We start from the raw sequence: 72,089 nt of genomic DNA, 5'->3' as shown, positions 1-72,089 counted from the left end.
CCAGGTCTCTCATATTTGAAGGCACCTTCTCCCAGCAGCAATTTTAAGATCTCTCCATCGGTGTTCAATGGGATTTAGATCCGGACTCATTGCTGGCCACTTCAGAACTCTCCAGTGCTTTGTTTTCATCCATTTCTGGGTGCTTCTTTAAAGTACCGTATATACTCGAGTATAAGCCGAGATTTTCAGCCCATTTTTTTGGGCTGAAAGTCCCCCTCTCGGCTTATACTCGAGTCATATACCGGGAGGTCAGCAGGGGAAGGTGAGTGGGGGCTGTGTAGTTATACTTACCTGCTCCTGGCGCGGTCCCTGCAGTCCCTGGCTTCCCCGGCGCTGCAGATTCTTCCTGTACTGAGTGGTCACATGGTACCGCTCATTACAGAAATGAATAGGCGGCTCCACCTCCCATAGAGGAGGAGCCGCATATTCATTGCTGTAAATGATCGGTAACTGTGACCGCTCAATTACAGGAAGATGCAGCGCCGCGGAAGCCAGGGACTGCAGGGACCGCGCCAGGAGCAGGTAAGCATACGGGAAGCGCAGCGCTGCGCTATATTTACCTGCTCCTCGATCCGGTGCGGCTCCGTCTGCAGCGTCCTCTGGCAGTGATGCTCAGGTTAGAGGGCGCGGTGACGTAGTCAGTGCGCGCCCTCTGCTGAGCGTCAGTGCTGGAGACGGAGCCGCACGAGGAGCAGGTAAATATTGAAAGCGCTGGCATCCTGAGCGAAGAGAGGTGAGTATGTTTTTTTTTATTGCAGCACCAGCAGCATTCTATATGGCACAGCTTGATAAAGAGCATCTATGGGGCCATAATCAACGGTGCAGAGTATATATATATATATATATATATATATATATATATATATATATATATATATATATATAATAATCGAAGGGTTTTTCCGTCTGTCTGTCTGTCTTGGAAATCCCGCGTCTCTGATTGGTCGAGGCCGCCAGGCCTCAACCAATCAGAGACCGGCACAGCATCGACGTAGAAATCCCGTGTCTCTGATTGGTCGAGGCCGCCAGGCCTCGACCAATCATCAACGGGCACAGTGACGATGATGTCATAAAGGACGTAGACATCCCGCGTCTCTGATTGGTCGAGGCCGCCAGGCCTCGACCAATCAGCAACGGGCACAGCGACGATGATGTCATAAAGGACGCAGAAATCCCACGTTTCTGATTCAGCGACGGGCACAGTATCGACGTAGATGTCATAATGGTTGCCATGGCGACGATGATGTCATAAAGGTTGCCTCGACCAATCAGCGACGGGCACAGTCTGTCGCGAATTCTGGAATCATCATTGTCCATATACTATGGGGACATGCATATTCTAGAATACCCGATGCGTTAGAATCGGGCCACAATCTAGTATATATATATATGGCACAGCTTTATAAGGAGCATGCATATTCTAGAATACCCGATGCGTTAGAATCGGGCCACAATCTAGTATGTATATATATATATATATATATATATATATATATATATATATATATATATATATATATATATATATATATATATATATATATACACAGTGGAGCAAAAAAGTATTTAGTCAGTCAGCAATAGTGCAAGTTCCACCACTTAAAAAGATGAGAGGCGTCTGTAATTTACATCATAGGTAGACCTCAACTATGGGAGACAAACTGAGAAAAAAAAATCCAGAAAATCACATTGTCTGTTTTTTTAACATTTTATTTGCATATTATGGTGGAAAATAAGTATTTGGTCAGAAACAAAATTTCATCTCAATACTTTGTAATATATCCTTTGTTGGCAATGACAGAGGTCAAACGTTTTCTGTAAGTCTTCACAAGGTTGCCACACACTGTTGTTGGTATGTTGGCCCATTCCTCCATGCAGATCTCCTCTAGAGCAGTGATGTTTTTGGCTTTTCGCTTGGCAACACGGACTTTCAACTCCCTCCAAAGGTTTCTATAGGGTTGAGATCTGGAGACTGGCTAGGCCACTCCAGGACCTTGAAATGCTTCTTACGAAGCCACTCCTTCGTTGCCCTGGCGGTGTGCTTTGGATCATTGTCATGTTGAAAGACCCAGCCACGTTTCATCCTCAATGCCCTATCTGATGGAAGGAGGTTTGCACTCAAAATCTCACGATACATGGCCCCATTCATTCTTTCATGTACCCGGATCAGTCGTCCTGGCCCCTTTGCAGAGAAACAGCCCCAAAGCATGAAGTTTCCACCACCATGCTTTACAGTAGGTATGGTGTTTGATGGATGCAACTCAGTATTCTTTTTCCTCCAAACACGACAAGTTGTGTTTCTACCAAACAGTTCCAGTTTGGTTTCATCAGACCATAGGACATTCTCCCAAAACTCCTCTGGATCATCCAAATGCTCTCTAGCAAACTTCAGACGGGCCCGGACATGTACTGGCTTAAGCAGTGGGACATGTCTGGCACTGCAGGATCTGAGTCCATGGTGGCGTAGTGTGTTACTTATGGTAGGCCTTGTTACATTGGTCCCAGCTCTCTGCAGTTCATTCACTAGGTCCCCCCGCGTGGTTCTGGGATTTTTGCTCACCGTTCTTGTGATCATTCTGACCCCACGGGGTGGGATTTTGCGTGGAGCCCCAGATCGAGGGAGATTATCAGTGGTCTTGTATGTCTTCCATTTTCTAATTATTGCTCCCACTGTTGATTTCTTCACTCCAAGTGGGTTGGCTATTGCAGATTCAGTCTTCCCAGCCTGGTGCAGGGCTACAATTTTGTTTCTGGTGTCCTTTGACAGCTCTTTGGTCTTCACCATAGTGGAGTTTGGAGTCAGACTGTTTGAGGGTGTGCACAGGTGTCTTTTTATACTGATAACAAGTTTAAACAGGTGCCATTACTACAGGTAATGAGTGGAGGAAAGAGGAGACTCTTAAAGAAGAAGTTACAGGTCTGTGAGAGCCAGAAATCTTGATTGTTTGTTTCTGACCAAATACTTATTTTCCACCATAATATGCAAATAAAATGTTAAAAAAACAGACGATGTGATTTTTTGGATTTTTTTTTCTCAGTTTGTCTCCCATAGTTGAAGTCTACCTATGATGTAAATTACAGACGCCTCTCATCTTTTTAAGTGGTGGAACTTGCACTATTGCTGACTGACTAAATACTTTTTTGCCCCACTGTATATATATATATGGCACAGCTTTATAAGGAGCATCTATGGGGCCATAATCAAAGGTGCAGAGCATATATATATATATGGGGCACAGCTTTATAAGGAGCATCTATGGGGCCATAATCAACGGTGCAGAGCATATATATATATATGGGGCACCGCTTGATAAGGAGCATCTATGGGGCCATAATCAACGGTGCAGAGTAATATATATATGGCACAGCTTTCTATGGAGCATCTATGGGGCCATAATGAACGGTATAGAGCATTCCATATGGCACAGCTTTATGTGGAGCATCTATGGGGCCATAATGAACGGTATAGAGCATTCCATATGGCACAGCTTTATGTGGAGCATCTATGGGGCCATAATGAACGGTGCAGAGCATTGTATATAGCACAGTTGTATATGGAGCATCTATGGGGCAATAATGAATGGTATGGAGCATCTATTTTTATTTTTGAAATTTACCAGTAGCTGCTGCATTTCCTACCCTAGGCTTATACTCGAGTCAATAAGTTTTCCCAGTTTTTTGTGGCAAAATTAGGGGGGTCGGCTTATACTCGAGTATATACGGTATGTTTGGAGTAACTGTCCTTCTGGAAGACTCATGATCTAGGAAGCAAACCCAGCTTTCTAACACTGGCCACATTGCCACCCAAAATCCTTTGGTAATCTTCAGATTTCATGATGCCGTGCACACAGGGCTAGTCTCTGGCTCGATACAATCCTGTTATAGGACTAGACTTATATTTAACAAGCAACTAATGGTAGTCCTACCAGGTTAACCATGCGGTTTCACTGGTGCTAGTGAACGGGGCCTGTCAGAGTTGTGGTCGAGTGTGACGCCATGTCAGTGGCTGCATGGGCCACATACTCTCACTCCCCTTGCCTCCCTGGGCTCATGTTGACAGGGGGTGTCTATGTTAACCATGTACTAAGCTGAGCTGACCTTACGTGTCCTGTACGGGTGCGGAACGGCATGTTGGGGCAAATGGGAAGACCACACTCCTTTTGACGTAATAGTGATGTCAGGCGGGTTGGGGCGGTGCGGGTTAATCACACCCATGAAGAGTTGGGTGTATTTAAAAAAATTAATAAATAAAATAAAAAAATAACACAATACTTTATACGCACCTGCAGGACCGTTCCAGAGACTACAGTGACACATCTTCCATGATGTTATGTCACAAGGTCTAAAGCCAACCACTGTCATGACTGAGCTACTTCATTTTCACTTCTTTCAGATGAATTGAGAGCAAAGCGCACTTGTCCATTACCAGCCATATGACATAACATCACGAGGCACAGGAGACCTGACTGATGTTGCTCCAATGGCCTAGAAATAGGAAAGAGTATAAGGGCTCTTTCACACATCAGTGTGTCTGGTAGCTGTGGTGACAATTTTCACAGTTAGACATGTGTACAGACCTATTAAATTGAATGAGTCTACTTGTGTGTGTGTTTCCATACACCATGTGACCATGGGCAAAACACGCTGATAGGTCTTTTTTTTTTTCTTTTTAGCCACAGCACTGGCTGCAAAACGTCCCGCACAAATGCTCACTGATGACATCCATGTGTCATCAGTGTGACATGTACCTGCGCCTGGCAATCAGTGGTACTGTTGGTGTTGTTCTATGAAGTCGGATGCTGAAGACAGCTCACATCATTGTCCCCTGCTCACGCAGCAATCAGGTGACAATGTTGAGAGTTGTATTCAACTGATAACTGCAAGCGGCGTCTGATGAGAGTATGCATCAGCCGCCGTCTGCGATATAAATATATTTAAAAAAAAAAGACAAGCTATACTTGGGTCCACAGGGCTTCCCTCTATTTTTGATAACCAGCCAGGCAAAACTGACAGCTGTGGGCTGCAACCCTCAGCTGCGAACCAGCTTTGCTAAAGCTATTGCAGCGCCCCAGAGTCCTGGTCGTTGCAGTAATGTCGCTCTGCCACTAAGGGGAGTGATGTTATGTCTGATTGCATTAAAGGAGTTCACCTGACCAGGTATCACAGTCACACATTACACTTCACACTCTGGCCACCAGGGGGAGCAAAAGGCACTATGTATTAGGCCACTCCTCACACTCTGGTAAAACTGGGGGTTGGATAGGAAGTTAGACAGAAAGCAACCTGGGATCCAGGGAGGACCTGTCAGGGGTGGGTTCCTGGCAGGTACCTAGCAGAAAGGACAGATCGTTATGGAGCCGCGCCTGCACTACCTTGCGGCAGCATCCTAAGGAAGGACACGAAGCGAAGTATATTGTGGAGAAGTGAGAAACGAGATCACAGCACAAAGGAGATAGAACCAGTAGGAGTCGTGCCCCGAGATCGGCAACATCCTACTGAGGCGCGTAGCTGGAACGCCGAGGAAGTAACAGACTTCAAGCATTACTTCAAACAGCGGCAGGACAGTTGATTATAGGTTGGTTGTCTACCTTAAATCACCAAAGCAGACATAGGGGGCAATTGTGGGAGAGGGGCGTCTCTAGGGTCCCAGAATAACTCCAGGCCTTCCCATCATACAGGTGCGTCCTAGCCAGATAAACTGGGGGACGGAGAAGAGAAAGAACAGATACGAAAGTTGTGAGCAATATCCCATGGTGCTCAGCAGGGAAGGACTACAACACACAGGCGCTAGTTGTTAGGCACTGATTTCCACCTGCAAAGGGAACTCTGGCTGTGCTTTCGGACCGGCCGGTCTCAGACAGCCCAGTTAACAGTGCTCTGGATTGCGGATCCTGAAGCCTTCAATAAAAAGGTAAAGAGACTGCAACCCTGCGTCCTCGTTATTAACCGCACCTCACATCATCACTACCTACACTACTGGGAAACCCTGGGGATATACTTCGCCTGTGGGAAGGTATACCAGCTAGCTGCCATAACATCACCCCAGTGGACCCCCAAGCAGCGTCGGTCACCCTGACCGAATACCACAGGTGGCGTCACAAACTCCTGACAAACTTTCACCACCTTTCATTGGACGCCCCTTACCAGGGTCACGGACCGGGTCTAGCCACCGTGACAACCCCAGGACCGAGACAGAGAGGACCGGTACCGAGTACCCCGCGGCCCTGCGTCTGGGGGCGCTCCACTATCAAGAACTGAAAGGTCCCCAAGCCAAGGCTTGTATTCTTTGGCCGATAAGGGACCATGGATATTGCCCCATCTCAATATAGCAGCCCACAGCTGCCCCAGCTTTGCCTGGGTCTTCCCACTATTGTCCGGTGACATCAAGCCCACTAATGGAGAGACATCTATAAGACACTTATTCATTATTTATAGTATAACTATAGAATTAGTAAACACACAGAAATAAAGTTCTTTATTTAAAATGAAAACAAAGCAGTTCCTTTATTTAACCCCTTCACGACATGCGCAGTACTAGTACTGCGCATGTCGTATTTCCCCCTTTGAGGTGGGCTCCAGCGGTGAGCCCACATCAAAGCTGGGACATGTCAGCTGTTTTGTACAGCTGACATGTGCGCGCATTAGCGGCGGGTGAAATCGCGATTCACCCGCCGCTATTAACTAGTTAAATGCCGCTGTCAGCGTTTGACAGTGGTATTTAAATACCGCTTCTGGCCATCGGGCCAGAAATGTGCACATCGCCGACCTCCGTCACATGATCGGGGGTCGGTGATGCGTCAGGATGGTAACCATAGAGGTCCTTGAGACCTCTATGGTTACTGATGCCGGCCTGCTGTGAGCGCCACCCTGTGGTCGGCGCTCATAGCAAGCCTGCAATTCAGCTACATAGCAGCGATCTGATGATCGCTGCTATGTAGCTGAGCCGATCGAGTGGTGCCAGCTTCTAGCCTCCCATGAAGGCTATTGAAGCCTGACAAAAGTTAAAAAAAGGTTTTTAAAAATATGAAAAAAAATATATAAGAGTTTAAATCACCCCCCTTTCGCCCCATGCAAAATAAAACAAAAAAAAACAAAAAAAAAATTCAAACCTACACAAATTTGGTATTGCTGCGTTCAGAATCGCCCGATCAATAAAAAAAAAAAAAGCATTAACCTGATCGCTAAACAGCGTAGCGAGAAAAAAAATTGAAACGCCAGAATTAATTTTTTTTTGTCGCTGCAACATTGCATTAAAATGCAATAACGGGTGATCAAAAGAACGTATCTGCACAAAAGTGGAATCATTAAAAACCTCAGCTCGGCACGCAAAAAATAAGCCCTCACCTGACCCCAGATCATGAAAAATGGAGACGCCATATCGGAGAATGGCGCTTTTTTTTTTTTTAGCAAAGTTTAGAATTTTTTAGTGAACCTAGCAAAGAAGCCAAAACAAAAAACAAGTGTGGGATTGCACTTTTTTTGCAATTTCACCACGCTTGGAATTTTTTTCCCGTTTTCTAGTGCAAGACATGGTAAAACCAATGGTGTCGTTCAAAAGTACAACTTGTCCCGCAAAAAATAAGCCCTCACATGGCCATGGAGGGGAGCGAAAAACGAAAATGCAAAAACAAACACCGTTATACTCCTCATCTAACACCCATTACACTGAAGCCCTCGTCTCCTGTAATTAAACAAAAAACAACCATATCCCTTACTTGTCTGCCGTTCTGTCTCACCCCGTAATCCATGTCTGGGATAAATAGTTTTGAACCTGGACGGGCCAAGATGCAACAGTCAAGGCTGAGAACCAGTGAGGAATGAGGTGCTGCGAGTTCAGCCTCAGTGAATAGCGGTGACATCATTGAGGTTACTACAGATCACTGAGGCTGCGTTCCCAGCTGTGCCACTGACCTGCGGTGACTTCAGTGAGATCACCGCTAGCACAGTGAGAAAAAAAAGTCTCACGATGCAGAGGCGAGTTCACCACGAGAAATTTATCCCGGTGAACTTACTGCTGGAAAAGTGTGTTTTATTTTTATGTAAAATAAAAAGACTTTATTCTGTGCATTTACAATATAACTATAGGATCACTAATAGCTAGGCGTCTTACAGACACAGGCAAGTGGGAAGAGACAGGCAAAGCACCAGACAAGGCGCATCTAAGAGATGCGCCTTTTCTGGGCGGCTGGTATTTATAGGCGTGGGGGGTGGGGGTAGGCGAATATTCATGGCCCCCTACCAGCCTCAGAATACCAGCCACCAGTGGTCTGCTTTAGCTTGGCTGGTTGACAAAAACGGGAGAACGGGATGAGAGGGGGACCCAACGCCATTCCTTTTAAATAATAAAAAAAACGGCGTGGGGACCCTTCGGTTCTAGATAAAAAGCCTTGCTAAAGCTCACAACTGAGGGTTGCAGACCACAGCTATCAGTTTTGCCTGGCTGGTTATCAAAAATACATGGGAACCCAGGCCCGTTCTATTTTTTTTTAATCATTTATTTAGAACGCAGGTTGCTGAATACGCCCATCAACCGCCACCTGCTTTCGCTGTTATTAATGGCAGCAAGCAAAGGCTAATGGGAGTGTTAGGCTATGTGCACACGTTGCGGATTTTGCTGCGGATCCGCAGCAGCTTTCCATGCGTTTATAGCACAATGTAAATCTATGGAAAACACAATCCGCAGTGCCCATACTGTGGAAAGAAATGCGCGGAAACGCTGCGGGTTACATTCTGCAGCATGTCAATTCTTTGTGCGGATTCCGCAGCGGTTTACACCTGTCCCATAATATAAATCTGCAGGTCTAAACCCGCAGGTGGAATCCGCAGGTAAAACGCAGTGCCTTTTACCTGCGGATTTCTCAAATCCGCAGAGCTCAAAACTAGGTGTGCACATACCCTTAGTCCCATCAGCTAACACAAGTGACTAGAGGTAAACTTTACCTCCCATAACCGCTGCGGACTGACAATGTCATTTGACAGCGTGGGAACCGCATCTCTCTGACCAGTGATAATTTTTTACCGCCGTTCAGAGGCAGTGTTTGCCGCGCTGTCATGCACATGACAGACTGGCACACACTGAATGTTTGGGCCCCCCATTCAAGGGAATTATGTCCGGGATCTGGTACCCAAACCAAACTTTTTTTTTTTTTTAACTGTTTGACCGAACCCGCTGTACCCAGACATCCAGGGATTCGCCCTTCACTAATTATGTGTTAAAAAAAAAAAAGTTGTATGAAACTCATGTCTTGTCAAAATTTTGGAGATTGTTGTTGTATTCAGTAAGATATTAATTAAAATTCTATTTTTCAAAAGGGGTGTACTTATTTATGCTGAGCACTCTACTTACATTTATTGCCACCAAAAAGTAAATAAAAAATCAACACCTAAAAACGAATTTTGTTAAAATAAATGTTTTTTCCCTTTCATAAAAACAAAAAGACATTGGACATGAACAAGATCATAATAACCAGGATAATTCATTTAATAGGTTATTTGAAACATGAACCATCAATTAAAATATATTAATATTGGTCTTCCATATTTATGTTGCAAAAAATTACATAGTAATTTATACTACCAAAACACTGCCGAAAAGGCTATGCTCACATCACATTTTTGCTGCATGTCAGTGGATCTGTGAAGGGTACCACCTGAAGCCATGAAAAAGGGATTACGGTAGATCCACCAACAGGGCCATCACCTTTAACGACCCTCACAGTCTTATGTACACTGCTCAAAAAATAAAAGAAACAATAAAATCCCACATCCTAGATATCACAAAGAAATATTCCAGATGTAAATCTTTATTCATTACATAGTGGAATGTGTTGAGAACCAAACCTAAAAATGATCAATGTAAATCACAACTAATATCCCACGGAGGTCTGGATTTGGAATGATGCTCAAAATCAAAGTGGAAAATAAAGTTACAGGCTGATCCAACTTCAGTGGCAATCCCTCAAGACAAGGAAATGATGCTCAGTAGTGTGTGTGGCCTCCACATGCCTGTATGACCTCCCTACAACACCTGGGCATGCTCCAGATGAGGTGGCGGATCTCCTGAGGGATCTCCTCCCTGACTTGGACTAAAGCATCAGCCAACTCCTGGACAGTCTATGGTGCAACGTGACGTTGGGGGATGGTACGAGACATGATGTCCCAGATGTTACATAGTTATTAACATAGTTATTAAGGTTGAAGGAAGACTATAAGTCCATCTAGTTCAACCCATAGCCTAACATGCCCTAACATGTTGATGCAGAGGAAGGCAAAAAAAAAACCATGTGGCAAAGAGTAAGCTCCACCTTGGGAAAAAAAAATTCCTTCCCGACTCCACATACGGCAATCAGACTAGTTCCCTGGATCAACGCCCTATCAAGGAATCTAGTGTATATACCCTGTAACATTATACTTTTCCAACAATGTATCTAGTCCCCTCTTAAATTTAAGTAATGAATCACTCATTACAACATCATACGGCAGAGAGTTCCATAGTCTCACTGCTCTTACAGTAAAGAATCCGCGTCTTATTATGCTTAAACCTTTTTTCCTCCAAACGTAGAGGATGCCCCCTTGTCCCTGTTTCAGGTCTATGATTAAAAAGATCATCAGGAAGGTCTTTGTACTGTCCCCTCATATATTTATACATTAAAATAAGATCACCCCTTAGGGTACCGTAACACAGTGGCATTTTGATCGCTACGACGGCACGATTCGTGACGTTCCAGCGATATAGTTACGATCCCGCAGTGTCTGACACGCTCCTGCGATCAGGGACCCCACTGAGAATCGTACATCGTAGCAGATCGTTTGAAACTTTCTTTCGTCGTCTAGTGTCCCGCTGTGGCGGCATGATCGCATGGTGTAACAAAGGTGTGCACGATATTGTATACGATGTGCGCATAGTAACCAACGGCTTCTACATCGCACATACGTCATGAAATTATCGCTCCAGCGTCGTACATTGCAAAGTGTGACAGCAGTCTACGACGCTGGAGCGTCACGGATCGTGCCGTCGTAGCGCTCAAAATGCCACTGTGTGACGGTACCCTTAGTCTTCGTTTCTCCAAACTACCGTATATACTCGAGTATAAGCCGACCCGAGTATAAGCCGACCCCCCTAATTTTGCCACAAAAAACTGGGAAAACTTATTGACTCGAGTATAAACCTAGGGTAGAAAATGCAGCATTTACCGGTGAATTTCAAAAATAAAAATAGATGCTCCATACCGTTCATTATTGCCCCATAGATGCTCCATATACAACTGTGCCATATAGAATGCTCTGCACCGTTGATTATGGCCCCATAGATGCTCCTTATAATGCTGTGCCATATATGCTCTGCACCTTTGATTATGGCCCCATAGGTGCTCCTTATAATGCTGTGCCCCATATATGCTCTGCACCTTTATGGCCCCATAGGTGCTCCTTATAATGCTGTGCCCCATATATGCTCTGCACCTTTATGGCCCCATAGGTGCTCCTTATAATGCTGTGCCCCATATATGCTCTGCACCTTTATGGCCCCATAGGTGCTCCTTATAATGCTGTGCCCCTTATATGCTCTGCACCTTTATGGCCCCATAGGTGCTCCTTATAATGCTGTGCCATATATGCTCTGCACCTTTATGGCCCCATAGGTGCTCCTTATAATGCTGTGCCCCATATATGCTCTGCACCTTTATGGCCCCATAGGTGCTCCTTATAATGCTGTGCCCCATATATGCTCTGCACCTTTATGGCCCCATAGGTGCTCCTTATAATGCTGTGCCCCATATATGCTCTGCACCTTTATGGCCCGTAGGTGCTCCTTATAATGCTGTGCCCCATATATGCTCTGCACCTTTATGGCCCCATAGGTGCTCCTTATAATGCTGTGCCCCTTATATGCTCTGCACCTTTATGGCCCCATAGGTGCTCCTTATAATGCTGTGCCCCATATATGCTCTGCACCTTTATGGCCCCATAGGTGCTCCTTATAATGCTGTGCCCCATATATGCTCTGCACCTTTATGGCCCCATAGGTGCTCCTTATAATGCTGTGCCCCATATATGCTCTGCACCTTTATGGCCCCATAGGTGCTCCTTAGAATGCTGCTGGTGCTGCCATAAAAAAAAAAAAAAATCACATACTCACCTCTCTTCTCAGGACGCCGGTGCTTTCAATAATTACCTGCTCCTCTGCGGCTCCGTCTCCAGCACTGACGCTCAGCAGAGGGCGCGCACTGACTACGTCACAGCGCCCTCTAACCTGAGCGTCACTGCTAGAGGACGCTGGAGACGGAGCCGCACCGGAGCGAGGAGCAGGTAATTATAGCGCTGCGCTCCCCTTACCTGCTGCGGCGCGGTCCCTGCAGTCCCTGGCTTCTCCGGCGCTGCAGCTTCTTCCTGTAATTGAGCGGTCACATGGCACCGATCATTTACAGCAATGAATATGCGGCTCCTCCCCTATGGGGGTGGAGCTGCCTATTCATTTCTGTAATGAGCGGTGCCATGTGACCGCTCAGTGCAGGAAGAATCTGCAGCGCCGGAGAAGCCAGGGACTGCAGGGACCGCGCCGGAGCAGGTAAGTATGATTACACAGCCCCCGCTCCCCCTCCCCTGCTGACACCCGGGTGTATGACTCGAGTATAAGCCGAGAGGGGGACTTTCAGCCCAAAAAAATGGGCTGAAAATCTCGGCTTATACTCGAGTATATACGGTAAATAGCCCCAAGTGTAATAACCTATCTTGGTATTGCAGACCCCCCAGTCCTCTAATAACCTTGGTCGCTCTTCTCTGCACCCGCTCTAGTTCAGCTATGTCTTTCTTATACACCGGAGACCAGAACTGTGCACAGTATTCTAAGTGTGGTCGAACAAGTGACTTGTATAGAGGTAAAATTATGTTCTCCTCATGAGCATCTATGCCTCTTTTAATGCATCCCATTATTTTATTTGCCTTTGTAGCAGCTGCCTGACACTGGCCACTGAATATGAGATTGTCATCCACCCATACACCCAGGTCTTTTTCATTGACGGTTTTGCCCAGAGTTTTAGAATTAAGCACATAATTATACATCTTATTACTTCTACCCAAGTGCATGACCTTACATTAATCCCCATTAAAGCTCATTTGCCATTTATCAGCCCAAGCTTCTAGTTTACATAAATCATCCTGTAATATAAAATTGTCCTCCCCTGTATTGATTACCCTGCAAAGTTTAGTGTCATCTGCAAATATTGAAATTCTACTCTGAATGCCCCCTACAAGGTCATTAATATGTTAAAAAGAAGAGGGCCCAATATTGACCCCTGTGGTACCCCACTGCTAACCGCTACCCAGTCCGAGTGTCCTCCATTAATAACCACCCTTTGTTTCCTATCCCTGAGCCAGCTCTCAACCCACTTACACATATTTTCCCCTATCCCCATTATTCTCATTTTATGTATCATACTTTTGTGTGGCACCGTATCAAAAGCTTTTGAAAAGTCCATATGCACTACGTCCACTGGGTTCCCTTGGTCCAGTCCAGAACTTACCTCTTCATAGAAGCTGATCAGATTAGTCTGACATGAACGGTGCCTAGTAAACCCGTGCCGATACTGGGTCATGAGGTTATTCCTCTTCAGATACTCCAGTATAGCATCCCTTAGAATGCCTTCTAGGATTTTACCCACAGTAGAGGTTAAGCTTACTGGCCTATAATTTCCGAGTTCAGTTTTTGTCCCCTTTTTGAATATTGGCACCACATTTGCTATACGCCAGTCCTGTGATACAGACCCTGTTATTATGGAGTCTCTAAAGATTAAAAATAATGGTCTATCAATGACTGTACTTAGTTCCTGCAGTACTCGAGGGTGTATCCCATCCGGGCCCGGGGATGTCAATTTTAGTGATTTTTAGACGCCGCCGCCGCACTTCCTGCTGGGTTAAGCAGGTGACATTTAATTGGGAATTTTTATCACTAGTCATTTTGTCTGCCAAGGGATTTTCCTTTGTAAATACTGATGAAAAAAAGTCATTTAGCATATTGGCTTTTTCCTCATCCACCATTTCACCCAGACTATTTTTAAGGGGGCCAACACTATCATTTTTTAGTTTCTTACTATTTATGTAAAGAATATTTTGGGATTATTTTTACTCTCTGGCAATGAGCCTCTCTGTTTCAATCTTTGCTGGAAAGAGAAGGAGATCCAGCTCAACGAAATAGTGAAAAATCCATAATTTATTTCACTTAAAATATAGTGAAAGGACAAAACATCAGCATACAGAAAAAATTATAAAAACAAGGTCAACCTTGTTTTTATAATTTTTTCTGTATGCTGATGTTTTGTCCTTTCACTATATTTTAAGTGAAATAAATTATGGATTTTTCACTATTTCGTTGAGCTGGATCTCCTTCTCTTTCCTGTTCGTCCACGCCCTGACACAGCGGTTCCGTGCTCCGAGCTCCTGGGAATGTCGGTATGGTGAGCTGGATTTTGTTTTTCCTGTATTCAATCTTTGCTGCCTTGATTTTGCTTTTTACAGAATTTATTTAATTTTTGGTATTTTCTTAGTGCCTCCTCACTACCTACTTCCTTTAATTCTCTAAATGCTTTCCTTTTGTCACTTATTGCGCCCCTTACAGCTCTATTTAGCCATATTGGTTTCTTCCTATTTCTAGTAGGTTTATTCCCATACGATATATACTGTGCACAGGTCCTATCCAGGATGCTAATAAACGTCTCCCATTTTCTTTGTGTATTTTCATGTCTCAGGATATTGTCCTAGTTAATTGCACCAAGATCCTCTCTCATCCTTTGGAAATTTGCCCTCCTGAAGTTTAGTGTCCTTGTAACCCCTCTATTACAGATCTTTTTAAAAGATACATGAAAACGTATTATTTTGTGATCGCTATTTCCCCACGTGACCCCCAACCCTTATATTTGCTATGCGGTCTGGCCTGTTGGTTAATATTAGGTCTAGCAGTGCCCCCTTTCTTGTTGGGTCCTGAACCAGTTGTGAAAGGTAATTGTCTCTCATAGTTGTCAAAAACCGATTACCTTTGCCGGAACGGCAGGTTTCTGTTCCCCAATCTATTTCAGGGTAGTTGAAGTCTCCCATACATAATAATGACTTCTCCTTGAATCGCAGCTTCATCTATTTGCTTTACGAGGATATTCTCCATTGCTTCCATTATTTTTGGAGATTTATAACAAACCCCTATCAGTAATTTATTATTTTTTCCCCCTCCCCTTATCTCCACCCACAGGGATTCTACATTTTCATTAAATTCACCTATATTATCACGCAGGATGGGTTTTAAGGACAATTTTACATATAGACACACCCCACCCCCTCGCTTATCTGTGCGGTCATTTCTGAACAGGCTATAACCCTGCAAGTTAACAGCCCAGTCATGGCTCTCATCCAGCCATGTTTCAGATATCCCTACCATGTCATAATTATGCTCCAACAACATTAGTTCTAATTCGTCCATTTTGTTGGCGAGGCTTCTGGCATTAGTATACATGCACTTGATGTTCCTCTCGGTACCTCTATTCTTTCTTAAATTATTAACTGTTCTAACCCCACCCCCCTTGCCACCGCCACCCCCAACTTCCTTATTTGTGCCCAGGTCTCTGTCTGCACTATCTTCCCCTCCTATAAATTGAATACCCTCCCCCCAATCCCTAGTTTAAACACTCCAACCTTCTAGCCATTTTCTCCCCCAGCACACCTGCACCTTCCCCATTGAGGTGCAGCCCATCCCTAGTGTAGAGCCTGTAGCCAACTGAGAAGTCCGCCTAGTTCTGCAGGAACCCAAACCCCTCCTTCCTACACCAATTCTTGAGCCACTTATTAACCTCCCTAATCTCCCGTTGCCTCTCTGGCGTGGCACGTGCTACAGGCAGTATTTCGGAAAATACCACGTTGGAGGTCCTTGCTTTCAGCCTAATTCCCTGAAATCATCTTTAAGGACCTTCCACATACCTCTAACTTTGTCATTAGTGCCAATGTGCACCATGACCGCTGGGTCCTCACCAGCCCCTCCCAGTAATCTGTCCACCTGATCAGCGATGTGTCGGACTCGAGCGCCAGGTAGGCAGCACACCGTTCGACGATCCCCATCTTTGTGACAGATTGCCCCATCTGTTCCCCTAATAATTGAGTCCCCCACTACCAGCACCTGTCTGGCCTGCCCTGCTCTCCTATTTCCCTCCTTACTGGAGCAGTCACTCCTCCGGCTTTCAGAGGACATGCCTGGTGTGTTCAATTAGATTCAGGTATGAGGAATGGGCAGGCCAGTCCATAGCTTCAATGCCTTCATCTTGCAGAAACTGCTGACACTCCAGCCACATGAAGTCTGACACTGTACTGCATTAGGAAGAACCCAGGGCCAACCGCACCAGCATATAGTCTCACAAGGGGTCTGAGGATCTCATCTCTGTACCTAATGTCAGGCTACTACATGGAGGACTGTGCGGCCCCCCAAAGAAATGCCACCCCACTCCATTACGGACCCACCGCCAAACCGGTCATGCTGAAGGATGTTGCAGGCAGATCGCTCTCCACAGCGTCTCCAGACTCTGTCACATGTGCTCAGCGTGAACTGGCTTTCATCTGTGAAGAGCACAGGGCGCCAGTGGCAAATTTGCCAATCCTAGTGTTCTGTGGCAAATGCCAAGTGTCCTGCACAGTGTAGGGGTGTGAGCACAACCCATCTGTGGACGTCGGGCATTCAGACCATCCTCATGGAGTTGGTTTCTAACAAGTGTGTGCAGACATATGCACATTTGAGGCCTGCTGGAGGTCAATTTGCAGGGCTTTGGCAGTGCTCCTCCTTACACAAAGGCTGAGGTAGCTGTCCTGCTGCTGGGTTGTTGCCCTCCTACGGCCCCTTCCACATCTCCTGTTGTACTGGCCTGTCTTCTGGTAGCACCTCCAGGCTCTGGATACACTGACAGGCACAGCAAGCCTTCTTGCCACAGCTCGCATAGATGTGCCATTCTGGTTGAGCTGCACTACCTGAGCCACTTGTGTGGGTTGTAGAGTCCGTCTCATGCTACGAGTTTTAAAGCACAACCAACATTCAAAAGTGACCAAAACATCAGCCAGAAAGCATTGGTACTGAGATGTGGTCTGTGGTCCCCACCTGCAGAACCACTCCTTTATTGAGTGTGTCTTGTTAATTGCCAATTTTCATGTGTTGTCTATTCCATTTGCACAACAGCATGTGCAAACAGTGTTGCTTCCTAAGTGGACAGTTTGAATTTACAGAAGTTTGATTTACATGGAGTTTTATTCTGTTGTTTAAGTGTTCCCTTTATTTTTTTTGAGCAGTGTATATTTACTACCTTTGAAATGGGATCGCATCCCGAACCCACATCTTTCTCCCGAACATGACGACTGATTTAATCTGAAGGCCTGCCATTTATAGCACAGGTGGTCAACGGATCACAGCTTCAAGTCTCCTAAGGGGACTATTAAAGAAAAGTTAAAACAGAGTTCAAATAACCTCATTAAAAATAAAAACAATTAAACAATAAAAACAAGTTATAAAACGAGATATAAAAATGTATTAACACACATTTAGTATTGCTGCATTCGTGAACAAAGTCAGATCAAAATATAAAATGAATCCGATTAGTAAACGACGTATCGAGAGAGAAATATATCAAAAGCCTGAATTTATTGGTCACCATAACACAGCAAAAAGAGGTGATTAAAATATCGTATCTACCCCAAAACGGTTTCCATAAAACCATCAGCTCAGAGTGCAAAAAAATAGGCCCTCGCCCAGCCCCAGAAAAAATGAATATCGCTATTTTCGATAAGCGGGAAAAAAAAAAAAAAAATGTACGAATTTTAGATTTTTTCTTCCCCACCACTTAAAAACAATAAAAAAAAACAATGTTTGGTATCTGCATAATCGTACCATCCTGGAGAATCATATTGCTAGGTCAGTTGTGCCACAAAGTGAGGCTGGTGAATAAAACCTAAAAAAAAAAAAAAAAAATTGTGAAATTGCATTTTTTACTTCCAATTTTTTTCCTGCTTTCCAGTGCATCACATGATAAAATGTATATAGTCTCATTCAAAAGAACAACTTGTCCCACAAAAAACAAGCCCTGTTACGCGCACTGTCACTGATGTGATGGCTCTCAAAGGCAGCCAGCGATACACTGACAGGAGGTAATCGCTCCTGCAGTGTACCACTGAGCTGCCGTGAGATTCACAGCTGTGGGGTCACGCTGACATCCCTGACCCCGCAGCACTTTGACGGACGGTCTTACCAACGGTAGCGTTACCGCCAATAACCATCATGCCGGTATTTCACACACTGTCACACAGTTGACAGTGTGGGAAACACGACAGGAAGCTAGTAAAAACGCAAAAAAAAACCTCAGCAAATCCACAAAAATTTTATATCTGTATTTGTGCTGCGGATTTGACTGACTCAATTGATGTTAATGGGTGAAAAAAAGCTGAAGAAACGCACCAAGAATTGACATGCAGCAGAGAAAAAAAAACAAAAAAAAACACCACACTGCAAATACTCAAGGAAAGTTACTGACAGTGTGCACACTTCAGGATGGTCATTGAATTAACTTGCATAAGGATTCCATAACGTTTTTGGCCCATTTACTTGTGGAAAAACGCTGCGAAAACAAAATAAAAAATGCACTGCACACAGCCTAAGGCTGTGTGCATACGTTGAATAAAATTTCTGCACCATTTAGCTCTTGGAAGGAAAAATGCAAAAATGTGTGTTTCTGCCAGCTTTTTTTGCCCGATTTCAGTGACGTCAATGGTGAAAAATATAAGGCAAAAAAGCAGAGAATTGACATTTTCTGCACCAAATCTTCAAGTCAAAAATGCTCAACGTGTTCAGGTTTCTTTTTCACTTTGCTGGCATCAGAATTGCTTTCTGTTTTGTTAACAGAACAGCGGCAAAAATGCAACGTCTCCAGGGTAGATACAGCATTTTGATAGATTATTCTGGAAATATATATTTTTCCATTTGTCAATTAGTTCATAAATTTCATATTTTGATAGTTCTTACTTTTTACAGATGTGAATACACCATATGTATATTTAAAATGTATTTTTAATACGAGGGCAATTCAAACTTTTTTTTAATTTCCACTTTTCATTTGAAAGATCGCTAGTACTATATACAGCAATACCATAGTACTGCTGTGTACAGCAAAAATCAGTGTCCTATGAAAGCCATAAAGATTGCCAGTGACAATTAACAAGTTAACAGCCGAAGGCAGAGATCCTGTGCCCTCAACAAAAGTAGGGAGCGACATCATAGGTCAGTAAGGGGTTAAAAGTAAGAGGAGACTTCATGTTACAGAAAAAGACATCATGGATTTGAGGACAGACTGCCATCCAGCTACAGCTATGGCTGATTGGGATTTAATACAGATCCTCCACAATCCTATTGACTTATAATTAAATCTGTCAGTTTCACTTGTTTTTTTATGGCTTAAAATAGCACAGCGGAAAACGATCTACATCTCAGGGGCTACAGAAAAAAGCAAACTAAATTGCGGGTGTGAACAAAGCATTTGCACTGAAACATTAGATCAAACATACTAATTTGTGTACATTGGGGCATATTTAACAACACACTAATTCTTATACCATGCAAACTAAGACTGGAAAATCTTAAAATATGTCAACTTTATCAGCGATTTGATAAATCTGTCTAATTTTAATACGGTCTAGCCAAATTTAAAACACCTACTACTTTATGCTAGAAATGTGAGCAACAATTGTTAGCAACAATCAGTTGCATATTAAGCCATACCCCTGTTCCAGCAAGCTCACGCCAACTAGTTGGACAAGTTGTAAATGGCATCTAAATTACGGTACATCAATAATATGGTGCAAGTCATTAAAAAAGGGGTTTGTTTTTTTTTTCCCGTTTTTTTACAAATTGCACCAGAAACGGGCACACTTAGCTTGACAAATAAGGCCCATTGCGTCTGAGCCCTATACTTTCTGCAATCAGTGAATATGCGGCATATGCCACTGTATGCTTCTAGAATATAGAGGGTAGAACAGGGCACAGGGTTTGCTGCCCTCCATTAGCCAAAAACGCCTAATGATCATAATATGGTCACACCTATTCTATTTTGCACAGATGAAAAATAAATATACACACACAAAACATTCCCTTAACCATTCCCAAATAACGTCATCCTATTGAATTTGCTTTTCAACATAAAGGGTCAGATAGCAGCAATTATATTCATAAATGATCCAGAAAAAAAAAATTATAATATATTATATATACGGCACTCACCATGGTGGCTTGAGTGAAAAGTCCTTTATTTCGTGATCATCTTCAATGGTAAGGTGCATCAGCATGCAGGGAGGAGAGGATGATGGTTCTCTCCTTGCATGCCTCTGCCCACTAATGCCCCTTACCATCAGATTTAATAGTCATGAAATAAAGGACTTGTCATTCAAGCTGCCATGGTGAGTGCCGCATACTTTTTTCTGAATCATTTATATCTACATGTCGATATTTGCGGAGCACCTCCAAATTGGACATTTATGCTAATAAAGGCTCTATAATCTGGCTCAACTCCTCCGTATAATGGATTATATGTTTTAACACTGGTGATACTATTCACATTTCTTTGTGGCTTAGAGACTATTTATTATATTCATAATGATCCACATCAGTCATCAATTCTAAAGACCTGGATAACTTTGGGCCCTCTTTTTCTTTTAGAAACAACTGAGCTCAACTCAAACTCTGTAGTGGATCTGCCATGTTCCATTTTAGTACAGAGGTACTACCCTTTGTATAGGACACCTACAAATTGGGCACAGTTGATTTGGCAGAGCCTGATAACACAGAAAGCAGCAGCACACATGTCCACAAGTCAAGAATACACAATTCCGTAATCTTGAAATGCAGATTACACATAGTCTTTCAGGTGATGACTCATCTTCAGGTAAGGGAGAATCCAATTGCACGTCATCATTTCTTCTGCTTTTCTCTTGGTGTCTTTGATAGGCCCGATAAAATGCAATGCAGAGGAGAAGAACCCCCAGAGCTCCGCACAACAAAGCCCCTTCTCTCCAAAGACATGCTATGGATTCTTGTTCATGTAATATATCCTCATATCCCCAAAGGGATAAGAAATATTCACATCCTTTTTCTGGAGGTTGTAAAGCAATTACCCCATCTTTGCTTAATACGAGTTTTCCCAGTCCAGTAAGTACGGCTCCCACTGGAAGGATCTCCTCTGTTTCTAACAAGCCAGTGGGCTTTTCTCCACTCAAGTAATGTCCCAGGAGCTCACAAAGGCTCAGCGAAGCAGAATGAAACCGCTCATAAACGGTTTCCAAAGTCAGACCAGATGCAGTCAATGGATCACATACAAGTACAGACCCATCACCGTCTTCCAGTGGATGCAAATGGAATGGAACTGACCTCACAGTCGTGAAAAGTACTCGCGCGTATTCACTCCTGAGAAAATATGACACAATACCCAATAAATAACCAATCATTTAATATACAGAATTATGAAAAAAGGACTGCTGCATATTTGTCACACTAAGATATTTCTCATCTTTGGGCTTGATACAGGTGACAGAGCACTGAAGAAATGACTCTGCTCCAATGTTCAACTTTCTTCTAATACTATGGAAGTTCATCCTAGTCATCTGCATCAATGTTCACATAGTACCTAACTTTATTGAAACAGATAAGTAAAATGAGTACTTGGTCGCCGTCTCTGTATCAAGGCCAAATTGCCAAAAAATAGATTACAGCAATGGAGACACTGGAGCCTCTACGTGCTTGTAAAGGTGGAACTCATAAGGCAGCCGCACATGCCAGTTTCGGCGTGTCCGGACAACAAACTAATGTTTATTGGGAGGGGTGTTCTCTCACCCAAAGCTTAAACCCCTCAAAATTCAGAACATATGCCTGCTCAGAACATCCATGGTTGCATGTACATGGGTGTGGGTGGGATGTAGGCTAAACTGTAAGGCTACTTTCACACTAGTGTCGGATTTGGCCCGTCGCATTGCGTCGGGCCGAGATTCCGACGCTAGCGTTTTATGCGCCGCACAACGGATGCATTTATCCGGCGCATCCGCTGCCCCATTGTGAGGTGCAGGGAGGTGGGGGCGGAGTTCCGGCCACGCATGCGCGGTCGGAAAAAGCGGTCCGTCGGCAGCAAAAAACGTTACATTTAACGTTTTTTGCTCCCGGCGGTCCACCACAACACGGCGCAACCGTCGCACGACGGTTGCGACGTGTGTCAATACGTCGCAATGCGTCGGTAATGTTACTCTATGGGGCAAAAACGCATCCTCCAAACAACTTTGCAGGATGCATTTTTCCCCTAAACGACGCATTGCGACGTATTAAAAAAAACCGCCAGTGTGAAAGTAGCCTTAGCCATCTAATGTGCATAGCCATTATTCCGTCTTTTCAAACTATTTCACAATATACTAATATTCAAAAGTATCCACAATTATTAATTTGTATTCACTATCAAATGCAAATGGAGTAATATATATATATATAAAAATATAACGTTTAATATTTCTTTATATTAAAAACAAAGCAGCCTATTTTGTTCTTTCACTTTGTTAGGCAGGTTCTGTTTAAGTGATTTCTTGATTGAGAACAAGTGTGGCAGTAATCAGGCCTGGGTGTGGCTAGGGAATTTAAACACTGCTTTGCAAAAATATAATTTAACTGGTTTATATTTTATGGGGATGGCAACAGCTTTTTAATACAGGGCCCTGTAGATTTGGATTTCTTTTTTCCTTAATAAACACCTGCATTTTGTGTACTTGTGTTATCTTTGTATAATATTTAAATTTGTTTGGTGATCCAAAACATTTAAGTGTGACAAACATGCAAAATAATAGGAAATCAGGAAAGGGGCAAACACTTTCACACAACTGTATATGCCTATGATGTTACCAAGTTAAGAGTCAGGAGACCCAAGGCCAGCCCATGCATAGTTTTAGTTAGGACAGTGAAATGCAGAAGAATGAAACCAGCTATACCAAGATGGTCAACAACTAAATTTTGGGTACACAACCTGTGAGAGACGTGTCATGTGGTTAAGATGGATTGTCTGCTTTGGCTTCTACCTGAAGGGTCTGCTTCAAATATATTAAATAAAACCAATCTGCTGTATCTGTGCGTTGTAGTTTGATAGAGGTGGAGGCCCTTCGGTCAAGGTTTCGTCTATCAACTAGTGTGAACTGATGCTACAAAAGTGTTGTTCTTGCTTTTAAAAATAAAAAGCAGCATTTCAATTTACAGTTCCAGACCATTTTCGAAAGCTGGGTGTTATCATAATTAGTGCGGTATTCGAGCCTTAAGAACGTTGCTTCGTCAAACCACAAACAACCTCCTTTCAGTTGAGAGAATTTTCTCACCAGCTTTTAGTGAGGCTGTTCCAGAATAGACGGTGTTCCACCATCTGGTTTTTTTGAATTACTGCTAGAAGATGTGGATGATTCTGGCTGCAAAGAGGAGTACCTGCAGCTACCACCCTTCCTGTGATAGAAACACAGTATTTAGACATACGTACACAAATGTACTAGTACATGATCATCTAAAAAAAAAAAAAAGCCAGACTAGCAGAGTTGTGTTAACACCCAAGTAAAATCCAGTGTCTTAGGCGGCTGTGATACTCAATTGTTAACACTTCTCAGTCTTTCTAATAAAATGCCTTTAGAAAGATTTACAATGGGAAGATGGAAGAGGCAGCACATCTAAAAAGGTAGATAAAAAAGTGATTTATTTAATCTTGTAAGAATTACAATATGAACAATAGTGTGCAAAGATTTAGGAAATTCTAGAAAAATACTGCAAATTAAAAAGGATTTAAAAAATTAAAAAAAAGTGCTTGTATTTTGTTAATTGAGAAAAACAAAGTGAACAAACAATAGAAATCAAATCAATATTTCATGTGACCGTCCTTTACCTTCAAAACAGCATCAAATCAACAATTCTTCTAGGTACACTTGCAGGGTTTTTTTTAATGGTTTTATTGAAGTTTTAAGTTATAATCAACAAAAGACAGACAACCTGGCAACCCACATTTGGATTGTTCAGAGAATTTCATAAAACGTTTGTACAATGAATACTGAATGCACAAACCACATTCAACTATTGTAAACAACTTACCGTATTTTTCGGACTATAAGACGCACCCCAAATTTTGGGGTAGAAAATAGACTACTATTTTATAAAAATCTTTTTTTCTGTCTTATTGTCTGAATTTAAGGTATCTTACCTGAGAGCTGGCGGTGGTACAGCGGTGGTCACAGAATGCAAGGTCCCTTCATCAGGAAGCCAGCAGAAGTGGGGTAATGCTGCATTCCCGGGGGTGCGATTCCGCGGGTCCGGTGTCGACGGTGAGGCAGAGCTGGAGCAGGGTCCCATCCTCAAGATGCCGGCGGCGGCAGAGGTGTGGCGATGCTGCAGTGGTGGGCGGTGCGTTGTGCACTTGAGCAGGGTCCCTTCTTCAGTATGCCTGAGGCAGAAGTGTGGCAGTGCCACAGCCCGATGTCCACAGTGAGCAGAGTGCATCACCGGTTTTCCTGCAGCCATTTTCCTGAAGCAGAGTGCCGCCGAAATTTCAATCTGGGCACGTACGGTCTCCAATGGCCATTTTACTGAAGCCTACAGCGGCTCACGGCTTCAGGAAGATGGCCGCAGGGAAACCGGTGATGCACTCAGCTCACCGTGGACACTGGGCCGCGGCGCCGCCACATTTCTGCCGCTCGCATCCTGAAGATGGGACCCTGCTCAGGTACACTCTGCACCATCCACCGCTGCAGCATCGCCACACCTGTGCCGCAACCCCCTGGTAAGCCTGTGCTCACACTATAAGACAAACCCCCATTTTCCTCCCAAATTGTTTTGGGGAAAAGTGAATAATATAGTCCAAAAAATATGGTATTTGAAAATGTAAAAAAAGATGTGTAACAACAAAGAGGATAAAGAAAAGGAAAACCAACGAGGCAACAAGGAGGGAGGAGAGTGTCTATGGCTTCCTGCAAGTTTTAGAATTTCAAAGCGCATTAGGTAGGTTATATGGGCAGGTCATCAAGCATCTCCCTTTATATGTACCAGGTTGTATTGCAAAAATGTGTCTTGATTTTATTCTGGATATTAAAGGGCAGAGCAGCAGACACTTTCCCCATGGATTTAACGTGAACCTGTCAGCTGGATTGTGCTCAGTAACCTACAGTGTCAGGTTGGTGCCGTTCTACTGATTAAAATAACACCTTAGTAGATGAAATTCATCTTCTGGTCATTTAATTGCAGTTTTCAGTTAATGAGACTCTCATGCTCTGGGGTGGCCTGTGTGTGGGGGGCCTTATGTGGTGATATGCTTACATATGCATCTGTATGGCTTATGACAGGTCACTGATCCCTCAGTGACCTGACCCTTATTTTACATACTGCATATAATACGGTTTGAAAAAAAAAAAAATTCACATTCATCAGGCTGAAGCCTGCGCTGTAGCACGATGCGGTGGTTAATATGCCCGTTTTCATTTTATTTAGTCATAGTTTTGTTTGAAAAAAAGAAAATAGAATCAGACTTACTGGTAATTTCTAGGAGTCTTCCACAACAGCATAGGAGGTTGTCTCCACACCCTGAAGGGTGACAGGAAGCACACAGAGGTTAAAAGCCCCTCCTACTCGCCAGTGTCTTTCCTGTCCCCCATGGGGCACAGAGAGGTTGACGTATGCTGTAGGGCCGGTGACTGCAGCGTACCGTTTTTACTTAAATCGGGCAGTAGTGGTTGTGGGTTCGGCCCTCCTCCTCAGTTCTGCTCCCGTCACCAGCTGTGGCCTCGGGACCTACTCGCCAGTGGTTTATAAATGAACACCATAGCGCTGGTTACCTTTAAGCTCCTTGGAATACTCCAAGGATCATAGGGAGGGAATTAGTGCTGTCGAAGAAGGTTCCTAGAAACCGAATTACCGTCTCAGATATAGCCTTTTTGATCCAACTCGAGATGGTGCTTTTGGCCACCTTTCTCCCTTTATTCAGACCCGATGGATGTACAGATTTTGGTCAATTCTCCAAGGACTGGCTTGTTCTAGGTAGTATAGGATGGTACGCTGAACATCGAGGGTATGGAATTCCTCCTCTTTTGGATTGGCTGGATATTGGCAGAAGGAGGGGAGGACGATTTCTTGAAACCAGTAGAAATCGAACACAACTTTAGGAAGGAAGGATGGATTCAAGATGAAGGACTATAGTAATTTCTTATTAAATAAGGTTCTCTTATTGATAAAGCCTGTAATTCTCCTACATGCCTTTCCGTGGTGATAGCAGCAAGAAAAGCAGCTTTGTATGCAAGAAATTAAGGGAGTGCAGGAAGACAGGAGTTCAAATGGAGGCCGTGTGAGCCCTTTGAGGACTATATTTAAGTCCCAAGGAGGGACAACAGTCCGCCTTCTGGGAAGCGATCTGAGAGCTGAAGTTATGAATCTCAATCCAACGGTGGTTGGCCAAATCCTGATCGAACATGAAACTTAGGGCGGAAACCTGAACCTTCAGAGTACTAGGTTTAAGGCCAAGATCTAGCCCTTTCTGTAGGAAATCCAACACTTGCGGAATATTTGGATGGAATGGATCAGGCAGATTCAGGGGACAGAAGGATGAAAACTTCTTCTATACCTTACTATATATAGCATTCGTAACTGGCTTCCTAGATCTCTGTAGGGTAGAAATTTCTGTGTCTGAAATCACTCTAGCTTTTAGCACCTGGGCCTCAGTAACCAGGTAGTTAGATTCAATATTTCAGTTTCTGGATGAAGAAGGGGTCCTTGTAAAAGAAGGTCGGCTTCGACCGGTAGATGAACTGGGCCATTTATATGCAGCTCGACAATAAGGTTGAACCAACTTCTCTTAAGCCACACTGGGACCACCAGGATGGTTGGGACCCAATCATACCAGATCTTCTGAAGAGTCTTTGCCAACATTGGGATTGGTGGAAAGGCGTACCGAAAGCTCCATTTCTGAGCAAAGGCATCCACTGCCCTGGCGTTGTCCCTGGGACTCAGGGAGAAAAAGGCTTCTACCTGGGTGTTTTGACCAAAGGCAAGTAAGTCGATTTTGGGTAGGCCCCACTTGTTTACCAACATCTCGAAGACCCTTCTGTTCAGGCTCCATTCACCTGGTTGTATGTCCTGCCAGCTTAGGAAATCTGCCTGAAAATTGGAGGATCCCTTTAGATGGACCACCGTCAGGGAGAGAAGGTGCTTTTCGGCCCAACAGAATATTCGACCTGAAATGCCCTTTAAGCTGTTGAACCTTGAGCTCCCCTGGTGTTTGAGGTGGGCTACTGCAGTCATGCTGTCCGAATAAATTCTGAGTTGACATCCAGAGACTAGATTGCTTGCGGCCAGGAGAGCCTCCTCCACCGCTTTCAGTTCCATGAAGTTGGAGGATTCCTTTTTCTTCAAGTGAAAATCTGTGTTTTAATTCAGACCCACATGGCATGCGACGTTTCGGCTCATCCAGAGTCGAAACGTCGCCTGCCATGTGGGTCTGAATTAAAACACAGATTTTCACTTGAAGAAAAAGGAGTGCTGCCTTATTTTTTCTTCATTTTGGATTTATGCATAGTGGATGGATTGCAATTAAGGCCTGTGCACCCGAAAGGCATTTATAGTGTGCTGCTTCAGATCTCTAACTATCTATATATCTATACCGTGTTAGCCAGTGGATAGAATAATAATTGGAATCAAGAGTTTTTAATGGCTGACTGAGAAGATGGTAATAAATTGCAAGCCTTTAAGGCTACTCAGGCCTCTTCATCAGACAGAAAATGTTTACACTATAGGGGCAATATATACCTATATCACGTGAAATATATGTTGAATTTTACTTATGGGGACCCCAGTGAAAACAAGTAAAGTGAGTGGAAACCACTCAAAAGCAGTGAAGAACCAACCACCAGAGCTAGGGATCTAATTCCAAGAAAGAGACATGTCAAGGATATACATATAATCACAATATTTCTTTATTTGTAATTGAAAGTCCACCTTTTTTCATTTTGTTGTGCTGTTTTCCTTTTTTTATATTTTAACCACCTACAATAGTGGTTTGGAAAGCTTTGCACGTCTTTTCAAAGGTAGTATTTTGATGCTGTTCCTTTTTTCATTCTTTATTTGTAATGGTAATAGCATATATAAATGTGCACATATTGGAGGGATATAAAAAACATAATCACAGAGATAAAAATCACAAAAATATGGATAAAAATCTGAGTAGATATAAGGTATGCCAAAAAAAGGGTGGTTAACCCCTTCCCGACCTGTGACAGCGTAGGCGTCATGAAAGTCGGTGCCAATCCGACCTGTGACGCATATGCTGTGTCACAGAAAGATCGCGTCCCTGCAGGCCGGGTGAAAGGGTTAACTCCCATTTCACCCGATCTGCAGGGACAGGGGGAGTGGTAGTTTAGCCCAGGGGGGGTGGCTTCACCCCCCCGTGGCTACGATCGCTCTGATTGGCTGTTGAAAGTGAAACTGCCAATCAGAGCGATTTGTAATATTTCACCTAAAAAACTGGTGAAATATTACAATCCAGCCATGGCCGATGCTGCAATATCATCGGCCATGGCTGGAAATACTAATGTGCCCCCACCCCACCGATCGCCCCCCCAGCCCCCCAATCTGTGGTCCGCTCCCCTCCGTCCTGTGCGCCGCTCCCCCGTCCTCCTGTCCGCTCCCCCCGTGCTCCAGTCAACCCCCCCCCCGCACAGCGATCCCCCCCCCTGCACAGCGATCCCCCACCCCGTGCTCCAATCCACCCGCACTCACACCGATCCTCATCCGTGCTCCGACGTCCCCCACCCAGTGCTCCGACGCCTCCCCCCCCCGTGCTCCGACGCCTCCCCCCCGTGCTCCGACGCCCCCCCGTGCCCTGATCTCCCCCCCCCCTTATACTTACCGAGCCTGCCGGTGTCCGTCTTCTTTCCTGGGCGCCGCCATCCTCCAAAATGGCGGGCGCATGTGCAGTGCGCCCGCCGAATCTGCCGGCCGGCAGATTCGTTCCAGAGTGAATTTTGATCACTGAGATATAACCTATCTCAGTGATCAAAATAAAAAAAATAGTAAATGACCCCCCCCTTTGTCACCCCCATAGGTAGGGACAATAAAAAAAATAAAGAATTTTTTTTTTTTCACTAAGGTTGGAGGTAGGGTTAGGGGTAGGGTTAGGGGTAGGGGTCGGGATATGCACACGTATTCTGGTCCTCTGCGGATTTTTCCGCAGAGGATTTGATAAATCCGCAGTGCTAAACCGCTGTGGATTTACCGCGGTTTTTCTGCGCATTTCACTGCGGTTTTACAACTGCGATTTTCTATTGGAGCAGTTGTAAAACCGCTGCGGAATCCGCAGAAAGAAGTGACGTGCTGCAGAATGTAAACCGCTGCGTTTCCGTGCTGTTTTTCTGCAGCATGTGTACAGCGATTTTTGTTTCCCATAGGTTTACATTGAACTGTAAACTCATGGGAAACTGCTGCGGATCCGCAGTGTTTTCCGCAGCATGTGCACATACCTTTAGAATTAGGCTATGTGCACACGGTGCGGATTGGCCGCTGCGGATTCGCAGCAGTGTTCCATCAGGTTTACAGTACCATGTAAACATATGGAAAACCAAATCCGCTGTGCCCATGGTGCGGAAAATACCGCGCGGGAACGCTGCGTTGTATTTTCCGCAGCATGTCAATTCTTTGTGCGGATTCCGCAGCGTTTTACACCTGTTCCTCAATAGGAATCCGCAGGTGAAATCCGCACAAAAAACACTGGCAATCCGCGGAAAATCCGCAGGTAAAACGCAGTGCCTTTTACCCGCGCATTTTTCAAAAATGGTGCTGAAAAATCTCATACGAATCCGCAACGTTGGCACATAGCCTTAGGGTTGGAATTAGGGTTGTGGTTAGGGGTGTGTTGGGGTTAGGGTTGTGATTAGGGTTACGGCTACAGTTGGGATAAGGTTTAGGGGTGTGTTGGGGTTAGTGTTGGAGTTAGAATTGAGGGGTTTCCACTGTTTAGGCACATCAGGGGGTCTTCAAACGCAACATGGCGCCACCATTGATTCCAGCCAATCTTGTATTCAAAAAGTCAAATGGTGCTCCCTCACTTCCGAGCCCCGACGTGTGCCCAAACAGTGGTTTACCCCCACATATGGGGTACCAGCATACTCAGGACAAACTGCGCAACAATTACTGGGGTCCAATTTCTCCTGTTACCCTTGAGAAAATAAAAAATTGCTTGCTAAAACATCATTTTTGAGGAAAGAAAAATGATTTTTTATTTTCACGGCTCTGCGTTGTAAACGTCTGTGAAGCACTTGGGGGTTCAAAGTGCTCACCACATATCTAGATAATTTCATTTTGGGGTCTAGTTTCCGAAATGGGGTCACTTGTGGGGGGTTTCTACTGTTTAGGCACACCAGGGGCTCTGCAAACGCAACGTGACGCCCGCAGACCATTCCATCAAAGTCTGCATTTCAAAAGTCACTACTTCCCTTCTGAGCCCCGACGTGTGCCCAAACAGTGGTTTACCCCCACATGTGGGGTATCACCGTACTCAGGAGAAACTGGACAACAAATATTGGGGTCAAATTTCTCCTGTTACCTTTGGGAAAATTAAAAAATTCTGGGCTAAAAAATTATTTTTGAGGAAAGAAAACGTATTTATTATTTTCACTGCTCTGTGTTATGAACTTCTGTGAAGCACTTGGGGGTTCAAAGTGCTCACCTCACATCTAGATAAGTTCCTTTCGGGGTCTAGTTTCCAAAATGGGGTCACTTGTGGGGGGTTTCTACTGTTTAGCCACATCAGGGGCTCTGCAAACGCAACGTGACGCCCGCAGAGCATTCCATCAAAGTCTGCATTTCAAAACGTCACTACTTCACTTCCGAGCCCCAGCATGTGCCTAAACAGTGGTTTACCCCCACATATGGGGTATCAGCGTACTCAGGAGAAACTGGACAACAACTTTTGGGGTCAAATTTCTCCTGTTACCCTTGGGAAAATAAAAAATTGCGGGCTAAAAAATCATTTTTGAGAAAATAAATTTTTTATTTTATTTTCATGGCTCTGCGTTATAAACTTCTGTGAAGCACTTGAGGGTTCAAAGTGCTCACCACACATCTAGATTAGTTCCTTTGGGGGTCTAGTATCCAAAATGGGGTCATTTGTGGGGGATCTCCAATGTTTAGGCACATAGGGGCTCTCCAAACGCGACATGGTGTCCGCTAATGATTGGAGCTAAATTTCCATTTAAAAAGCCAAATGGCGTGCCTTCCCTTCTGAGCCCTGCCGTGCGCCCAAACAGTGGTTTACCCCCACATATGGGGTATCTGCGTACTCAGGACAAACTGGACAACAACATTTGTGGTCCAATTTCTCCTATTATCCTTGGCAAAATAGGAAATTCCAGGCTAAAAAATCATTTTTGAGAAAAGAAAAATTATTTTTTATTTTCATGGCTCTGCATTATAAACTTCTGTGAAGCACCTGGGGGTTCAAAGTGCTCACTAGGCATCTAGATAAGTTCCTTGGGGGGTCCAGTTTCCAAAATGGGGTCACTTGTGGGGGAGCTCCAATGTTTAGGCACACAGGGTCTCTCCAAACGCGACATGGTGTCCGCTAACGATGGAAATAATTTTTCATTCAAAAAGTCAAATGGCGCTCCTTCCCCTCCGAGCCTTACCATGTGCCCAAACAGTGGTTTACCCCCACATGTGAGGTATAGGTGTACTCAGGAGAAATTGCCCAACAAATTTTAGGATCCATTTTATCCTGTTGTCCATCTGAAAATGAAAAAATTGAGGCGAAAATAATTTTTTTGTGAAAAAAAAAAGTACTTTTTCATTTTTACAGATCAATTTGTGAAGCACCTGGGGGTTTAAAGGGCTCACTAGGCATCTAGATAAGTTCCTTGGGGGGTCCAGTTTCCAAAATGGGGTCACTTGTGGGGGGAGCTCCAATTTTTAGGCACACGGGGTCTCTCCAAACGTGACATGGTGTCCGCTAAAGAGTGCAGCCAATTTTTCATTCAAAAAGTCAGTCAAATGGCGCTCCTTCCCTTCCAAGCCCTGCCGTGCGCCCAAACAGTGGTTTACCCCCACATATGAGGCATCAGCGTACTCAGGACAAATTGGACAACAACTTTCGTTGTTCAGTTTCTCCTTTTACCATTGGGAAAATAAAAAAATTGTTGCTGAAAAATCATTTTTGTGACTAAAAAGTTAAATGTTAATTTTTTCCTTCCATGTTGCTTCTGCTGCTGTGAAGCACCTGAAGGGTTAATAAACTTCTTGAATGTGGTTTTGTGCACCTTGAGGGGTGCAGTTTTTAGAATGGTGTCACTTTTGGGTATTTTCAGCCATATAGACCCCTCAAACTGACTTCAAATGTGAGGTGGTCCCTAAAAAAAAAAAAATGGTTTTGTAAATTTCGTTGTAAAAATGAGAAATCGCTGGTCAAATTTTAACCCTTATAACTTCCTAGCAAAAAAAAAATTTTGTTTCCAAAATTGAGCTGATGTAAAGTAGACGTGTGGGAAATGTTATTTATTAACTATTTTGTGTCACATAACTCTCTGGTTTAACAGAATAAAAATTCAAAATGTGAATATTGCGAAATTTTCAAAATTTTCGCCAAATTTCCGTTTTTATCACAATTAAACACAGAATTTATTGACCTAAATTTACCACTAACATGAAGCCCAATATGTCACGAAAAAACAATCTCAGAACCGCTAGGATCCATTGAAGCGTTCCTGAGTTATTACCTCATAAAGGGACACTGGTCAGAATTGCAAAAAACGGCAAGGTCTTTAAGGTCAAAATAGGCTGGGTCATGAAGGGGTTAATATCAGGACTCTCAAAAATCCGGGGTAAAAAATAATGTGTACCACAAGTGCTAAAAAGGATAAAAAAAAAAAATCAAAAGTGAGCGTATAACACTAAATGTCTATGGGGTTTTAGATAAAGCAACCCATGGTATAATATAATCAGGCCACATGGCCAACCACCATATAAAAAAGTGCAACGCGCAAACAACAATGTGGTAGAGAACCAGGAAGTAACAATGTGCAAAATAGCAATATGTAAACAAGGGGGTGATAAGGGGAGATGATTAAAAGAGTACCTGTACCTTAATGGCGACACTAGATCCAACCAAAGCGCGTTTCGGATATAAAATCCTTCGTCAGGGGGTGGCAGATGTAGAGTACAAGGGATTTATATATCTAACTGACTTCAGACGCCATTGTGTAGGGCGGCGCAGGTGCCGACAGTCAAGCCCGGAGATCCCCACCCACGACGTCACATGGTCGGACGCACAGGAGCAGAGTACCTGGCGTTGCCAAGACCACAGAGACGCCAGGAGCAGGGACAAGCAGACCGCTGAGGACGCATGCGCACAACTTCGGCGTGCTGATGTGAGTAAGGAGTGGAGGGGGCCAGATCTGACTCACCAAGTGGGGTGTGGCTCACCCATAGTCTATTGTAAAAGGGGAAGGACAATCTCAGAGCTGCAACTAGCCTGCTATATGGCCAGATCTGTAATGTAATATAAGAAAAGGGCACTATATAAGTAATATTAGTACACCCATAATGTGTTGATAACAAGGTATAACTATAATGATGAAGGAATGGAACATGCAATGACGCTAGAACAAAAAAGTGTATGTATGTGCATCAGGAAGTCCTGGATGAACAAATTGTTCTAAAGGGGGCAAAAGTAAAGGTACCTTCACACTCAGCGACGCTGCAGCGATACCAACAACGATGTCGATCGCTGCAACGTCGCTGTTTGGTCGCTGGAGAGCTGTCACACAGACAGCTCTCCAGCGACCAACGATCCCGAAGTCCCCGGTAACCAGGGTAAACATCGGGTTATTATGCGCAGGGCCGCGCTTAGTAACCCGATGTGTACTATGGTTACCAGCGTAAACGTTAAAAAAACAAACACTACATACTTACCTTCCGCTGTCCTCCCTCTGCTTTCCTCTGCACTGTCAGCGCCGGTCAGCCGGAAAGCAGAGCGGTGACGTCACCGCTGTGCTTTCCGGCTGGCCGGCGCCGACACAGGATGCAGGAGGAGTGCAGAGAAGCACAGCGCCGGGGACAGACAGCTGAAGGTAAGTATGTAGTGTTTGTTATTTTAACGTTTACGCTGGTAACCAGGGTAAACATCGGGTTACTAAGCACGGCCCTGCGCTTAGTAACCCGATGTTTACCCTGGTTACCAGTGAAGACATCGCTGAATCGGCGTCACACACGCCGATCCAGCGATGTCAGCGGGAGTTCTGGACTTTCCTCAGCGACCAACGATCTCCCAGCAGGGGCCTGATCGTTGGTCGCTGTCTCACATAACGATTTTCTTAACGATATCGTTGCTATGTCACAAAAAGCAACGATATTGTTAACTATATCGTTATGTGTGACGGTACCTTAAGATAAGGTGTACTAATTGATTGGTTACAGAAGCAACATATATATGCTACTCCTGATATGTGGAAAAGACAAAAAAAGAACAAAGAAAGATATGAGAAAATATAATATATTGTACATTGAAGTATAATAAATAATGATATATTAATTAAGCTGCTCACCAGAACCTAACCAGAAAAACATAATTAGAAAATGTATACATATACATCAGGAGGTACTGGATGAGCATGACAGTAAAAAAGTGTATAATAGCCCACTGAATATACAAAAAGGTGCCTAAAAAAATAATCACTGCAGATGAATACTACTGAATTTATACAAAGAAGAGATTATAAACATAACAAAAACAGGGATATGATCCCATAAATCATAAGCCATGTCATCAACCTCCATAACAAGAGTGGTAATTATGCCATAACATGCATCAGGGGGTACAGGATGAATACATTTAGGATAGATAAGCCACAGATTTGAGCAAAAATGTAGAAAAAAAAAAAAACTAAATGTGTATATCAAGTGACATTAAAGTATTAACCCTTATAATATGCATCAGGAGGTACTGGATGAATAGATTAAGAAAACTAGAAAAAATAGGGAAAAAATATATATATAATAAATACTCCAGTCATGGTTCAATAATAACACAATAAGACTCCTGAATGTGTAGATGTGTAACCTCTTCATCAGGCATAGACTAAAAGGTACCTTCACACTGAGCAACTTTACAAACGAGAACGACAACGATCCGTGACGTTGCAGCGTCCTGGATAGCGATCTCGTTGTGTTTGAGACGCAGCAGCGATCTGGATCCTGCTGTGACATCGCTGGTCATAGCTGAAAGTCCAGAACTTTATTTGGTCGTCAAGTCGGCGTTATTCGTCATGTTTGACAGCAAAAGCAACGATGCCTGCAATGTTTCTTCATGGAGCGAACAACCAGCGAGAACAATAAGTACGTCACTGGATCGCTCCTGCATTGTTCTGGAGTTGCTGTGTTTGACATTTCTACAGCGACCTAACAGCGACGCTCCAGCGATCTAGTTTAGGTCGGATCGTTGTCTATATCGCTGGAGCGTCGCTAAATGTGACGGTACCTTTATACATCTGAAGAACCAGACCCCAATCAGACGACAATAAAACATTCACTCCTTATCTACGAACTGTTCCAATATTTATGGACACAACTGTTTATCACTCTCCCATATGACAGTTCTGTGCTGTGTTGTGTATAAATATGTGATTCTTTAGATGTTGTATTAGTCTATGCCTGATGAAGAGGTCTGAGTAGTCTCGAAAGCTTGCAATTTGTTACCATCTTTTCAGTTAGCCATTAAAAAGGTATCAACCACTGAGGACTCAATTCCAAATATTATTCTGCTTATTCTCTGACCCAGAGACCATGGAAAGGAGTGCGAGATAATATGGCACCCCAGCCTCGTTTGCTGGCATCGGATGTTATTGTAACCAGGGGATATTGTGATCGATTCACACCCCTACAAAGATTTCTGGTGCTCAACCACCACGCTAGACAGGCTCTTACATGTTCGGGAGGGTGTACTCTTGTTAGAGAGCTGGGATTCCCGTTCCACGTCTTGAGGATGTGGGCTTGGTGAACTCTAGAGTGGGCCTGGGCCTAGGATACGGAGTGAATGCAGGTCGTCATGGAGCCTAGTACTGACATTGCTTCCCGAAGAGTAGGGGATCTTTGTTTCCTGAAACTTGTATAGTCAGGCGATGGTCTTCTGGAAGAAACGACATCTGCTTCCCAGAGTCTAACAGGACCCACAGAAACTTAGTTGTTTTGGCGGGCTAAAGCTGGGACTTCTTTAGGCTGCCGTCACACTAGTAGTATTTGGTCAGTATTTTACATCAGTATTTGCAAGCCAAAACCAGGAATGGGTGATAAATGCAGAAGTGGTGCATATGTTTCTATTATCCTTTTCCTCTAACTGTTCCACTCCTGGTTTTGGCTTAGGCTAGGGTCACATTGCGTTAGTGCAATCCGTTTAGCGCTAGCGGATTGCGCTAACGCAATGTTTTCTATGGGGCTGCGGTCGGGGTCGCGGTAACGTCCCCGCTCTCGCAGATCCCCGATCTGCGAGCGGGGAACGGACCGCGGGTGCGCCTCGGACCCTGCAAGCAGCGTCCGCGGCGCGCCAGGAATCATCGGCGCGTCGCTAGCGCGTGCCGAACATGGCACGCGCTAGTGAAGCGCGTTCCCATTGCCTTCAATGGGCGCGTTAACGGCCGCGTTGCACGGCGTTAATTTCGCCGTGCAACGCTGTCCGTTTAACGCGGTCCCATAACGCAATGGGAACCCAGCCTTACAAATACTGATGTAAAATACTGACCGAATACTGCTAGTGTGACGGCAGCCTTAGATTTGGCAGCCAACCCAGCGATCACACGATATCGAGAGTTTTTGATATGTGGTTTCTGAGAATCTGAGCAGAGGGACCGACAACTAGCAAATCATCCAGATAAGGAACTATTCAGACTCCTTGTTTCCAGATATATGAAACGGCCTCTGCCATTATTTTGGAAAAAACTCTCGGCGCCGAAGAGATGCCAAAGGGGAGCACGTTGAACTGGAAGTGCTTCATCTGCTGATTTTGCAGTACCGCAAACTTCAAGTATTTCCTGTGTCGAGGATGGACTGGAACATGGAAGAAGGCATCGTTGAGATCTATTGCTGCCATGAAGAAATGTGGGCCCATCAGGGGAATGGCAGACTTCACCGATTCCATCTTGAATCTGCGGTAGAAGATGTGCTGATTGAGATTTTTTAGCTTTATAATAATGCGTGCCTCCCCTGAAGGTTTCTTCAACAAGAAAAGACGAGAGTAGTGGCCTGTTTGACCTTAGGAGATCCTGGAGACCTGTCATCAGAATGGTTTGGGCTCCCTGAGATGGAAGGGAGGTGACACAGACCCGGAGGAGGGGAGGATTCGAACTAAAAAAAAAAAAAAAAAAAAACACCAGTACACAGGCAGAGATGCTTACCTGTCCAAGGCCTCCAACAATTGCACTAGCCAAGGTGCAGCGGACTCAAGTTAAGATGGCAGATACACAGGTGCAATAATACCGATAAGGCAGCCACCCTACAATCAGGAATTGGCCACTTGGTGCACCTGTGCAAACAAATAAGTCTGTATGTGGCGTGTTCACACAGAAATGCAAAGTATATGGCTCAAAGCCTATTAATGACACCATATAGCGGGCTAACCATAATGCATCCTGTGTGAACAGAGGCCACAGTATACAGAGCCATCTAGGGCCCAGCCGCACCCTGGAAAAATATACAGTGCACCAAAAAACAATGTATGCAAGGTATTGGTCGATATTATGGCCACAATATTTAGGCCATGTGCACACGTACAGTATTTTTTGCGGTTTTTTCGCTATAAAAACGCGAAAAAAACGCTTACATATGCCTCCTATTATTTACAATGTATTCCGCATTTTGTGTGCAAATGTTGCATTTTTTTTTCCGCGGAAAAAAAAAAAAAAAAAAATCGCATCGCGGAAAAAAAAAAGCAACATGTTCATTAAATTTGCGGAATTGCGGTGACTCCGCACACCTAGGAATGCATTGATCTGTTTACTTTCCGCATGGGGCTGTGCACACCATGCGGGAAGTAAGCAGATTATGTGCGGTTGGTACCCAGGGTGGAGGAAAGCATTAAGCTAGTTACTGGTAGCGGCATTTTTCGGAGGCCCATGACAGCACTACGAGAGAGGGGATCCGCCCTTCAGGAACAGGAAACCTACAGATACAAAAGGGCGGCACCTCTCCCCATGCATCAGTTGTATTTCAGAGCCTGAGAGGACTACCGCGGTTAGTGGCACACAAATATACTGTACATTATATACAGTTTATATACAAACATAATCTATCGTACTAGAAACCACACGTGAGATATATCTATCTCATTATATACATTATAGGAAGTGCAACCCCCACGTGAAAAGGGAGGGAACTAAGGGTGCTGTCATGGGCCTCCGAAAAATGCCGCTACCAGTAAGTAGCTTAATGCTTTATTCGGACTCCCATGACAGCACTACGAGAGAATTACAGAGATGTAAACTACCTTAGGGAGGGACTATAGCCTGTAGCACCCTTAACCCGAAGGTGAGATCAGAGGAGAACCCCAAGTCCAACCGATAATGTTTAAAAAAAGGTGGAAGGGGAAGACCACGTAGCTGCCTTACATATCTGGTCGATCGATACTCCAGATCTTTCCGCCCAGGATGTAGCCGTGGCCCGGGTGGAATGTGCCCTCAGATTCTGCGGAGCCGGACCTCCACCTGCAGTATAAGCCAGAGAGATAGCCTCCCTAATCCACTTCGCTAGTGTGTACTTCGAAACTCTAAGCCCTTTCCTAGGACCTTGGAAGGATAAAAATAACGCATTCTCTCTCTTCCAAGCATCAGTGACTGCGATATACTCTAATAGGCATCTCCTAACATCCAAAGTATGGAGTAGCTCCTCCTTAGGATTAGAAGGATTAGGGAGAAATGATGGTAGAACTATCTCCTGAGATCTGTGAAAATCTGAGGCTACCTTTGGTAAATAAGCTGGGTCCGGTCTGAGGACTACTCTGTCTTGTAAAAACTCTGTATAAGGGGAAAGCCTAGAAAGAGCTTGTATGTCTCCTACCCTACGAGCAGATGTTATTGCCACTAAAAATGCGGTTTTGAGGGATAATAATTTAACAGAGGCTGAATGTAAAGGCTCAAACGGTTCCCTAGTCAAAGCTGAAAGGACTAGGTTGAGATCCCAAGGTACCGATCTATTCTTGTGTATAGGTCTAGCTCTACTAGATGCTTTAATAAATCTTGATACCCAATAGTTATTAGCAATGTTACAAGAAAACAGGGCCCCCAGGGCTGAGACTTGTACTTTTAGCGTACTTGTAGATAGATTTAGCTCTAGCCCCTTCTGCAGGAATTCTAAAATCTGGTTGATTGGTATTCCTTCTTCAATATTAAAACTTGAAGAGGCCAGGAACTTTCTCCAAGTTCTAGAGTAGATTTTAGTTGTTATATGTTTCCTACTCTTCATAAGGGTATCAATTAGATTTGGGGAAAAACCTCTGTTCTTTAACAATGACCTCTCAAAAACCATGCCGTCAAATGGAGACCCTTCACTTGTGGATGGCTGATCGGACCTTGATGAAGTAAGTCCGGAATGTCCGGAAGTACCCAGGGGTCTTCCACTGACATGGTCCTGAGCCAGGAAAACCAGGCCCTTCTGGGCCAGAACGGAGCGATCAGTATGATTCTCGCTTGATCCTCCCTTATCTTTCTGACCACCAGAGGCAATAGGCCCAGCGAGGGGGAACGCATAAGCCAACCGGAAATCCCACCTGATCAGGAAGTCATCCACTGCCAGCGGATATTCCCTGAGATTTAGGGAACAGAATTTTTTTGTTTTTCTGTTGTCCTTGGTGGCAAATAAGTCCACCTCTGGATGACCCCACATGCGGACAATCTGGTTGAAGATTTCTGTGTTCAGAGACCATTCTCCTTGTCTTAAGGTGTTTCGACTTAGAAAGTCTGCTGTTATATTTTCTTTCCCTTTTATATGTAATGCGGTTATAGAAAATGGTTCTCTGCTGTCTGGAGCAGGTGGTCCGCTACTTCCATCCGGGACTCGGAGCCTGTTCCACCCTGGTGATTCACGTAGGCCACTGCCACCTGGTTGTCGGAGAGGACTTTGACATGGTGACCCTGTAGATATACGAGGAGTTCCTTAATTGAGAGTTCAATTGCCATCAACTCCCTCTGATTGGAAGAGGCTGATATTTGGGGGTCCCATAGACCCTGAACTACGACGTCACCCATGTGTGCCCCCCACCCCGTGGGGCTGGCGTCCGTTGTGATTACCCGAGTCACCCAGGGAACTCCTGCTGACAGATTGTCTTTCTCTAGCCACCATCTAAGAGATGCAAGAACCACTGGACTTAATGTAATCTGACCCTGCAAGGAACCCTGTAAGGCTCTATCATAATCCAGAACCTCAAACTGTAAAGGTCTGGAGTGGAACTGGGCCCAACGGACGGCAGGAATACAAGAAGTTAGGGAACCTAACAGTGACATAGCCTGCCTAAGGGTCATGGATGGTTTATTAATTGCTTTTAACACCTGTTGTTGGATATGAAGTAATTTATCAGGTGGAAGACAGCATTGTTGGGACTCGGAAATTAACAACAGCCCTAGGAATCTCTGGATTTTTAGGGGCTGTAATCGGGAATTTTCATAATTTATGATCCAGCTCAGATGTTCTAGTTTAGTCATAGCTGTTTTTACTTGAGTAAGGCAATGGTCTGCTGAATTTCCCACTATAAGGAAATCTTCCAGATAAGGAATAATGAGAATATTGAGTTCTCGTAAGTGCGCCATGACCTCAGCAACTACTTTAGTAAATACCCTGGGAGATGCTGAGAGGCCGAAGGGAAGAGCTCTAAATTGAAAATGGCGAACAATACCTCCCATAGACACCACCACACGTAGAAACCTCTGGAAGTTTCTATGGATAGGAACAGGATAGTATGCATCCTTTAAATCCACAACTACCATGAAGCAGTGTTTGAACAACATCTTTATTGCAGAGCTGATTGACTCCATTTTAAAGGTAGTATTAACCAGGTACTCATTAAGGGATTTAAGATTAATAATAGTCCTAAATGATTTGTCTGGTTTTTTAATCAGAAATAGAGGAGAGTAGAATCCTCTTCCTCTTTCTGACTCTGAGACCTCAATCAGCACATTTTTAAGGCATAAATTCATGACCTCTGCCTCTAAAGCCGTCTGTTCAATAGTGGAGGAACGTAAGGGGGTTAGCAAAAATTTATCCCGAGGCCAGTGAATAAATTCCAGTTTTAGACCTTCAGATATAATACCTCGGACCCAGTCACTATTTGTGATGTTAGTCCATGCGGAAGAGAAGGCTGACAATCTCCCTCCCACAAGGATTGCTAGTCATTGGTCTGGTTTCTTACGTTCTTTTGAGGAACGGCGGAACATGTAACCCGTACCTCTCCTGCGTCTATCCTCCCATCTAAAATTATCTCTAGAGGGCGAGGATGCGCGCTTCCTTCCACGACCAAATCTCCTTCTGTTGAATGGACGCCGGTAAGAGGCTGATGACAAATTAGGGAATTTTTTCTTACCATCCCCCGCCTTTTCAAGCAGCTCATCCAAGGTTGGTCCAAAGAGATATTCCCCTTTGCATGGGATAGTGCATAACTTGGATCTTGACTGAATGTCACCCGACCAACACTTCAACCACAAGGCTCTACGAGCCGCGTTGGAGAGTCCTGCCGCTCTGGCCGCTATTTTGACCGAATCCACCGAAGCGTCCGACAGGAAAGCAGCAGCATCCTGAATCACTGGGAGCGCACTTAGAATTGAATTTCTGGAAGCGCCTTCTTTAAGCTGGGACTCCAACTGTTCCAGCCAGACCATTAGGGATCTGGCTGTACATGTCGTGGCCACTGCCGGTCTCAAAGATCCGGCTGCCATCTCCCAGGTACCTTTAAGGAAGGTATCTGCCTTCCTGTCAAGAGGGTCTCCAAGGGACCCCATGTCCTCAAAAGGTAATGCGGCTCTCTTTGATGCCTTCGCCACCGCAGCATCTAATTTAGGGGCCTTGTCCCAGGTATCCACAGCCGCATCCTCAAAGGGGTACCTGCGCTTTAAAGCTGGTGGCAATGAACCTTTCTTCTCCATTTTTTTCCATTCCCGGAGAATCAGGTCTTGAATCTTATCATTCACCGGAAAGGATCTACGTTTCTTGTGATCCAGGCCGCTGAACATTAGCTCCTGACGGGAAAGCTGCGTCTTAGGTTCTTCTAAGCCCATCGTACCTCTGACCGACTTAACTAATTTATCCACCCGGTCCAGAGGCAGACAGAATCGGCCAGAGTCCTCTTCTGATGATGAGGAAGAGAGAATCGAGCCATAAGAACCTTCCTCCTTATCTTCCTCCGAAGAATCAGAGATCACCGGAGCTCTCTGTTTTGAACTTCCTGCCTGGGACAGAGACCGCAGGGATTCCCTTACTTCCATACGGATCATCTCCTTTAGATTAGCCGTAGAAGCAGATTCTTCTGCTACCTAGGGGAGGACAATAAGGGTGATACCATCTATCTAGCCTGATGTCACTCAACCCCTCCACTCCTGTAGACCTCACCGTCTGTTGTATACAGGAGGCGCATAATTTTTTAGGGTAGGAATCTGGTAAAGGGACTTCACAAAGGGCGCACTCCTTATGTTTCGTCTTTGCACTTTTCTTCCCCTAGAATGACAAAGTATAAGGGGCCCGCGTCACTGAGTGAACATTCACGTAGATAACTTACCAGTGCACGCCAAAGAAAAAGGTACCGGAACACGAGGGGGCTCTTTGCCAGTCGAAGCTCTAGATTCTTGCCTGGATGAGCTTTTACGGCTGGACTGGTCACTTCTGACATGCTCCTTCTCCACGGCTTTCTGCCGCACTTTATCCAGAAGCTGAGGCTGCTGCTCACCATCATCTGCCATGATGAAGCGGTGGCCGAAAGCAGGGCTCTATTGCCAACACCTGCTTATATCCCCCTGTATTCCGGTCAGCAGGCTGCCTGGCGTCCTCCCCATTGGCTCCTGCTGTTCAGGCTGCAGCTGGGAGGTCAGCGGTGGCTAATGCAGAAAACCGGCGTCCGGACCCATGGGCGCCGCCATCTTGGAACGACCCCGTGAACCGGAAGCGCCCGCTGACTCCACCCCCGGCGCCACAGCTTTCCGGAAACGCTCAGAGAGCGATGCAGGACGCCGGGGATGCACAGCAGCGCTCCGGACGGCGCCCACCTCCGACGCTGCCACTACACCACCCCGCCGCACCGCCTGAACCGGGGGGGGGGGGGGGGGGTGATTAACCCCTTCATGACCCAGCCTATTTTGACCTTAAAGACCTTGCCGTTTTTTGCAATTCTGACCAGTGTCCCTTTATGAGGTAATAACTCGGGAACGCTTCAACAGGTCCTAGCGGTTCTGAGATTGTTTTTTTTGTGACATATTGGGCTTCATGTTAGTGGTAAATTTAGGTCAATAAATTCTGTGTTTATTTGTGATAAAAACGGAAATTTGGCGAAAATTTTGAAAATTTTGCAATTTTCACATTTTGAATTTTTATTCTGTTAAACCAGAGGGTTATGTGACACAAAATAGTTAGTAAATAAATAACATTCCCCACACGTCTACTTTACATCAGCACAATTTTGGAAACAAAATTTTTTTTTGCTAGGAAGTTATAAGGGTTAAAATTTGACCAGCGATTTCTCATTTTTACAACGAAATTTACAAAACCATTTTTTTTAGGGACCACCTCACATTTGAAGTCAGTTTGAGGGGTCTATATGGCTGAAAATACCCAAAAGTGACACCATTCTAAAAACTGCACCCCTCAAGGTGCACAAAACCACATTCCAGAAGTTTATTAACCCTTCAGGTGCTTCACAGCAGCAGAAGCAACATGGAAGAAAAAATGAACATTTAACTTTTTAGTCACAAAAATGATCTTTCAGCAACAATTTTTTTATTTTCCCAATGGTAAAAAGAGAAACTGAACCACGAAAGTTGTTGTCCAATTTGTCCTGAGTACGCTGATACCTCATATGTGGGGGTAAACCACTGTTTGGGCGCACGGCAGGGCTTGGAAGGGAAGGAGCGCCATTTGACTTTTTGAATGAAAAATTGGCTGCACTCTTTAGCGGACACCATGTCACGTTTGGAGAGCCCCCGTGTGCCTAAAAATTGGAGCTCCCCCACAAGTGACCCCATTTTGGAAACTAGACGCCCCAAGGAACTTATCTAGATGCATACTGAGCACTTTAAACCCCCAGGTGCTTCACAAATTGATCCGTAAAAATGAAAAAGTACTTTTTTTTCACAGAAAAATTCTTTTAGCCTCAATTTTTGCATTTTCACATGGACAACAGGATAAAATGGATCCTAAAATTTGTTTGGCAATTTCTCCTGAGTACACCGATACCTCACATGTGGGGGTAAACCACTGTTTGGGCACATGGTAAGGCTCGGAGGGGAAGGAGCGCCATTTGACTTTTTGAATGAAAAATTATCTCCATCGTTAGCGGACACCATGTCGCGTTTGGAGAGACCCTGTGTGCTTAAATATTGGAGCTCCCCCACAAGTGACCCCATTTTGGAAACTAGACCCCCCCAAGGAACTTATCTAGATGCATACTGAGCACTTTAAACCCCCAGGTGCTTCACATAAGTTTATAATGCAGAGCCATGAAAATAAAAAATAATTTTTCTTTTCTCAAAAATGATTTTTTAGCCTGGAATTTCCTATTTTGACAATGGTAATAGGAGAAATTGGACCACAAATGTTGTTGTCCAGTTTCTCCTGAGTACGCAGATACCCCATATGTGGGGGTAAACCACTGTTTGGGCGCACGGCAGGGCTCAGAAGGGAAGGCACGCCATTTGGCTTTTTAAATGGAAATTTAGCTCCAATCATTAGCGGACACCATGTCGCGTTTGGAGAGCCCCTGTGTGCCTAAACATTGGAGATCCCCCACAAATGCCCCCATTTTGGAAACTAGACCCCCAAAGGAACTAATCTAGATGTGTGGTGAGCACTTTGAACCCTCAAGTGCTTCACAGAAGTTTATAACGCAGAGCCATGAAAATAAAAAATTTCTTTTCTCAAAAATGATTTTTTTAGCCCGCAATTTTTTATTTTCCCAAGGGTAACAGGAGAAATTGGACCCCAAAAGTTGTTGTTCAGTTTCTCCTGAGTACGCTGATACCCATATGTCGGGGTAAACCACTGTTTAGGCACATGCTGGGGCTCGGAAGTGAAGTAGTGACGTTTTGAAATGCAGACTTTGATGGAATGGTCTGCGGGCGTCACGTTGCGTTTGAAGAGCCCCTGATGTGGCTAAACAATAGAAACCCCCCACAAGTGACCCCATTTTGGAAACTAGCCCCCAAAGGAACTTATCTAGATGTGAGGTGAGCACTTTGAACCCCCAAGTGCTTCACAGACGTTTACAACGCAGAGCCGTGAAAATAAAAAATCATTTTTCTTTCCTCAAAAATGATGTTTTAGCAAGCAATTTTTTATTTTCACAAGGGTAACAGGAGAAATTGGACCCCAATAATTGTTGCGCAGTTTGTCCTGAGTATGCTGGTACCCCATATGTGGGGGTAAACCACTGTTTGGGCACACGTCGGGGCTCGGAAGTGAGGGAGCACCATTTGACTTTTTGAATACAAGATTGGCTGGAATCAATGGTGGCGCCATGTTGCGTTTGAAGACCCCCTGATGTGCCTAAACAGTGGAAACCCCTCAATTCTAACTCCAACACTAACCCCAACACACCCCTAAACCTTATCCCAACTGTAGCCGTAACCCTAATCACAACCCTAACCCCAACACACCCCTAACCACAACCCTAACCCTAAGGCTATGTGCCAACGTTGCGGATTCGTGTGATTTTTTTCAGCACCATTTTTGAAAAATCCGCGGGTAAAAGGCACTGCGTTTTACCTGCGGATTTACCACGGATTGCCAGTGTTTTTTGTGCGGATTTCACCTGCGGATTCCTATTGAGGAACAGGTGTAAAACGCTGCGGAATCCGCACAAAGAATTGACATGCTGCGGAAAATACAACGCAGCGTTCCCGCGCGGTATTTTCCGCACCATGGGCACAGCGGATTTGGTTTTCCATATGTTTACATGGTACTGTAAACCTGATGGAACTCTGCTGCGGATCCGCAGCGGCCAATCCGCACCGTGTGCACATAGCCTAATTCTAAAGGTATGTGCACACGCTGCGGAAAACGCTGCGGATCGCTGTGCGGGGGGGGAGGGATCGGAGTGCGGGGGGGGAGGGATCGGAGCACGGGGGGTGTGATTGGAGCACGGGGGGTGTGATTGGAGCACGGGGGGGAGCGGACAGGAGGACGGGGGAGCGGAGCACAGGAAGGAGGGGAGCGGACCACAGATCGGGGGGCTGGGTGCACATAAGTGTTTCCAGCCATGGCCGATGATATTGCAGCATCGGCCATGGCTGGATTGTAATATTTCACCATTTTAGGTGAAATATTACAAATCGCTCTGAATGGCTGTTGAAAGTGAAACTGCCAATCAGAGCAATCGTAGCCACGGGCTAAACTACCACTCCCCCTGTCCCTGCAGATCGGGTGAAATGGGAGTTAACCCTTTCACCCGATCTGCAGGGATGCGATCTTTCCATGACGCATATGCTGCGTCATGGGTCGGATTGGCACCGACTTTCATGACGCAGCGTATGCGTCAAAGGTCGGGAAGGGGTTAATACTCACCAACGCCAGCGCTTCATGGAGACCAGGAATCCTCCGGACCCTGCTCCCAACGCCACCGACGTGCAGTCCAGCCAGGACCACCGTGGCGTCTCCAGGGACTTCCGCACCGGCCGAGGTAGGAGACCCCCCCGCTACCAGATTCGGCCAGCCTGGGACTTCTACGAGATGTTATCTGTAGGATCCTGTCCCTCCAGGAACAGGAAACCAACTGATGCATGGGGAGAGGTGCCGCCCTTTTGTATCTGTAGGTTTCCTGTTCCTGAAGGGCGGATCCCCTCTCTCGTAGTGCTGTCATGGGAGTCCGAATAAAGGAGGCTTTCCTCCACGGACTGGGCACCATGTAATTGGTAAAAAAAAAAAAAAAAAAAAATGAATTAGAATAAAAAATAGTGATTTACTCACCCTCGATGTCTTCCCGCCTCTCAGCGGTGCATGCTGCCGGTTCCGTTCCTATAGATGCTCTGTGTGAAGGACCTGCGATGACGTCGCGGTCCTGTGATTGTTCACGTGACGTCATCGAAGGTCCTGCGCGCACCATCTATAGGAACGGACGCCGCTGAGGACATCGGCTGTCTGCAGAGGGTGAGTATAACCATTTTTTTTAATTATTTTTAACATGATATCCTTTACTATTGATGCTGCTTAGGCAGCATCTATAGTAAAAAGTTGGTCACACTTGTCAAACACTATGTGACAAGTGTGACCAACCTGTCAGTCAGTTTTCCAAGCGATGCTACAGATCGCTTGGAAAACTTTAGCATTCTGCAAGCTAATTATGCTTGCAAAATGCTAAGTAAACCGCAAAAAAATATAGTTCTTACCGATAACGGTATTTCTCTGAGCCCATGACGGCACCACGGAGAGAGGGGATCCGCCCACCAAGGACAGGAAACCTACGGATAAAAAGGCGGTACCACTCTCCTACATCAGTTGTTTACATAGATAACGATGGGAGACTACTAAGACATTTGTAAAATTTTAACTGTTTAGCATAACAAGATACCGCGTGACTTTAAACTATAAATGGACTATGGCACTATTTCAATGTGTGCACCCATAAGTGAAGGGAGGGAATGTACGGGTGCCGCCATGGGCTCAGAGAAATACCGTTATCGGTAAGAACTATATTTTTCTCTGATCGCCCATGACGGCACCACGGAGAGAATTGCATAGATAGTACATTCAGGGGGGGGGGGACCACCGCCTCCAGAACCCTTTTACCAAAAGTAAGGTCTGAAGAGGAGATTAGGTCCAATCTATAGTGCCTATAGAATGTGGATGGTGAGGACCAGGTAGCAGCTCTACATATCTGGTCTATGGAAGCTCCGGCCTTCTCCGCCCAGGAAGTTGCTACTGCCCTCGTTGAGTGAGCCTTAACCTCCCCGGGAACGGACATCCCACTTGCTGAATATGATAGACTGATGGCGTCTGTGATCCATCTTGCTATGGTGACTTTAGATGCTTTTTTCCCCTTCCGGGGACCCTGGAAACACACAAACAGAGAGGAATCCTCCCTACTCTCTCTAGTGACTTCTAGGTAGTGTAAGAGACATCTTCTTACATCTAGTGTATGTAGTGTTTGTTCCTCCTTGTTCTTAGGGTTAGGGCAGAAGGAGGGGAGAGATATCTCTTGAGACCTGTGAAATTTTGAAGCCACTTTCGGGAGATATGCTGGGTCTGTTTTTAGAACAACCCTGTCCTCTAGAAATTGTGTGTGAGGAGGGTTGGCTGAAAGAGCCTGTAAGTCGCTGACCCTACGGGCAGAAGTGAGGGCGACTAATAGAGCTGTTTTGAGAGATAGCGTTTTTATTGTAGATTCATGTAATGGTTCGAATGGAGGACTGGTCAGGGCTTTAAGGACCAAGTTTAAGTCCCATTGAGGAACCACTTTTACTGGCAGAGGCCTCGATCTTCCTGCTGCCCTAATGAATCTAGAGACCCACCTATTTGAAGCTAGGTCAAAATTAAATAGGGCTCCTAATGCTGCCACGTGAACTTTTAGGGTACTGGTGGCTAAACCCATATCCAACCCGTTTTGTAGGAACTCTAATATGGAATTAATGGGAATCTCTTTCCCTATTTTTGCACCTGAAAAGGACAGAAACTTTTTCCATATTTTGCCGTACTGTTTTGTTGTAACCGGCTTCCTACTTTTTAACAGAGTTGAGATTAACCCCGAAGAGAACCCTCTGCTTTCTAATATTTTCCTCTCAAGAGCCAGGCTGTCAAGTGCAAGTTCTTGACTCGTGGATGACAGATTGGGCCCTGTGACAACAGATCCTGGAGGTCTGGTAATACCCAAGGGTCGGATATTGACATCTTCCTCATCCATGAGAACCAAGGTCTCTTCGGCCAGAACGGGGCAATTAAAATGACCAGCGCCCCGTCCTCCCGAATCTTCCTCAGCACTGCTGGAATCAGAATGAGGGGAGGAAAGGCATAGACCAGATGGTGACCCCAAGGAATCAGGAACGCGTCCACAGCTACTGGGTTCCCCAGGGGAGATAGGGAGCAAAAGGAGGCTACTTTTTTGTTTAAATGGCTCGCGAAGAGATCTATTTTGGGAACACCCCATTTTTGCGTGATCTGGGTAAATATCTCTGGATTTAGTTCCCATTCCCTCTGTTTTAGGCTGGATCGACTGAGGAAGTCTGCCTTGTAATTGTCTACCCCCTTTATGTGTAGGCTTGTCAGGGATAGAAGGTTGTTCTCGGCTAATTGAAGGATCGAGTTGGCCACTTCCATTAGGCTTTTGGAACGGGTACCCCCCTGATGGTTTATGTAAGACACTACCACCCGATTGTCCGACATCACCCTTACATGGTGAGATTGAAGGACTCCCGAGAAGTCCTGAAGGGCAAATTTTACTGCCAGGAGTTCCTTCATATTGGAGGAATTGTTTGCAAGGGAAGGAGACCAAATGCCCTGAGCTACCAAGTCGCCCAGATGAGCCCCCCACCCTGAGGGGCTTGCGTCCGTGGTTAGGACCTTTGATATCGGGATTACCCATGGGACTCCCTGGGAAAGATTTTCCTGCAACGTCCACCAAATCAGAGAGTGATTGGTGCGAGGAGATAATGTTAACCGCCCGTCTAAATGCTCTCCTAGGAGGATTTGCTCTGATAGTAGCTGCCATTGGAGATCTCTTGAATGTAGTTGGGCCCACTGGACCGCAGGGATGCAAGAGGTCATAGAGCCTAACAGGGACATGCCCTGACGGAGAGTTATAGAGGGGAGAGATTGTACTCTTGACGCTAAGCTCATTATCTTTTGTATTTTGCTCTCTGGGAGTCGGCATTCCATTTTCCTGGAGTCTAGAGTGAGACCTAGGTACTCCTGAACCTGAGAAGGCACCAATCTGGATTTCTCTAGGTTTATTAGCCAGCCCAGGTCTTTTTAGAGAATGAATCACTAAATTTAGTTGATTCTTGCAATGTTGCGGGGAGGAGCCTATCACCAGAAAATCGTCCAGATATGGTACGATCAGGGTGTTTTCTTCCCTGAGGTGAGCCATTACCTCCGCGACCAGCTTTGTAAAAACCCTCGGGGCTATTGCTAGGCCAAATGGTAGGGGTGTGAACTGGAAGTGGCTTAGGACTCCCTTGATGTGGATTGCCATTCTGAGGAATCTTTGATGATCCTTGTGTATTGGGACGTGATAATATGCGTCCTTCAGGTCCAGGACCACCATGAAGCATTGAGGAAACAGCATTTTGATTGATGATTTTATCGTTTCCATCTTGAATGCCTGAACCTCTAGGTAATTGTTTAGGTTCCTCAAATTGATAATAGTCCTGAAGGAACCATCTGGTTTCTTTCTCAGGAATAGAGGGGAATAGTACCCTTGCCCTCTTTCTTGAGGGGGAACTTCCAGGAGTACTCCTTTTTTTTTACTAACCCCACAATCTCGTTCTCTAGTGTTAACTGCTCTTCTGCCGAGGATCTTGTAGATGTTATCTTGAAAGAGGGACGAGGGTACCTCTTGAATGTTAATCTCAGTCCTGATTTTATGATGTTTAAGATCCATTGACTGGAGGTAATCTTTTCCCAGGCTGGGAGAAAGAGAGATAATCTCCTTCCCACCTGGGGCGAACCTTCATTGTGGAGGTTTCTTGCTGTCATTGAGGTTTTTGTTGAAGATAAATCCATTATTCTTGTTCTTCTTATCTTCCCACTTCCCCTGGCCTCTCCCTGGGTTCTTACGGAAAAACCTCTTGTTCCGAAAGGGCTTCCTATAAGAGGGGAGACCCAGAGAAGGGAAGGACTTTTTCTTGTCCCCTGCTTTTTCCAGGATGTCATCTAGAGTCGACCCGAACAGAAACTCTCCTTCACAAGGGATGGTACACAGTTTCGTTTTCGTCTGCAGGTCACCTGGCCAATTTTTAAGCCAGAGGGCGCGCCTGGCCGCATTAGCAAACACTGCTGCTCTGGCGGATAGCCTGATGGAGTCGGCCGAGGCGTCAGCTAGGAAAGCCGCGGCCCCTCTCATTACGGGTAATGTGTTCAGAATTGAGTCCCGGGAAGTTTTCCCCTTTTATTGACCCTCTAGTTGGTTCAGCCAGATCATCAGCGAGCGTGAAGTACATGCTGCTGCAACTGCCGGCTTCAGGCCTCCTCCTGCTGCCTCCCAGGAACCCTTGAGAAAGGCATCTGTTGTGAATTCTGTGGTCACAAGTGGTATTGCAGTCTCTGGGCGTCCTCCCTCAGGTGTTTTGGTGAGCTCGTTGGCTGCCTTGCTATTTAGCTCCACCTGAGTCTGTCTTCCTTGCTCCTTGTCAATGTTCCAGTGTTGGATCTGAGCTACTGCATCTTTCCTTGGGCCTGCTGCTCTGCTAGATAAGTGCTTCTAGTTTGTTTTCTGTTTTTTCTGTCCAGCTTGTTATTATCTTTTGCTGGAAGCTCTGAGAAGCAAAGGGGTGCACCGCCGTGCTGTTAGTTCGGCACGGTGGGTCTTTTTTGCCCCTTTGCGTGGTTTTCGTTTTAGGGTTTTTTGTAGACTGCATAGTTCTCTTTGCTATCCTCGCTCTGTCTAGAATATCGGGCCTCACTTTGCTGAATCTATTTCATTCCTGCGTTTGTCTTTTCATCTTGCTAACAGTCATTATATGTGGGGGCTGCCTATTCCTTTGGGGTATTTCTCTGAGGTAAGTCAGGCTTGTATTTCTGTCTTCAGGCTAGTCAGCTCCTCAGGCAGTGCCGAGTTGCATAGGTAGTGATAGGCGCAATCCACTGCTGCTTCCAGTTGTGTGAGGACAGTTCAGGTACTGCAGTCTACAGAGATTCCACGTCTCAGAGCTCGTCCTATTGTTTTGGGTTTTTGCCAGATCTCTGTATGTGCGCTGATTACTGCACGCTGTGTTGCCTGATTGCCAGCCATAACAGTACAAGGAGCCTATTCAATGATTTCCAATAGAGGGAAAAAAGAAATCCTGACATCATTTTTTTTTCTTAGCTCTGTCTTCAGTCTTTTTTTTCCCCTAGACATTAGAGTGCTTCAGGACACAGCTGTGGACATGGATATTCAGGCTCTGTGCTCCTCAATGGATAATCTCGTTGTAAATGTACAAAAGATTCAAGATACTATTGATCAGAAATCAATGCTAGAACCAAGAATTCCGATTCCTGATTTGTTTTTTGGTGACAGAACTAAGTTCCTGAGCTTCAGAAATAATTGTAAGCTATTTTTGGCCTTGAAACCTCATTCTTCTGGTAATCCTATTCAACAGGTTTTGATTATTATTTCTTTTTTGCGCGGCGACCCACAGGACTGGGCGTTTTCTCTTGCACCAGGAGATTCTGCATTGAGTAATATTGATGCATTTTTCCAGGCGCTGGGATTGCTTTACGATGAGCCTAATTCAGTGGATCAAGCTGAGAAAAATCTGCTGGCTTTATGCCAGGGTCAGGATGATGTAGAACTATATTGTCAGAAATTTAGAAAATGGTCAGTACTCACTCTGTGGAATGAATCTGCACTAGCGGCTTTGTTCAGAAAGGGTCTCTCTGAAGCTCTTAAGGATGTAATGGTGGGATTTCCTATGCCTGCTGGTTTGAATGAGTCTATGTCCTTGGCCATTCAGATCGGTCGTCGCTTGCGCGAGCGTAAATCTGTGCACCATCTGGCGGTATTGTCTGAGAGTAAGCCTGAGCCTATGCAGTGCAACAGGACTATGACTAAAGTAGAACGGCACGAACACAGACGTCTGAACAGACTGTGTTTCTATTGTGGTGATTCTACTCATGCTATTTCTAATTGTCCTAAACGCACTAGGCGGTTCGATAGCTCTGCCGTTATTGGTACTGTACAGTCCAAATTCCTTTTGTCCATTACCTTAATGTGCTCTTTGTCATCATATTCTGTCATGGCGTTTGTGGATTCAGGCGCTGCCCTGAATCTGATGGATTTGGATTATGCTAAACGTTGTGGATTTTTCTTGGAGCCTTTGCGGTGTCCTATTCCGTTGAGAGGAATTGATGCTACACCTCTGGCCAAGAATAAGCCTCAGTACTGGGCCCAGCTGACCATGTGCATGGCTCCTGCACATCAGGAAGTTATTCGCTTTTTGGTACTGCATAATTTGCATGATGTGATCGTGTTGGGGTTGCCATGGCTACAAACCCATAATCCAGTATTGGATTGGAACTCTATGTCGGTAACCAGCTGGGGTTGTCAGGGAGTACATGGTGATGTTCCATTTTTGTCTATTTCGTCATCCATTCCTTCTGACATCCCAGAGTTCTTGTCGGACTTTCAGGATGTATTTGAAGAGTCCAAGTCTGATGCCCTTCCTCCGCATAGGAATTGTGATTGTGCTATCGATTTGATTCCTGGTAGTAAATTCCCTAAGGGTCGTTTATTTAATTTGTCCGTACCTGAACACACCGCTATGCGCAGTTATGTGAAGGAGTCCCTGGAGAAGGGACATATTCGCCCATCGTCGTCACCATTGGGAGCAGGGTTCTTTTTTGTAGCCAAGAAGGATGGTTCGCTAAGACCGTGTATTGATTACCGCCTTCTTAATAAGATCACTGTTAAGTTTCAGTATCCCTTGCCATTGATTTCTGACTTGTTTGCTCGGATTAAGGGGGCTAGTTGGTTTACTAAGATTGATCTTCGTGGTGCGTATAATCTGGTGAGAATCAGACAGGGAGATGAATGGAAAACGGCATTTAATACGCCCGAGGGTCATTTTGAGTATCTGGTGATGCCGTTCGGACTTGCCAATGCTCCATCTGTTTTTCAGTCTTTTATGCATGACATTTTTCGTGAGTATCTGGATAAATTCTTGATTGTTTACTTGGATGACATTTTGATCTTCTCAGATGATTGGGAGTCTCATGTAAAGCAAGTCAGAATGGTTTTCCAGGTACTGCGTGCTAATTCCTTGTTTGTGAAGGGATCAAAGTGTCTCTTCGGTGTGCAGAAAGTTTCATTTTTGGGGTTCATCTTTTCCCCTTCTACTATCGAGATGGATCCGGTTAAGGTTCAGGCCATCCAGGATTGGACTCAGCCGACATCTCTAAAAAGTTTGCAGAAATTCCTGGGCTTTGCTAATTTTTATCGTCGCTTCATCTGTAATTTTTCTAGCATTGCCAGACCATTGACCGATTTGACCAAGAAGGGTGCTGATTTGGTTAATTGGTCTTCTGCTGCCGTGGAAGCTTTTCAGGAGTTGAAGCGTCGTTTTTGCTGTGCCCCTGTGTTGTGTCAACCTGATGTTTCTCTTCCGTTCCAGGTCGAGGTTGATGCTTCTGAGATTGGTGCAGGGGCGGTTTTGTCACAGAGAGGTTCTGGTTGCTCAGTGTTCAAACCATGTGCTTTCTTTTCCAGGAAATTTTCTGCTGCTGAGCGTAATTATGATGTGGGCAACCGAGAGTTGCTGGCCATGAAGTGGGCATTCGAGGAGTGGCGTCATTGGCTTGAGGGTGCTAAGCATCGCGTGGTGGTTTTGACTGATCATAAGAACCTTACTTATCTTGAGTCTGCCAAGCGCTTGAATCCTAGACAGGCCCGTTGGTCGTTATTTTTTGCTCGTTTTGATTTTGTGATTTCATACCTTCCGGGCTCTAAAAATGTGAAGGCGGATGCTCTGTCTAGGAGTTTTGTGCCCGACTCTCCGGGGTTATCTGAGCCGGCGAGTATCCTCAAGGAAGGAGTCATTGTGTCTGCCATCTCCCCTGATTTGCGGAGAGTGTTGCAGAAATTTCAGGCTAATAAACCTGATCGTTGTCCGGCCGAGAAACTGTTCGTCCCTGATAGGTGGACTAGTAAAGTTATCTCTGAACTTCATTGTTCGGTGCTGGCCGGTCATCCAGGAATCTTTGGTACCAGGGAGTTGGTTGCTAGATCCTTTTGGTGGCCGTCTCTGTCGCGGGATGTGCGTGCTTTTGTGCAGTCCTGTGGAATTTGTGCTAGGGCTAAGCCCTGCTGTTCACGTGCCAGTGGGTTGCTTTTGCCCTTGCCGGTCCCGAAGAGGCCTTGGACACATATTTCGATGGATTTCATTTCTGACCTTCCCGTTTCTCAAAAGATGTCTGTCATTTGGGTGGTCTGTGATCGCTTTTCTAAAATGGTCCATCTGGTGCCCTTGGTTAAATTGCCTTCCTCCTCTGATTTGGTGCCTTTGTTCTTCCAGCATGTGGTTCGTTTACATGGCATTCCTGAGAATATTGTTTCTGACAGAGGTTCCCAGTTTGTCTCAAGGTTCTGGCGAGCCTTTTGTGGTAGGATGGGCATTGACCTATCTTTTTCCTCGGCCTTCCATCCTCAGACTAATGGCCAGACCGAACGAACCAATCAGACCTTGGAAACATATCTGAGATGTTTTGTTTCCGCTGACCAGGATGATTGGGTGTCATTTTTGCCGTTGGCTGAGTTCGCCCTTAATAATCGGGCCAGCTCGGCTACCTTGGTCTCTCCATTTTTCTGCAATTCTGGGTTCCATCCTCGTTTCTCTTCAGGACAGGTTGAGTCTTCGGACTGTCCTGGTGTGGATTATGTGGTGGACAGGTTGCAGCAGATCTGGACTCAGGTAGTGGACAATTTGACCTTGTCCCAGGAGAAGGCTCAGCTTTTCGCTAATCGCAGACGCCGTGTGGGACCCCGACTTCGTGTTGGGGATCTGGTTTGGTTATCTTCTCGTCATATACCTATGAAGGTTTCCTCTCCTAAATTTAAACCTCGTTTTATTGGTCCGTATAGGATTTCTGAGATTCTCAATCCGGTGTCTTTTCGTCTGACCCTCCCAGACTCCTTTTCCATACATAATGTATTCCATAGGTCGTTGTTGAGGAGATACGTGGCACCTATGGTTCCATCTGTGGAGCCTCCTGCCCCTGTTTTGGTGGAGGGGGAATTGGAGTATATTGTGGAGAAGATTTTGGATTCTCGTGTCTCTAGACGGAAACTCCAGTATCTGGTCAAATGGAAGGGTTATGCTCAGGAAGATAATTCCTGGGTTTTTGCCTCTGATGTCCATGCCCCAGATCTTGTTCGTGCCTTTCATGTGGCTCATCCTGGTCGGCCTGGGGGTTCTGGTGAGGGTTCGGTGACCCCTCCTCAAGGGGGGGGTACTGTTGTGAATTCTGTGGTCACAAGTGGTATTGCAGTCTCTGGGCGTCCTCCCTCAGGTGTTTTGGTGAGCTCGTTGGCTGCCTTGCTATTTAGCTCCACCTGAGTCTGTCTTCCTTGCTCCTTGTCAATGTTCCAGTGTTGGATCTGAGCTACTGCATCTTTCCTTGGGCCTGCTGCTCTGCTAGATAAGTGCTTCTAGTTTGTTTTCTGTTTTTTCTGTCCAGCTTGTTATTATCTTTTGCTGGAAGCTCTGAGAAGCAAAGGGGTGCACCGCCGTGCTGTTAGTTCGGCACGGTGGGTCTTTTTTGCCCCTTTGCGTGGTTTTCGTTTTAGGGTTTTTTGTAGACTGCATAGTTCTCTTTGCTATCCTCGCTCTGTCTAGAATATCGGGCCTCACTTTGCTGAATCTATTTCATTCCTGCGTTTGTCTTTTCATCTTGCTAACAGTCATTATATGTGGGGGCTGCCTATTCCTTTGGGGTATTTCTCTGAGGTAAGTCAGGCTTGTATTTCTGTCTTCAGGCTAGTCAGCTCCTCAGGCAGTGCCGAGTTGCATAGGTAGTGATAGGCGCAATCCACTGCTGCTTCCAGTTGTGTGAGGACAGTTCAGGTACTGCAGTCTACAGAGATTCCACGTCTCAGAGCTCGTCCTATTGTTTTGGGTTTTTGCCAGATCTCTGTATGTGCGCTGATTACTGCACGCTGTGTTGCCTGATTGCCAGCCATAACAGGCATCTGCCTTCTTGTCCATGGGGTCTTTTAGAACCCCCATGTCCTCAAACGGGAGGGCGAATTTCTTTGAGGCTTTAGCAATTGCTACATCTAATTTGGGGGCCTTCTCCCAAAAGGAGCACGATTCCTCCTCAAAGGGGTATTTCCTTTTTGGCGTTAAGAGAGTCTTCCTCATGGGCTTCTTCCATTCCTTCTTAATCAAGGCTGCGATTGCTTCGTTAAGCGGAAAAGCTCTTCTCTTTTTCTGTTCTAGGCCCCCAAACATGATGTCTTGTACTGTTTTTTTAGGATGGGAGTCTACAAACCCCATGGTACTTCTCACCGCCTTTATGAGGCCATCAGTATCCTCTAGAGGGAAACAGTTATGTCCCCCTGAGGAAGAAGTAGATGATGCAGATGAGTCGGAGGAGACGGAGGACATTGAACTCTCACTATCACTTTCGGATTTTGAGACTGGAGATGGGGACCTGTGTTTGGTCTTTTTCCTTTTTTTCCCACTTTTTAGTGACCTAAAGGTGTCCTCCACTTGCTCTTTAATTAGGCTTTTAAGATCTGTTGCAAACCCTGGAAGGTTTTCAGATACAGTCTGCTGAATGCAAGTATTGCATAGTCTCTTATCCCATGTAGGTGGAAGATCCTCTCTACAGATGGCGCAACTTTTGTGCTTAGTTTTAGCTACGCTTTTCCTCCCCTAAAAGAAACAAATAACACTCTTACTGTCTCTGACATTCACGAAGATCCACTTACCACCTCAAGGACCCATAAATACCGGTTGGGAGTTCTCTGCCTCTGGCTTTCTCCCCGACGCCGTACTGGACTCCTTACTGTGTTGAGACCTTTGGCGTTCTTTGCTGGTGTCCTGGTGCCCTTTTCTGCTGTCGCCTTTTTTGCTGCTGCTGCTGCTGTGGCGATGCTACAAGTGGAGGTGATTCGGGCAAAGGTGATGCCGGGTCGCTCATACTGCTGCTGGTCTGCGGATGCTGCCGTGGCGATGCTACAAGTGGAGGTGATTCGGGCAAAGGTGATGCCGGGTCGCTCATACTGCTGCTGGTCTGCGGATGCTGCCTCGAGACTTGGCTGAGCTGGCGCTCCTATTCTCTTGAGGCTCCTGCTTATTACTGCAGAGCCACTGGGAGGATATGGATTCTACTATTTGAACCCTCCCGCCGCTCCCCGCACCTGCACAGTAGCGACCGCTCCCATAGAGGAGCGCCGGCGCAGTAACTGTCATACACTGCTCTAGCGGCCATCCCGCCGGCGCCTGCGCAGAGCGCACCAGGCGCCCGGCCGGAAGACTCGCCGGCGCTTGCATGAAGCGCCCAAGCGCCCGGCCGGAAGCCCCGCCGGCGCCTGCGCATACCGGCGCACGAGCACATCGGCGCCTCCGCGAGACCAGCCTAGATCCCGGGCATGCGCCGAACTTTCAAGATGGCGCCCGGGAAGCAGATATGGCGCTGCTGACCGGCGCCCCCGGTCCTATGCAGTCCCTGTAGCGCGTTACTCTGCACGCCCGATGGCGGTGCAGCGTGCAGACTTATGCTTGTTTTAGGGAGGGTCGCGCTGCACCTCCCGCAACCACAGAGGGACCCCCCTGGATGTTGCCGCTGCTGCATCTTACCTGGGGAGGTGACCGCGAACTCCTTGTCACCTCCCCCGCACACCCTATCGGCCCACTGGCTCCCAGCGGTGGCGCTTCGGGTCACCACCCTAGCCGAGGCAGAGGGACCCCAGCTGCCTGAATCGGACTGGTTGGCCCCGGAATTCCAACAACGACTGGTAAGTCCGTAGGTCTCCCATCAAGGACAGGAAACCAACTGATGTAGGAGAGTGGTACCGCCTTTTTATCCATAGTTTTCCTGTCCTTGGTGGGCGGATCCCCTCTCTCCGTGGTGCTGTCATGGGCGATCAGAGAAAAAAAAAATGCGGATTTCTTGCAGAAAATTTCCGGTTTTCTTCAGGAAATTTCTGCAAGAAATCCTGACGTGTGCACATACCCTTAAGCTGCCAACCCACGACAAGGGTCCTTACATATTGGCAGTCCTATTCTAAAAAAAACACCATAAGAGGAAAAACCTCCACTATTCTAGACAATAAAAACACCAGTACACAGGCAGAGATGCTTACCTGTCCAAGGCCTCCAACAATTGCACTAGCCAAGGTGCAGCGGACCCAAGTTAAGATGGCATTTCTGTGTTAACACGCCACATACAGACTATTTGTTTGCACAGGTGCACCAAGTGGCCAATTCCTGATTGTAGGGTGGCTGCCTAAGGCTACTTTCACACCACCAACGGAATCTCCCCGTCGCAATGCGTCGGGCAGAGATTCCGATGCTAGCGTTTGACGCACTGCACAACGGGTGCAGCGGATGCATTTCTCCGGCGCATCTGCTGCCCCATTGTGAGGTGCGGGCGGAGTTCCGGCCGCGCATGCGCGGTCGGAAAAAGCGGTCCGTCAGGAGCAAAAAAAGTTACATTTAACGTTTTTTGCTCCCGGCGGTCCGCCGCAACCGTCGCATGACGGTTTGCGTCGTGTGGCAAAGCTTCGCTAATGTTAATCTATGGGGCAAAAACGCATCCTGCAAACAACTTTGCAGGATGCGTTTTTTGCCATAAACGACGCATTGCGACGTCTGGCAAAAAACGCCAGTGTGAAAGTAGCCTTATCGGCATTATTGCAACTGTGTATCTGCCACCTTAACTTGGGTCCGCTGCACCTTGGCTAGTGCAATTGTTGGAGGCCTTGGACAGGTAAGCATCTCTGCCTGTGTACTGGTGTTTTTTTTGTCTAGAATAGTGGAGGTTTTTCTTCTTATGGTTTTTTTTTGGGGGATTCGAACTATCAGCAGGCCCTCCTTGATGATATTGAGGACCCAATGGGTGTTGGAGATGGCCCGCCAACAGTGAACGTGGTCGGAAGGTCATCATGTAAGGCCAAGTTCACATGTGAAGAAAATGCTGTCAGTTTTTTGTACAGATTTGAACATCTGCAGTAGTGAGCAGATGGAGGAGACCTTAACATTTCTCATCTACACGCTGCACAATTTTTTAGCTAAGAAATAGGATTCTTCCACTTTGACATCATGACAAAAATCCTCCACAAATCCTGGCATCAGGCTGGCGTGCTGATCCCACAGTGTGTGGATAGTACAGGGTATGTGTTGGAGGCTGTGTATTCTGCAGTGTCCAGATGTTACAGCCCACTATGTGTCCATCAGCGCCTTCCCTGTGGAGACGGACCTGTGGCACATCTCTCCAGACTGCAGTATGTCTATTTATCTTGTGGAGACGCGAACCTCAAGAGATAAATCTCGCCCGTACAATGTATTGGATGCAGGGATTCCGCACGGTTCAGTGAACACATGTGGAATCACCCGCTTTCAATAGATGGCAGCAGACAGGTGCTGCATCCAAAGCGCTGCCGGGCCACTCAGGGCGTTTCCATCAGTCATACAGGGACCACCAGGAGTATAGCAGCTGATCAGCAGCACACGGTGGGAACTCACCCTGCAGCACCACATAGCCCAGCTCCCGGCCAGCCTCCAGCAGGGTCCTCAGCTCTGCGCCCACCTGCAGCCGAGCAGCGGTCTGTGGAACAGAGACATGGGGTCAGGTGACCGGACAGCGGGGAACCGGCAGACAACAGGACACCGCTCACCTGTATCCTCCTCACCGCCGCCCGCTGCCGCCGGTACAAGTAGTACAAGCCGCCGGCCAGGGCGAGGCTGCAGCCGGCACACACGGTGTCCAGCGCACACAGCTCCATGCCGCCCGGGCCTCAGCAGCACAACTTCCAGACCCTGCGCTCCTACTTTTACCTCAGTTCTCCAGCGAGTTTAATATTCGCCGAAGACTACAATACCCGGCAGGCGCCGGGGCGCGGCACTACATTTCCCGGCAGTCTATGCCCTGCCTACGTCATTCCGCAGCTTCCTGCGCGGTGTCATAGCTGGGATGGCTGTCGGCGTCTGTCAGCTGCTGACTTTCATTAACATCAGGGTCAGGGAGAGTGCAGAGCCTGTGGTGCACTACAGGTCCCAACATGCCCTGCACAGCAGCAAGCCGACTGATCCGTGTGACACTTCATCTGTCACACTGCGGAGCTTCTTACAGGAGCCATGACAGCCAGGGCCGGTGCTCCTCTCCAGTAATGGCCGGCGGTTGGGCATTGGAATCGCACAGTTATGTGTCTGCGGACATAACTGAAAAAACCAGGGTGTGCAGAGCAGATGCTGGAAATGTCCGAACTATGTAGAGCCCTTCTCTGCCATGTCTAGTGGTTCTGGTTTATCAACGGTAAAATAACAGGGAGGGTGAGACAGGAAAGATGCAGAATGGTGATAGCGCCTGAGGGAAAGCTCCTGACAAATGCATTGGTGCACTGGAGGACACAGACAGAAAAGGGCCCCTGTGTAAGAACACTATACTGTATGGGCCCGCTGCAGCCCTAGAGCTTCTAAAAAATGCAAAATTGCACACGAAGCTGAAGTTGGTTTCTTATTCGTTCAGTTTCTTATTCGTTCAGTTTCTTATTCGGAGCTGAAGTTGGTTTCTTATTCGTCGGTTTCTCATTCGGCATTTTTTTCTTTTCTGTTTTTTATAGCTTTAACAACAAAAAATGATCATCACAATAATAACACAATGCAGCGAGGAGCCCTGATGTGAATACACTTAAAAACGGCTACAAAAACAATAAAACTGGCACAAAAATGGGCATCAAAGTGGGCACCAATGAGCGCTGAAGAAAGGGTTAAATGCCTTTGGGCCACTGATCTAACACTGCAGACATATAGAACAGGGCGCCCCACATCAAAACCAGTTTTTTCCAGCCTGGCCCAAATGGGTTCTGGGCACCAGAACTGGCATCAAAGTGGGCAAACAGCTCATTTTCACAGATTTGAATAAGTAGCTGATGTTTTTAAGGGGTTAAATGCCTTTGGGCCACTGATATGACACTTACAATACACAGACAGTGATGCCCTGCATCAAACCCAGATCCCTCCAGCCTGGCCCAAATGGGTTCTGGGCACCAGAACTGGCATCAAAGTGGGCAAACAGCCCATTTTCACAGATTTGAATAAGTAACTGATGTTTTTAAGGGGTTAAATGCCTTTGGGCCACTGATACAACACGTAAAATTCACAGACAGTGATGCCCTGCATCAAATCCAGGTCCCTGCAGCCTGGCCCAAATGGGTTCTGGGCCCCAGAACTGGCATCAAAATGGGCAAACAGCCCATTTTCACAGATTTGAATAAGTAACTGATGTTTTTAAGGGGTTAAATGCCTTTGGGCCGCTGATACGACACTTAAAATACACAGACAGTGATGCCCTGCATCAAACCCAGATCCCTCCAGCCTGGTCCAAATGGGTTCTGGGCACCAGAACTGGCATCAAAGTGGGCAAACAGCCCATTTTCACAGATTTGAATAAGTAACTGATGTTTTTAAGGGGTTAAATGCCTTTGGGCCGCTGATACGACACTTAAAATACACAGACAGTGATGCCCTGCATCAAACCCAGATCCCTCCAGCCTGGCCCAAATGGGTTCTGGGCACCAGAACTGGCATCAAAATGAGCAAACAGCCCATTTTCACAGATTTGAATAAGTAACTGATGTTTTTAAGGGGTTAAATGCCTTTGGGCCGCTGATACGACACTTAAAATACACAGACAGTGATGCCCTGCATCAAACCCAGGTCCCTTCGGCCTGGCCCAAATGGGTTCTGGGCACCAGAACTGGCATCAAAGTGGGCAAACAGCCCATTTTCACAGATTTGAATAAGTAGCTGATATTTTTAAGGGGTTAAATGCCTTTAGGCCACTGATATGACACTTACAATACACAGACAGTGATGCCCTGCATCAAACCAAGGTCCCTTCGGCCTGGCCCAAATGGGTTCTGGGCACCAGAACTGGCATCAAAGTGGGCAAACAGCCCATTTTCACAGATTTGAATAAGTAACTGATGTTTTTAAGGGGTTAAATGCCTTTAGGCCACTGATATGAAACTTACAATTGTGGAGACCAGACTGAACCAAAGAATCCATCTTGTCTTCCTCCTGAGAAATCTGCTTCTAAACAGCAAACTTGACATTTCCTTTTATGGAAGTAATCACGCGCGCATTCCTTCTTGTTATCATAGTCCTTCACCCACATACCAGATATTGTAACATTTCACTAATATAGACTTGTTTTGTAAGAGATTGTGAAATATGTGCGCATGTCTGTAAATGCCTAACTTTTTACTATATAAAGAAGGGACAGCACCCAGTGAGGCAGGCGTGCTCCGGGGCTACCCCTGTTTATGACCACACAACCTTTGTGCTGCGTGTCATTTACTTGGATCCCTACATCCAGGAAGCCAGGGACGGAAAAGGACTCAACATTTCTTGGCGCCCGAAACAGGGACCCGAGGCGAGAGTATCTGCTCGAGATTCACCTGCGGATACGGACAACGGAGATCTGGGATAATGGACGGCAAATGAACTGAAAAACCTGGCCAGGTAAGAGACATTATTAGTTCTCTTTTATCTGCCCTGTATTATCCGAAAGAGCTCTACGAGCCGTGTCACGCTGGGTTAGTCTAGTAGTGAGTAGATACCTATAAAACTCGGGTTACCATATTGTATAGATTTATGAGTCCTGTCCCTGGCAGTGTGTGAACAGTGTGAAGGTTGTGGCATGTTATGAAAGAAGGATAAAAGTACGTAAAACAATAAGCCGAAATTGTTAGGACAAGTCTTATTAGTGAAGTCAGCCTAACTGGGTCATGTGGTTGCGTCCTTTCGGGGAGACCTCCGCCCATGCTTGACTCTCTTTAAGAACTTGTTTCTTCATTTCTGGATAAGAGTTTGATAGAATGAGCCCAGGACACGAGTCCATGAGCCTGGGACAAGTATGATAACAGAGACGGAAAGTTTGGTGATCTGTTTGGTGTTGCTGATCCTGTTTGCGTGCATTGTAGGAATCAAGTTTATTCTGCACATTAGAAAGAACGGAGCAGATCAGCCCTTCAATATTTTAGCTCCCTAGGAAGAAGGCAACGAGACATCACTCCAGAGAGGTGGTTGTCCAAACGTCACCTAGGATAAGTGTAGCTATTATTGAAAAGAAAAATGGGAAATAAACAGACAAAAACCGTCTTAGGACAAGTAGAAGCAAAAGATATACAGGAAAGATGTGGAAAGACAGTCAGAAGGCAGATCAGAAGGGTAAGAAAAAAATTGGGAATTTCAGAAGCACTTATGTTTAGCACTGAATGGGAAAGATTGAGTAAAGAACGAGGTGGAATTATCAGGGATAATGGGTGGGAAGAAATCATACACTGTATGATAAAGGTCTCAAAAACAGCTAAAGAGGAGAATTGGAAGTATGATCCAGACACTTCCAAATGGAGTATGGGTACGAGAAAATGTTGTGCTACGACTCATTCAGTTCCTCCTCCTTATCTAGATCCGAATGTTCAACCATTTGTACCTACAGGAGGTACAGAGGGAGGGAAACCCATACCAAATTTATATCCTGGGTTAAGCGGGGTGGAAGGATGGGTATGCCAAAATTGTGGCCAGCAGAATCCGGATTGGAGAACTGAGTGTTCCGCCTGTGGGGCCCCTAAAGGCCATCAGTTATTAGCACCTGTTAGGATAATAACAAAGGGAGTGAGAGAAGCTGATCCCGAGAATCCTAATCAAAGAATTACTAGGCAAATTGAAACACAGCAGTATTTTCCATGGACACCAGCTGAGGGTATGTCTCTTCTTATGAATGCACCAGATCCAACTCGATACCCAAATAGATTTGCTAGTTATATAGAGCAAATAATTCGCACACATAATGGTTCATGGATGGATGGAATGGAATTATGTAGGCTAAAAATGCCATCGGGAATGTTTCAGGAGCTGATTGTAGCAACACAGGCTCAAAGACCAGCAGGAGAAAATGTAAGAGCACCTTTTGTGATAGAGTCAGGAAACCGGTTTGTAGAGGCTCTAAATCAGTTCATGCAAGGAAAACAGAGGGAGAGAGGATCCACAGGCATAGTTATGCAGAAAGCAGGTCAATCCATAGATGAGTATTCCCGGGAGCTGGAAGATAGCTTTAGGGATGAGGGATTAAATATTGCTGATCCAGGAGTCCTCCGGCTCTATACTAAACAATTGATTGAGGGACTTGAACCAGGCATTAAGGAAAGATTCAAGTCAGCTACGCCAGATTGGAGAACTCTAGAACAACCACAGATAGTGAAACAAAGATGTATGGGCATTGCTATGGATTTAAGAGAAAAGAAAAAACCTGTCAGAATAGCGCAAGCAAACACAACAGGTGGAAGGGCAAGACATAATTTTCCCTGTCATTACTGCAAGAAACCAGGACATTTCCAGAGAGAATGTAGAAAGAAGCAGGCAGACATAAAATCAGGAAAATTTGTACCAAAGAATAAGCCCTCAGACACCCAACAGACATCCATAGTGGATGGTCCCATACCAGACTCAGATTGACTCAATGTGTTACAAACTTCCCTACCAGCTAGAAGATCTATAATACAGGTGAATGTGGGGGGAAGAGAGATTCCATTTTTGATAGATACAGGTGCAACTTCCTCAATTTTGAATCAAGATTTTCTTCCGAACCCAGAAGATGTTTCACAGCAAACAACTTTGGCTGAGGGTTATGATGGGGTAATTCGAACACTGCCATATACTGTGCCCCTAGAGGTCTCATTAGGACCTAAATGTTTTGCATCCAGATTTTTGTATGCCAGAGGTGCCCCAACATGTTTGTTGGGAACTGATGTCCTAAAGAAATTAGAAGCTAACATCAATTTTAGGGAAGATGGCACAGTTATGCTGACTATCCCTGATGATGCAGAAATATTAGAACAATATGTCAGAATTCAGGCTTTTGAGGATTATACTGAAGAAAAAGAGTACACCACAGATCTAGACCTCTCAACGGTCCCAGAAACACTGTGGGCACAGGGTGACACTGATGTGGGATTATTGCATATCTCTCCTGTAAAACTATCTGTGCAACCAGGAACTGTTCTCCCACAGCTCAGACAATACCCTGTGAGTGCCCAGCAGGAACTAGCGATTACAAAACAGATAGAGGGATATAGAGAGAAAGGAGTTTTGGTAGAGATACAATCACCTGCTAACACTCCTCTGTATCCAGTCAAGAAGAGAACTCTTGATAAGGGTTCTATGCCCAAATATCGTATGGTACATGATCTAAGAGAAATAAACAAAGTTCTAGATCCAATCACCCCAGTTGTACCCAATCCTCATACGTTACTATCACAGATACCAGCCAGTTCTCAAGTGTTTACTGTAATAGATCTTTCAAATGCATTTTTCTCGGTTCCTTTACACCAAGACAGTTGGCATTTGTTTGCATTTACATTTAAGGGCAAACAGTTGGCGTGGACACGCCTTCCACAGGGAATGATACACTCCCCTACTCTTTATTCAAATGCCCTACAAACAGTCCTCCAGAGGTTTGAACCCGAACCACAGGTAGTAATTTTGCAGTATGTGGATGACCTACTACTTTGCTGCTCCCCTCTACTATCACATTTGCTAGGCTTCAGACTCTCAATTTAGCTACACTGCTACCTCTCGAGTCTGAAGGGGGGAATAAGGACACTGATCCATACGCAAATTTTTTCCCTACAGACACACATGATTGTACAGAGCTCATTTTACAAGAAACGGTAGGCTTACCCAATGTATCTGAAACACCACTTCAAAATCCAGATTTAGAGCTGTTTATAGATGGTAGTAGGTTTGCAGATGACACAGGTAACTTCCATACAGGGTATGCAGTTGTGTCAGAATCTGAAACTCTCAAAGCAGAACCGCTTCCACCGAAACAATCTGCATAAGAAGCAGAACTAACAGCATTGATTGAAGCTCTAAAAATAGCTGAGAATCAGACAGCTAATATATACACTGATTCTAGGTATGCACATGGTATTGTGTTTGATTTTGGAGTAATCTGGAGAGCTAGAGGTTACATGACAGCGTCAGGACAACCTGTAAAACATGCTTCTCTGATCAAACAGATCTTAGAGGCTGCACAAGAAACAAAAGAAGTAGCAGTAATCAAGGTAGCTGCACATGTGAGACTCGACACTAGGGAATCTAGGGGAAATGATAGGGCTGATAAAGCAGCCAAAGCAGCAGCAGTCAAACCCTTACAACAGGTCCATACTGTAAATCCCATGGAAAATACTGAAGATAGACTGAGACAAGCACAGGAAGATGCAGGAGAAGAGGAGAGGGACAGGTGGAAAAAAGGGGCAGAAGAACAAGCGGGAATTTGGAAGAAAGATGGACTAATATGTCTACCTAGAGCCTGGTACCCGATTGTAGTTGGTGGATTGCACCACCCTACGCATGTGTCTGCAAATGCAATGACACTACTGGCAAAGCAAGTCTGGTTGGCTCCAGGTTTTGGCAACTACGCAAGAGACTATTGTGCTACATGCGCTATATGCCTGACACATAATCCCGGACAGACAGCAAAGACCCCTATGAAGCACCATGTCCGACCTCTCTACCCGTTTCAACGGTTACAGATAGACTTTATCCAGCTGCCAAAGAGTAATGGGTATGAGTATGTGTTGGTGTGTGTGGACATGTTCTCGGGGTGGCCAGAGGCCTATCCAGTTCGGAAGGCTTCAGCTAAAAACACTGCTGTAAAGCTAGTTGCTGAACTGGTGCCCCGTTATGGTCTCCCTGAAGTGATCGAGTCAGATAGGGGTACTCATTTCACTGGAGAAATATTTCAAAATGTACTGAAAATGTTGGGTGTTGAAAGTCAGTTACACACTCCGTATCATCCTCAAAGTTCTGGTAAGGTGGAACGCATGAATGGAACTTTAAAATTAAAAATACAGAAAGCCATGGCTGAAACAGGAAAGCCTTGGACAGAATGCCTTCCACTGGCCCTTTACTCAATACGCAATACCCCAAGGGGTAAGACTAAACTGTCTCCATATGAAATTTTGTTTGGCAGGACTGCCAATTTAGGATGTTATTTTCCACAGCAACTTGTGTTAAATATTGAGTCATTGACTTCTTATGTGCAAAATCTTCAGAAACAATTAACTAAGGTGCATGCACAAGTTTTTGCTTCCCTTCCAGATCCTGACAACACTGAAGGAAGTTACAAGTTGGAACCAGGTGATCAAGTCTATGTAAAAAGACACACCAGAAAGGCTCTTGAACCAAGATTTGACGGACCCTTCCAAGTCCTATTGACAACACCTACATCAGTCAAGCTTGAAGGAAAGGCATCATGGATACATGCAAGTCATTGCAAAAAGGCAGTATAAGACTCATGATATTGATGTTAATAATGTTAACCTCAACGGAGGCATGGGAAAGACTGAATTCTCTAGCCCCTTTTAACAATAGATTCGTGCAACATCATAGAAAATTAGTGCATGACTTGTTAAATAATACGCAACCCCTGGCAGATTGTTGGATCTGTACCCATTCACCAGTATCAGCCACAAGTATACCTTTTCTAGCAGTTCCCGTGTCAGCTGAAGAGATATTCGCTTGGCCTAATTGTTCAGACAACCTGGCCAACAACCAATCTGGCAACACTAGACTATGGAATACTACAATCGCTATACCAATTGTGGGATGGGTAGAATTTCCTTGGTGGCAAGGTAATCTCTCAGGAAGTAGTACACATCTACAATATTTGGCCTATAAGGGTGGGGCCTGGGTACCTAGGAATAAGACTGGATTAACTGAGTTAGGACAGGTCCCCACTGAAAATCTACAGCTCAGTTTCAGTACAACCACCCCTTCCTCTGATGCTTTCAAACCTACAGTATTGGAAAGATACATACATAATAGAAAATGGGAACATTCTGAGTTGTTCCCCCAAGGTGATGCAGACAGTTGTACAAGCAAGCCAGGGAACCTGGTTTGTAATGAATCCAATGAGTATGTCAACGGAATGCATGTATGTGGGAATCCCGCAGCCGGGTACTGTAGCCCCTTGGGACAAAAACCCTCTTGGTGTATGCTTCAGAATGTATCTAGTTTTGTGGATTTGGCTCACAGATTGGTATTGCAGCACTCAGCTCTATGGGATCTGCCTGAGGGTACATTTTGGATATGCGGAGAAGGAGCATATAAATGGCTTCCCGTAGGTATAAAGGGTACTTGTACATTAGGACGCCTAACCCCGGCTACTTTCATAATTTCAAATAAACAAGTGAATATGCAAGCCGTGCCCAAGCACACACTGTATAAAAGAGCTGCAGATAACTCACCACGTCCCTCGGGGAGGCCGCATATAGTACAAATGGGAATTCCCAACAAAATTGCTAGTACCATTTTTATATATCCTATGTTAACACAAATGTGGGATAAATTAGTTAGAGCCACGGATTATCTAGATGATCAGATTTGGGACATATTGGACATATTAAATACCAGTATAGCTGTACAGAATCAGCTTATAATAGTCACTAACCAACATACCCTGGTATTGGATTACCTAACTGCCTCACAAGGGGGTATGTGTCAAATCATCGGACCCACCTGCTGTCATTATATAGACCCTAATAGTACTATGAGTATGATATTTAAATTAAAAGACGTACAACGACTCAGGGATCAGTATGACAAAGACAATGACCAAAATAAGGATAGCTGGTGGTCAGATACCTTTTCTTTTCTTAACCCGGCCAATTGGTTCAGAGGGATCGGTGGGTGGGTTACCGGAATTATGCAAAGCCTAATACATATAGTTATTGTTATTGTAATTATATATGTATTGTTCAAGGTTGTACTCAAGGGTATCTCGGTATGCACAAATAAATTTTGTGTAATTGATACGAGAATATAAAGTTTTTTATATGTTATCCGATCGTCATATTAATCCTTGTCATTTTTTTTATGCTTGAATTTGTAATGTTTTAGTATACTGCCGTATAAAGAAGAGAATGCACAGACTTCATGCAAGAATTTATGATAGATTATAAAAGAATATGTCAAAGGGGGGAATTGTGGAGACCAGACTGAACCAAAGAATCCATCTTGTCTTCCTCCTGAGAAATCTGCTTCTAAACAGCAAACTTGACATTTCCTTTTATGGAAGTAATCACGCGCGCATTCCTTCTTGTTATCATAGTCCTTCACCCACATACCAGATATTGTAACATTTCACTAATATAGACTTGTTTTGTAAGAGATTGTGAAATATGTGCGCATGTCTGTAAATGCCTAACTTTTTACTATATAAAGAAGGGACAGCACCCAGTGAGGCAGGCGTGCTCCGGGGCTACCCCTGTTTATGACCACACAACATTTGTGCTGCGTGTCATTTACTTGGATCCCTACATCCAGGAAGCCAGGGACGGAAAAGGACTCAACACAATACACAGACAGTGATGCCCTGCATCAAACCCATGTCCCTGCAGCCTGGCCCAAATGGGTTCTGGGCATCAGAACTGGCATCAAAGTGGGCAAACAGCCCATTTTCACAGATTTGAATAAGTAACTGATGTTTTTAAGGGGTTAAATGCCTTTGGGCCACTGATACAACACATAAAATTCACAGACAGTGATGCCCTGCATCAAATCCAGGTCCCTGCAGCCTGGCCCAAATGGGTTCTGGGCACCAGAACTGGCATCAAAATGGGCAAACAGCCCATTTTCACAGATTTGAATAAGTAACTGATGTTTTTAAGGGGTTAAATGCCTTTGGGCCGCTGATACGACACTTAAAATACACAGACAGTGATGCCCTGCATCAAACCCAGATCCCTCCAGCCTGGCCCAAATGGGTTCTGGGCACCAGAACTGGCATCAAAGTGGGAAAACAGCCCATTTTCACAGATTTGAATAAGTAACTGATGTTTTTAAGGGGTTAAATGCCTTTGGGCCACTGATATGACACTTACAATACACAGACAGTGATGCCCTGCATCAAACCTAGGTCCCTGCAGCCTGGCCCAAATGGGTTCTGGGCACCAGAACTGGCATTAAAGTGGGCAAACAGCCCATTTTCACAGATTTGAATAAGTAACTGATGTTTTTAAGGTGTTAAATGCCTTTGGGCCACTGATATGACACTTACAATACACAGAAAGTGATGCCCTGCATCAAACTCAGGTCCCTTCAGCCTGGCCCAAATGGGTTCTGGGCACCAGAACTGGCATCAAAGTGGGCAAACAGCCCATTTTCAAAGATTTGAATAAGTAACTGATGTTTTTAAGGGGTTAAATGCCTTTAGGCCACTGATATGACACTTACAATACACAGACAGTGATGCCCTGCATCAAACCCAGGTCCCTCCAGCCTGGCCCAAATGGGTTTTGCGCACCAGAACTGGCATCAAAGTGGGCAAACAGCCCATTTTCACAGATTTGAATAAGTAACTGATGTTTTTAAGGGGTTAAATGCCTTTGGGCCACTGATACGACACTTCAAATACACAGACAGTGATGCCCTGCATCAAACCCAGGTCCCTTCGGCCTGGCCCAAATGGGTTCTGGGCACCAGAACTGGCATCAAAGTGGGCAAACAGCCCATTTTCACAGATTTGAATAAGTAACTGATGTTTTTAAGGGGTTAAATGCCTTTGGGCCACTGATATGACACTTCCAATACACAGACAGTGATGCCCTGCATCAAACCCATGTCCCTGCAGCCTGGCCCAAATGGGTTCTCGGCATCAGAACTGGCATCAAAGTGGGCAAACAGCCCATTTTCACAGATTTGAATAAGTAACTGATGTTTTTAAGGGGTTAAATGCCTTTGGGCCACTGACACAACACGTAAAATTCACAGACAGTGATGCCCTGCATCAAATCCAGGTCCCTGCAGCCTGGCCCAAATGGGTTCTGGGCACCAGAACTGGCATCAAAATGGGCAAACAGCCCATTTTCACAGATTTGAATAAGTAACTGATGTTTTTAAGGGGTTAAATG

General features: G+C 45.3%; 1 protein-coding gene across 3 annotated transcripts; it reads right to left on the bottom strand.

The window, feature by feature from the left end:
• Positions 1 to 17,520: 17,520 nt before the first annotated feature.
• LOC138638003 (mitochondrial ubiquitin ligase activator of nfkb 1-A-like) lies at positions 17,521 to 61,052 on the bottom strand. 3 transcript variants are annotated; one of them, XM_069726951.1, is made up of 4 exons: positions 60,786 to 60,996; positions 60,634 to 60,715; positions 23,398 to 23,518; positions 17,521 to 21,460 (listed from the first exon to the last, which is right to left on the bottom strand). In XM_069726951.1, exons 1-4 carry the CDS (start codon positions 60,891 to 60,893, stop codon positions 20,767 to 20,769), a joined length of 1,005 nt encoding a protein of 334 aa, XP_069583052.1. In that variant the 5' UTR covers positions 60,894 to 60,996; the 3' UTR covers positions 17,521 to 20,766. The 3 variants fall into 3 exon arrangements, with proteins under 3 accessions (XP_069583052.1, XP_069583054.1, XP_069583053.1); XM_069726953.1 differs by lacking the exon at positions 23,398 to 23,518 and having other exon boundaries at positions 60,786 to 61,052; XM_069726952.1 differs by lacking the exons at positions 17,521 to 21,460; positions 23,398 to 23,518 and adding an exon at positions 37,304 to 37,420.
• Between the last annotated feature and the right edge of the window lie 11,037 nt (positions 61,053 to 72,089).

This window comes from Ranitomeya imitator, chromosome 5, assembly GCF_032444005.1.
Source record: "Ranitomeya imitator isolate aRanImi1 chromosome 5, aRanImi1.pri, whole genome shotgun sequence".
Classification (NCBI taxonomy): domain Eukaryota; kingdom Metazoa; phylum Chordata; class Amphibia; order Anura; family Dendrobatidae; genus Ranitomeya; species Ranitomeya imitator.
The sequence above is the reverse complement of the archived record's forward strand: the minus strand, read 5'-3'. Positions and strand labels throughout refer to the sequence as shown.

Coding starts and splice junctions, on each gene's coding strand:
- LOC138638003 (XM_069726951.1), bottom strand. CDS start 60,893: ATGGAGCTGTGTGCGCTGGACACCGTGTGTGCCGGCTGCAGCCTCGCC. Junction 60,716..60,785: donor CGGCGGTGAGGAGGATACAG/GTGAGCGGTGTC, acceptor TCTGTTCCACAG/ACCGCTGCTCGGCTGCAGGT. Junction 23,519..60,633: donor GGGCTATGTGGTGCTGCAGG/GTGAGTTCCCAC, acceptor TTTCTATCACAG/GAAGGGTGGTAGCTGCAGGT.